Here is a 72089-nt window from a genome sequence, read left to right as displayed (position 1 = left end):
ATAGAAGTAAGATTGAATAAAAAATAAATAGGTGGTTCATGCCTGTAACCCCAGCACTTTGGGAGGTCGAGGTGGGCAGATCATGAGGTCAAGAGATTGAGACCATCCTGGCCAACATGGTGAAACCCCGTCTTTACTAAAAATATAAAAATTATCTGGGTGTGGTGGCACGCACCTGTGGTCCCAGCTACTTGGGAGGCTGAGGCAGAAGAATCGCTAGAACCCAGGAGGCAGAGGTTGCAGTGAGCCGAGATTGCGCCACTGCACTCCAGGCTGGCAACAGAGCAAGACTCCATCTCTAAAATAAATAAATAAATAAATAAGGCTGGGCATGGTGGCTCATGCCTGTAATCCCAACGCTTTGGGAAGCCAAGGTGGGTGGATCACCTGAGGTCAGGAGTTCAAGATCAGCCTGGCCAACCTGGTGGAACCCTGTCTCTACTAAAAAATACAAAAATTAAGCCAGGCATGGTGGTGGGACACCTGTAATCTCAGCTCCTCTGGGGGATGAGGCAGGAGAATTGCTTGAGCCTGGGTGGCAAAGGTTGCAGTGAACCGAGATCCCACCACTACACTCCAGCCTGGGCAAGAGTGAAACCCTGTCTCAAAAAAAAAAAAAAAAAAAAAAAAAGAAGAAGAAGAAGAAGATTGAATTAAAAAATGGGTAAGAAATTAGACAGTATTAACTGTGACTGGGAAGATTAAAAAAATAACCAAATTGAATCATCCCCTACTTATACTTTTAAACGGAAAAGAAAATTAAACTGGTAACAGCTTATATATTATACTAACTTTTGTGTAAGAAAAAGAGAAAAATATAAATACATGTGTTTCCTGCATGAAGAAATACTGGAAGCATACACAAGAAATTAATTAAAGTGATTATCTATTGGGGGTAGGCAGGGATGGAGTAGGAATGATACTTCTCAATTTATATATATATGTATTTTTTTTTTGAGACGGAGTTTCACTCTTGTTACCCAGGCTGGAGTGCAATGGCGCGATCTCAGCTCACCGCAACCTCCGCCTCCTGGGTTCTGGCAATTCTCCTGCCTCAGCCTCCTGAGTAGCTGGGATTACAGGCACGCGCCACCATGCCGAGTTTTGTATTTTTAGTAGAGATGGGGTTTAACCATGTTGACCAAGATGGTCTCGATCTCTTGACCTCATGATCCACCCGCCTTGGCTTCCCAAAGTGCTGGGATTACAGGTGTGAGCCACCGCGCCCGGTTCAATTTATATTTTTTAAAGGTATACATTTAGTTTTTGAGCAGATAAAGCCACATAACTTTTGAATCATGTGGCTCTATCATCGGCTCAAAAACTGTAATTAAAAAAGGATCAGCCCGGCGTGGTGGCGCACCCTGTAATCCCAGGACTTTGGGAGGCTGAGGTGGCAGATTACCTGAGGCCAAAAGTTCAAGACCAGCCTGGCCAACAAGGTGAAACCTCCATCTCTACTAAAAATGCAAAAAATTGGCCAGGAATGGTGGCTCACGCCTGGAATCCCAGCACTTTGGGAGGTCGAGATGGGTGGATCAACTGAGGTCAGGAGTTCAAGACCAGCCTGGCTAACATGGTGACACCCCATCTTTATGTTTTTTTAAATATAAAAAAATGCAAAAAATTAGCTGGATTTGGTGATGCATGCCTGTAATCACAGCTACTCAAGAGGCTGAGGCAGGAGAATTGCTTGAACTTGGGAGTCGGAGGTTGCAGTGATCCAAGATTGCACCATTGCACTCCAGTTTGGGCAACAAGAATGAAACTCAGTCGCAAAATAAATAAATAAATAAATAAATAAAAGAAGAAGAAGAAGAAAGAAAAAGTTAAGAAGAATTTACATAAATGAAACACAAATGCTTTTTTTTTTTTTTAAACAAAATCTCATTCTGTTGACCAGCTGGAGTGCAATGACATGATCTCGGCTCACTGCAACCTATGCCTCCCAGTTTCAAGTGATTCTCCTGCCTCAGCTTCCCAGGTAGCTGGGACTACAGGCATGTGCCATCATACTCAGCTAATTTTTGTATTTTTAGTAGAGACGAGGTTTCACCACGATGGCCCGACTGATCTCAAACTCCTGACCTCAAGTGATCTTCCTGCTTTGGCCTCCCAAAGTGCTGGGATTACAGGTATGAGCCACTGCACCTGGCCCAAACACAAATACTTTTTACAAAACCTTTCTCAAGTTGATCAATGAGTGCATATACACAGTGTGATAGAAGTAAGACCTAATGTTAGATGGATCAGTTGGGTCACTAGAGTTTTCAATAATCTATTGTAAATTGCAACATAGCTAGAAGAGAATAATTTGACTGTTTCTAGCATAAAGGAGAAACAAATATATAAGGTGATTATATCCCAAGTACATTGATTTGATCTATACAAATTATATGAATGTATTATCACATGTACCCCCAAAATATGTACATCTATTATGCATTAATGTAAAATTACTATAAAAACCTTTCTCAGGCCAGGCGCAGTGGCTCACACCTGTAATCCCAGCACTTTGGGAGGCCAAGGTGGGTGGATCACAAGGTCAGGAGTTTGAGACCAGCCTGACCAACATGGTGAAACCCTGTCTCTACTAAAAATAAAAAAATTAGCCAGGCATGGCAGCACATGCTTGTAATCTCAGCTACTCAGGAAGCTGAGGCAGGAGAATTGCTAGAACCAGGGAGGTGAAGGTTGCATCAAGCCAATATCACGCCACTGCACTCCAGCCTGGGTGACAGAGCGAGACTCTGTCTCAAAAAAAAAAAATTATCAGTGGATGAGTTTAATAGTATATTAAATATAGATGGAGAGAGAATTCGTAAACCAAGAAGACAGATGTAAAGAAATTACCCAGAATGAATACGAGGCAAAGAAGATTGTGCAAAATATAAAAGAGAGGTTGAGATATGGAGGACAGAAGGTAAAAATTCGAAATACGTATAATTAGGATTTCAGAAGAGAGAACAGGGAGAATAGAGCGCAATATTTGGAAACTTTGAGATTTAGGTGTTTATTAAATCCTAGGTATGGCTCTTCTAGTGTATAAGTGAATGATTACAATTTAGTAATGAGGCCAGGTGCAGTGGCTCATGCCTGTAATCCCAGCGATTTGGGAGGCCAAGGCAAGTGGATCACTTGAGGTCAAGAGTTCAAGACCAGCCGGGGTAACATGGGGAAACTCCATCTCTACTAAAAATTCAAACATTAGCTGGGTGGTGGTGCATACTTGTAATCCCAGCTACTTCTGAGGCTGAGACCGGAGGATCACTTCAATGCAGGAGGCAAAGATTGCAGTGAGCGGAGATCGTGGCCACTGTACTCCAGCCTAGGCAACAAAGCAAGACTCTGTCTCAAAAATAAATAAATAAATAAATAAATAAAATAAACTTTACTAATGAGGGAGCCTCCCTGTATCTGGGCATATGCAAAACTATCTGAAAAGTCTGCACCATGAATTGATGCAGAAGTAGGAGGCAGACAGAAAGACTGACAAATGGAACTGAAATAATGACTGTCCTGGAGGGCAGCCCCTGATGGCACCGAAGATGGGGAACTGTGAGGTTCCAAGAGCTTGGATTGTGGGAATGATGGCAGCAGCAGAGAGCAAGGAAAAGCAAACTTGAGCTGACAGGCTTACGGGAAATGGTTATGTCTCCCAGAGAATCTGTAAAGTTTAAAAATAAACCAATAATTTGCACTCTGTTTACTTGGTGTATTTTTAGTTTTTTGCTAGAGAAAGGGCACGAGAGTAACTAAGAGAGAGGAGTCCAACTTTGGAAGGAGAACAGGTCCAGCTGAGGGATCAAAATCAAGAATTAAGATTCCAAATAGTGCATCTCTAAATGAAACCACATGCTTTTAAATTAATGTCCAAACATTTAATCTATTTCTATGCAATCTTCACATAACAGATCATCGTAAGTAGGGATATTTCTTTGGGTCTTTTTTTTTGAGACAGGTTCTTGGTCTGTCACCCAGGCTGGAGTGCAGTGATTGATCATGGCTAACGACAGCCTCAACCTCCCAGGCTTAGATGATCTTCCTACTTCAGCCTTCTGAGTAGCTGGGACTACAAGCACACACCACTATATCCAGCTAATTTTTGTATTTTTTGTAGAAACAGAGTTTCGTCATGTTGCCCAGGCTGATCTTAAACTCCTGGGCTCAAGTGATCCCCTTGCCTCCCAAAGCGCTGGGATTATAGGCATAAGCCAAGGTGCGTGGCCTTTCTTTGGGTCTTTTAGGCAGTTTATAAATAGAATATGGCTAGAGGAATGATTATTATCTATTGAATATTTATCTATGACAGGAATAGAGCTAAGTACTTTATAAACAATTATCTTCATCATCATCGTCATCATCATCATCATCATCATCAATCCTAAAGTTGATAGAACTGAGGTTTAGGGAGGTTAAGTCATTATCCAGAATCACCTGCTAGTAGCTAGCAGAACTAGGATCCCAACCCAGGGCTTCTAACCTAAGGCTTTGTGCCCTACAACCTGAACTTGAAAATTTTTTGCGTATACAAAATTATACAAGGCTGGGCTTGGTGGCTCATGCCTGTAATCCCAGCACTTTTGGAGGCAGAGGCAGGTGGATCATCTGAGGTCAGCAGTTAAACCAGCCTGGAAAACATGGTGAAACCCTGTCTCTACTAAAAATACAAAATTAGCCAGGTATAGTGATGCATGCCTATAATCCTAGCTACTTGGGAGGCTGAGGCAGGAGTATTGGTTGAACCTGGTAGGCGGAGGTTGCAGTGAGTCGAAATCGTGCCATTGCAATCCAGCCTGGGCAACAAGAGCAAAACTCCATCTCAAAAATATATATATATATTTCAAGGCAGAAATTTGCGTCATTATTAAGAGATTCTTTGGCTGATAAACTCAACTTCCTATTTCCCGGTTAAGAGACCAAAAGAGCAGGGCGCGGTGGCTCAAGCCTGTAATCCCAGCACTTTGGGAGGCCGAGGCAGGTGGATCACAAGGTCGAGAGATCGAGACCAACCTGGTCAACATGGTGAAACCCCGTCTCTACTAAAAATACAAAAAATTAGCTGGGCATGGTGGCGCGTGCCTATAATCCCAGCTACTCAGGAGGCTGAGGCAGGAGAATTGCCTGAACCCAGGAGGCGGAGGTTGCGGTGAGCTGAGATCGTGCCATTGCACTCCAGCCTGGGTAACAAGAGCGAAACTCCGTCTCAAAAAAAAAAAAAAAAAAAAAAAAAAAGAGACCAAAAGAGACTGACCTCAGACAAAAATTACCTGACCAGTGACACTTATAATCGAACACTACCAAATAATTCATTTTGCTTCTCAATGTAAAAGTGACATCTTAGTGTGCTATTTTCAAGTTTCAGTATGATTCATTTTGTTTCCTGCTAAACATATTCCCAGTCTTGCAAACTTTGATTTTAGGGTCGATGTGAATATGTGTCCTAGGTGCCTGCATGTCAAAACAATTTGTAGGAGAGTTATTTTTATTTATTTATTTATTTTTGAGATGGAGTTTTGTTCTTTTTGTCCAAGCTGGAGTGCAATGGTGCAATCTTGGTTCACTGCAACCTCCACCTCCCGGGTTCAAGAGATTCTCCTGCCTCAGCCTCCCAAGTAGCTGAGATTATAGGCATGCACCACCATGCCTGGCTAATTTTGTATTTTTAGTAAAGATGGGGTTTCTCCATATTGGTCAGGCTGTTCCTGAATTCCTGACCTCAGGTGATCCACCCGCCTTGGCTTCCCAGAGTCCTGGGATTACAGGCGTGAGCCACTGCTCCTGACCAAGACAGTTAATTTTTTTTTTTTTTTTTTTGAGACGGAGTTTCGCCCTTGTTACCCAGGCTGGAGTGCAATGGCACCATCTCGGCTCACCGCAACCTCCACCTCCTGGGCTCAGGCAATTCTCCTGTCTCAGCCTCCTGAGTAGCTGGGATTACAGGCACGTGCCACCATGCCCAGCTAATTTTTTGCACTTTTAGTAGAGACGGGGTTTCACCATGTTGACCAGGATGGTCTCGATCTCTCGACCTCGTGATCCACCCTCCTCGGCCTCCCAAAGTGCTGGGATTACAGGCTTGAGCCACCGCGCCCGGCGATAGTTAATTTTTAAATACATGCCCTAGGTGCCTGTGTGTCAAAACAATTTGCAGGATAGTTATTTTTTTAAATGCCTCTTCGCAGCTTGTTTAAACAGTATTATAACTACTGGGAGAGTTGAGAAATAAATAGCTTTCCCCCTAGGAAACTACTAAATGAATGACTACTTTCTTTTTTGTATTTTTCTTTTTAAGTTTTTTTTTTTTTTTTTTTTTTAGAGACAGGGTCTTGCTATGTTGCCCAGGCTGGTCTTGAACTCCTGGCCTCAAGCCATCCTGCTGCCTCGACCTCCCAAAGTGCTGGGATTACAGGTGTGAGCCACCAGCTTACTTTCTTGCTGTTGTAATTAAATTTCACACTCAACTCCATACTGAAAGTAGCTTCTCTGTTATGTCTTGTGATACTGAATTTTTTTTTTTTTCTGCACAGCTACCAAAGAACCTTACTCTGCACTCTTTTCTAATTCTTGGCCATCTTGGAAACCCCCTGGGTATCCTTTAGCAGACTGGAAAATACCCAAATTCAAGGAATCAGTGGCATTTTCCTTAAAGGACATAAGTAAACTGGCTTACAGAGAATACTCAGTCATCTGAAGGCATCTTGGTTGCCTGTTCCTAACATTTCCTCACACTAGATCTGTTCAAAATGCACATGTCCCAGTTTCAAAAAGCTGTATCACATTGTCAACTTCTGCAGACGCCCAAAATCAGAGGTTGGCAACCTTTGCTGCATATCAAAATCACCTGGGAGGCAATAAAAAATACCAATGCTCAGGTCTCACAAGCAGAGATTCTGATTTCATTGGTCTGGAGTGCCACATGGGCACTGATTTTTTTTTTTTTAAAGACAGGGTTTCACCATGTTGACCAGGCTGGTCTTGAACTCCTATCTTCAGGTCATCCACCCACCTCGGCCTCCCAAAGTGCTGAGATTACAGGCGTGAGCCACCACGCCCGGCCGGGCACTGAAATTAAAAAAAAAAAAAACTACCCAGGTAATTCTGATGTGCAGCCTAATTTGGAAACCTCTGCCTCACAGTCCCAGGGTGCAAGTTTAGCCACGGTCCTGTTGGGAGCAGAACACAAGGGAAAATGTTCATGCCAAGCAGAATCATTGTGACTACCTTGAGTCTCAGGAGGCAGCATTGCTGGGAGTTCTTGGGATCTGGTGACAGTACCTTCCACCAGTCTTCTTCCTTGGTTTCTGTCCCCTAGGGTCACCATACTTGCCAGAGAATTAACCTCATTATTGTTTTTACCAATGGGGAGGATGTCATTGATTTTCTTATTGTTATTATCGAGACAAGGTCTCTCTCCCTCATCCAGGCTGGATGTGCAGTGGCATGATCCTGGCTCACTGTCTCAATCTCCTGGGCTCAAGGGAGACTTCCAATTCACCTGCCTCAGCCTCCTAAAGTGCTGAGATTACTGGTGTGAGCCACCACACCTGGCCAATTTTATTATTATTATTGTTTTAAGATGGAGTGAGGTCTACTGGGGGAGTTTCTGGGAAAGTTTTTACTTTGCTGATAAAGTGAACAATTGTGGTTTTTCCTTCTTTCTTTTCTCTCTTTCTGTTTTGAAAGCAGATGCGTAGCAGCTATCTTGAACTTAAGAACCATTTTGTCAAGTTAAACAAAAAAGTGAAGGCCAGGCATGGTGGCTTATACCTGTAGCCCCAGTGCTTTGGGAGGCCGAGGTGGAAGGATTGCTGGAACCCAGGAGTTGGAGGCTGCATTGAATTATGATCATACCACTGCACTCCAGCCTGGGTGACAGAGCAAGATCCTGTCTCAAATAATAATAATAATTTAAGTAAATTAAGTCAGGTGGCACTCTGTGGAATGATAGAACTTAAACAATCTCCTTTCTGTAGAGATATGGGGAAAATGAGCCAAATACTCTATGGCCAACCTCCTGAACACGTTTCATTTATTCATCTATAATAACAGTGCTTGGATGAATCTTTCCTTTTATGCTATGTGTGGACCTTAAAAATGCCCTTATTGTCAAAGGCCGATGAACGCACAGACACAGGGTGAGAAGTCAATCTGGGATGATGGTTTCCATTTTCCACTTGAGCGTTTAAGCCTGGGCAGCAGATACCTGCTCTGTGAACTCTTTATATGAGCAACTTCCCAGCACAAATTGTTCTCATTTCCCAGGCTCAAATGTCGACCAATCCCCATCTTCTGAGGATGACTTTTTCTGTCTCAGATTGCCTTGTGGAGGGAACATTCTCTTCCAGTGAGCCTGGCTACCCCACTGGAGCTTGTGGCTGTAGGAGACATGCTTAGACCCAGTCGCTTCTACAGGGGCCTGAGATTGGCCAGGGGCACCAGATACTGTGAAGAACAGGCCCCGCTGAGTGTGTGCTTTGATACCAGGAAGAGGGAAGCTTTTCACCCAAAGCAGAAGTAAAACAGGCTTTTGTGGGGGAAGTGGAAATGAGCTGGTAGGTGTTCTCTGTACCACAGATATAAAAATAGGAGCTCTCCTGGAGAGGGCAGCTGGCAGGGACCTGTGGTTGGTCAAAGTGATCAGCAAGGTTACTTCCAAGCCAAGACCATGAGTCACCTTCAGTGGAGTCTGTTGTCCTGAATCCAACACTTTCCTTCTTTGTCCCCATAACCGTGATCTCCCTTCCGAGGCTTTCAGAGGCAACTCAAGACCTGTACCCACTGAAGTATGGAGGGACCGCCTGGCCGCTTAAGCTTAGAATGTTGAGGCCTGAGCTGGCTCTGGGGCTAGAAAGCTCTGGTCCTAGGCTGGATAATTTACTGAGTTATTTGTCTTTGTTTTCTTTGTGCATTACTCAGCCTTCAGGGCAGGTCGCCAGGATTTTGTGCTTTCTTGCTGCAGGGACCAAAGAAGGAGCCTGCACCTTACTTCCCTTTCTGACTTTTCCTCCTTTACACTGAGGGATTTGAGCCTACTGCGCTAGGAAAAGGTAGACTGTTTTTGAGAGGCAGGGTCCTTAGTATCAACAAAGCTAAGATTGTTCCTTAAGAGAAAAAAGGACATGCGCAGTTTTTAAAATAATCGGACTGTGGCCCGCCCTCCATAGAACCTCAGGAGATGACAGGATGTCTGGGAGCAATGACTGGATGATGAGCCTAGAAAGGTCTCTCTGACTCTGGGTGTGGAGGCTCTCAGCTCTGGCAAAGATTTCCAGGGGGACAACAGGGAAGGCCATCTGCAGGTATAAGCTTGACCTGCAGGCAATGGTGGAAATCATGTAGAGAGGGTTGGCCCATAGGTGACGTCTGGGCCTCCATCTGTTTTTGTATATAACCTATGAGCTTAGAACGGAGACATTTTAAAGTGTTTGGGAAAAAAAACTCATATTTGATGACACATGCAATTACATGAAATTCAAGTTTCAGTGTCCATAAATAAAGTCTTTTTGGGATATGGTCAAGTTCATTTCATTTCCCTACTATCTATGGCTGCTTTTAAGCAACAATGGCAGAGTTGAGTAGTTGTAACAGAGAGCTACTCGGATGGAAAAGCCTAAAATATTGACTATCTGTTCTCTTAGAGAAAACGTTTGTGGATCTCTGATGCACACCGGTGACCAGAGACGCAGCGTGAATGTTTTGCTTCACATAAACATTCATTAGCTCTGGGATTGGACATGGGACTTGGAGGTGGGGAAGAGAAGGCACTCCTCTCAATCTCTGAAATTCAATTTCCCACCAGTTAAGTGGAATGAAAGCTCAGTGTCATTCCTACCATAATCTAATGTAAAGTAAATAAAACCATGTGATCTTTCTGGAACGTTCAGGTTTGTGTTGCAAATTTAGTCTTATCACGCTTTATCTCGTAAGCCTCCCTGGTAAAGACTTTCTATTAGACAATCATGGCTTTAGTCTTACCGGTCCCATTTTAGAAGTAATATCCCGAGGTCTCCTCCATCTCAGCGTGTCCAAATCCTACCATTAGAGCACAACTTAAACATTCTCTCTCCTCTCTGCCCCTAGTAGTCTTCTGCTTTTTCAACTTGCAGGTCCACCTAAGACTTTTCAGTATGAACTTACTTTCACATATCATAACTAGTTTTCCTCAGACTGTTGGACCATTTCTCCCAAATTAGAAAGTCTTAATGGGATTTCTCCACCCTCCAAATCTCCCCTGGTTGCTGTTACTCATGTCGCGTTACAGTAATTCATTTACACGCATACCTCAGAGATAGTGCAGGTTCAATTTCATACCACTACAATAGGGCAAATATGGCAGTAAAGTGAGCCATATAAGTTTTTGGTTTCTCAGTGCATATAAAAGTTATGTTTACAAATTATGTTTACAAGGGTGCAGTGGCTCATATCTGTAATTCTAGCACTTTGGGAGGCCAAGGAGGGAAGATCACTTGAGGCCAGGAGTTCAGGACCAGCCTGACGATATGGTGAGACCTCCATCTCTTAAAAAAAGTGTCATTCTGCATTGGCATTTCTGCCAGGTGATGACATTTTCAAAATTAGCTGGACATGGTGGTGCATGCCTCTAGTCCTAGTTACCTGGGAGGCTGAGGCTGGAGGATCACTTGAGCCCTTGAGTTTGAGGCTGCAGTGAGAGACAATTGTACTATTTCCCTCTAGTCTGGGTGACAGAGCAAGACCCTGTCTCTAAAAGAAAAAAAGTTATGAGTTACGTTTATACGATCCTGGAGTCTATTAAGTGTGCTATCACGTTATGTCTAAAATATGGACTTACCTTAATTTAAAAATACCTTATTGCTAAAAATGCTAAGGATCATCTGAGCCTTTAGCAAGTCACAATCTTTGTGCTGGTGGGGAGGTCTTGCTTCAGTGTTGCTGACTGCTGACTGATTAGTTTGGAGGTTGCTGAAGGCTGGAGTGGCTGTGACAATTTCTTAAATAAGATAACAATGAAGTTTGTTCCATTGGTTGATTTTTCTTTTCGTGAAAGATTTCTTGGTAGCAAGCAATGTTGTTTAATTGCGTTTTAGTCACAGTAAAACTTCTTTCAAAAATGGAGTCAATCCTCTCAAACGCTGCCACTACTTCTTCAACTAAGTTTATGTAATATTCTAAATCCTTCGTTGTCATTTCAACAGTGTTCACGGGAAATTCACCACATGTCGATTTCCTCTCAGGAAACCACTTGCTTTACTTGTACATATGAAGCAATTCCTCATTAATTCAAGTTTGATCATGAGATAGCAGTAATTCAGTCACATCTTCAGGCTCCACTTCTAATTCTAGTTCTCTTGTTATTTCCACCACATCTGCAGTGACTTCCCCCCACTGATGTACTGAACCCCTCAAAGTCATCCATGAGTGTTAGAATCCACTTCTTCCAAACTCCTGTTAATACTGATATTTTGACCCCTTCCTGTGAATCACAAATGCTCTTTTTTTTATTGTTCTTGTCAACCAGACTGGAGTGCAATGATGCAATCTGGGCTCACTGCAAACTGCACCTCCCTGGATCAAACGATTCTCCTGCCTCAGCCTCCTGAGTAGCTGGGATTACAGGTGCCCATCCCCATGCCCAACTAATTTTTGTATTTTAAGTAGAGATGGGGTTTTACCATGTTGGCCAGGCTGATCTCTAACTCCTGACCTCGGGTGATCCACCTGTCTCAGCCTCCCAAAGTGCTGGGATTACAGGTGTGAGCCACTGCACCCTGCCCACAAATGCTCTTAAAGGCATTTAGAATTATGACTCCTCACCAGAAGGTTTTCAGCTTACTTTGCCCAGATCCATCAGAGGAATTGCTGTCTAACCTTATGAAATGTATTTCTTAAATAATAAGATTTGAAAGTCAAAATGACTCCTTGATCCATGGGCTACAGAATGGATGTTGTATAGTAGACATAAAAATGACATTAATTTCCTTTTATATCTCAATCAGAACTCTTGGGTGACTAGGTACGTTGTCAACTAGAGGTTATCTTTTGAAAGGGATCTTTTTTTCCTGAGCAATAGGTCTCAAGAGTGAGCTTAAAACATTCAGCAAACCAGTCTGTATGTGATCTAGCACTCTTCACAGGCAGAGTAGGTTTTGTATAATTCTTAAGTCCCTAGAATTTGGAGAATGGTAAACAAGCATCGGTTTCAACTTAAAGTCAACAGCTGTGTTAGCCCCTAATGAGAGAGTTGACCTGTCTTTTGAAGCTTTGAAGCCAGGAATTGACTTCACTCTAGCTGTGAAAGTCCTAGAAGGCTGTTTCATCTGCACTGAAAATCTGTTGTTTAGTTAATTGATGATCTTAGCTGCATCTTCTACATCTTCTGGATAACTTGCTGTAGCTTCTGTATCAGCACTGCTTCACCTTGCACTTTTTTATATTATGGAGACAACCTCTTTCTATGTGTGTGTGTGTGTGTGTGTGTGTGTGTGTCTGTGTGTGTCTGTGTGTGTGTGTCTGTGTGTGTGTGTGCCTGTGTGTGTGTGTGTGTTGACAGGGGTTTGCTCTGTCATCTAGGCTGCAGTGCAGTGGCATGATCATGGCTCACTGCAGCCTCGACCTCCCAGGCTCAAGTGATCTTCCCATTTCAGCCTCCCAAGTAGCTGGGACTACAGGTGAGCACTACCATGCCCAGCCAACTTTTTAAAAATCATTTTTTTCATAGAGATGAGGTCTCAATATGTTGCCCAGGCTGGTCTTGAACTTCTGAGCACAAGTGATCCTCCCACCTTGGCCTATCACAGTGCTAGGATTACAGGCATGAGCCGCTGCGGTTGGCCAGCTTCTTTCCTTAAACCTCACGAACCAATCTCTGCTTGTTTCAAGCTTTTTTTTGGAGGGGGTGCTGGGGGGTCAAGCGCTTCTTCTGAAGCTTCCTCACCTCTTTTAGCCTCGTGGAACTGAAGAACATTAGGCCCTTGTCCTGGATTAGTCTGTGGTTTCAGGGAATGTTGTGGCTGCTTTGACCTTCTATAGAGATCATTTGAACTTTCTCCATATCAGCAATAAGGCTGTTTTGCTTTCTTATCATTTGTGTGTTCACTGGAGTAGCACTTTTAATTTCTTTTAAGAACTTTTCCTTTGCATTCACAACTTGGTTGTCTGGCATATAAGGCTTAGCTACAAGCCTGTCTTGGTTTTTACATGCCTTCCTCACTAAGCTAAATCATTTCTTATGTTTATTTAAAGTGAGAAACGTGTGACTCTTCCTTTCACTTGAACACTTACAGACCCATGTGGGGTTATTAACTGATTTAATTTCAGTATTATTGTCTTTCAGGGAATCCCTATTCCCTATGAAGGCCAAGGAGAATGAGAGACAGAGGAATGGCCCTTTGGTGGGGCAGTCAGTACACACACAGCATTTATCAGTTATGTTTGCCATCTTACATGGGCATGGTTTGTGGCACCGCAAAACAGTTGCAATAGTAATGTCAAAGATTGCAGATTGTTAATGAAAAAGTCTGAAATATTGCAAAATTATCAAATGTGACACAGAGACATGAAGTAAGTACACGCTGTGGGAAAAATAACACCAACACACTGCTGAACTCAGGGTTGCCACAAGCCCTCAGTTTGTAAAAAAACACAGTATCTGCAACGTGCAATCAAGCAAAGCACAACAGAATGAGATACACTTGTACATTTCTTGTGAGTTTCTGGAGTTCAGGGACTGAGTCTCAGGCAGGTGAGCCATATTGGACAAGAATCAGCACGACCCGGGTTCGAACTCTGGTCCTTCACTGGCTGTATGACCACCCCACATCGTTAACATCTTCGAGCCTCAGTTTGCTCATCTGCAAAATTCTAGCAACAATCCCTGTGCCTCCAGAAGTGTGAGAATTAAATGAGATAGTACCCTGAAAGTGCATTTTAGGGGCTACCTCTGTCTCCTTCGCAGTCCAATGCAGGAGGCATACAAAATTGCTGATACTCCTGACTGTGCCTATCACACTGTGGACAAGCTAAGGCCCCGGCTTTGGAAAAAACATTTTGTCCCATGCATTTCCCCCTTCTTTTGACGGTTGTAAGTAGTCCTGAGAATTAATACCATTCCCCCGCCCTCCCACTGTGCCTCTAACAATCACATCATAGTCTCATGATTATAGCTATGATGGGAACACCCAAGAGAATAGCTAGGGGAGAGTTTGAATGGGATCAGAGGTCAGAGTGGGGAGGCGGCTTGGAGAGGCCCCAAGGCCAGGAAGCAGAGCAGAGCTGACCGATGCTTTCACTGATGCTGCAAGCTGATCCACACTCAGAGCCCCCAGCCCTTTCAGAGTGTGCTGGTATCTGCCACCCAGCTGTCAGTGCCATGGCTGAAGATGTGGCTTTGCGTGAGATGTGACAATCGCCTCTCTGCTCTTGCTTGGCCCTGGCTTTTGCGTAATCTCATTGGAAAGAGAGCCAATTACCCCTGAGAGGCCAAGCAAATCTCAGGAAGTACATCCTGCAGAGACAGGCTAATTTATGATTCACAACCCTCCAAGTTTATTTATTTAAAAAAAAAAATGGAGATATTGTTTGTACTTCTTCCTGTGAAATGTGCTCTGTGCAGTTACTTTGATTACTTCCTTCAACCACTTAGCTGCTTCGCCTCTCTGAACCTGCTCCTTCGGAGGGATGTCACCTCTGTCAGACGGGTCAGGATCAGAGGCTGGGAGTCAGAAACCTTGTTTTCTAGCTTTGCTCTAATCCGGCTTTTATGCTTTTTTTCTGTTCCTTTTCCACAATGAAAGACTGAAATAGAGGCGTTGTCCACCTCTAAGTTGCTTTGAGAAAGTCTCTGGGGAGGTACATTGACAGGAGCCAGGCTGGCCTTCTATCAATTCCTCATCTAAGACACTTCCAGGAAGTCATTTTCATGTGAGAACAGACTAGTCTGGGGAAGAGGCTGAGGTCACCCTGGAACCCCAGGCTGTGCCTTCCACTATCATTTTCTTCTCCCTTGCAGTCTCTGTGAAGGGTCTCCCTGCTTCCAGACATGTGTGACAGACTGTGTGCCTGGTGGAGTCACCCCCGACACCTTCATGGCTGGGGCAGGTTCCCCTTTAAAAGATCTTTGTACTGGATCCGTCCTCTGCCTTCTGAGGTCCCATAGGTGGTAACCCTCCTCTCCCCTACACCTGAAATCTCTCCTCCATGTGAACCTTTTTATCAACATGAAAACCTGCTCTCTTGTTCCACGTCCGAAACCAAACACATAAAAACCCAAAATAGGCCGGGCGCAGTGGCTCATGCCTGTAATCCCAGCACTTTGGGAAGCTGAGGTGGGAGAACTGCTTGAGCCCAGGAGTTAGAGACCAGCCTGAGCAACACGGTGAAACCCTGTCTCTGCTGAAATACAAATAAATTAGCTGAGCATGGTGGTGTGTGCCTGTGGTCCCAGCTACTTGGGAGGCTGAGAGGATCACTTGAACCTGAGGAGGGTGAGGCTATAATTGCGCCTCTGCATTCCAGCCCAGGCAACAGAGTACAAAACAAAACAAAAACTCAAATAACCCTCCTCAGAGCCCATGCTCCTCTGTTTGCTTGTTTGTTTTTGAGATGTAGTTTCGATCTTGTCGCCCAGGCTGGAGTGTAGTGGCAGCATCTCTGCTCACTGCAACTTCTGTTTCCCAGATACGAACGATTCTCCTATCTCAGCCTCCTCAGTAGCTGGGATGACAGGCGTGCACCACCACACCTGGCTAATTTTTGTATTTAGTAGAGACGGGGTTTCACCATGTTGCCCAGGCTGGTGTTGAACTCCTGACCTCAGGTGATCTGCCCGTCTCCGCCTCTGAAAATACTGGGATTACAGGTGTGAGCCGCCGAGCCTGTTCAATGCTCCTCTTTGGCTGCATCTCACTTTCTCTATTCTCCTTTTCAGCCAAACATCTTGAGAGTATCAGTTACCATCACTGTCTCTGCCCCCACGCCGCCTAGTGCACCCGCAACCCGTAGCAGTGTGGTTTCCAGCTGAGGCTTCTCACCACCAAAACTTCTCTCCTGAAGCTTGCTTTCTTGCGGTTCTCACCTTATTTGATCACTATTGATTCCTCTCTTGTTCTTGCAGTCTGCTTTTCCCCATGACATCACACAGTCCTGGGTTTTTCTTTTACTTCTCCTGCCACTTTTTTTTTAGTCTCCTTTAACAACCCCTCCTCTATCTAGTCTCTTCTGTTGGAGTTTCTCAGAGCTCTGTGTCATCCTCTGCTTGACTGCCTCTAATTCCTTGGCTTTGTATGCCATTGAAGAGCACACTCCTGATAACAGGATGGCTCTTCACAGTGTTGGAGCAGTTGGCTCTGATGTGTAAGGCCAGGTTGGGTCAGGAGAAACCCAGGGAAGAAGAAAATTGGGTTTTCAGCCCATGGGAATCACTGAAGAAGCAGCTCAACCAACTCTCTTTTCTTATCTAAGAAACCACTTGGCTGGGTGCAGTGGCTCATGCCTTTAATCCCAGCACTTTGGGAGGCCAAGACAGGTGGATCACCTGAGGTCGGGAGTTCAAGACCAGCCTAGCTAACATGGTGAAACCCTGTCTCTACTAAAACTACAAAAGTTAGCCAGCTGTGGTGGTGCATGCTTGCAATATGAACTACTCGGGAGGCAAAGGCAGAGGAATCACTTGAACCCTGAAGGCGGAGGTTGCAGTGAGCGGAGATGGCGCCACTGTACTCCAGCCTGAGTGACAGAGTGAGACTCTGTCTAGAGTCTCAGGAAAAAAAAAAAAAAAGCCACTCATTGGGGGCTGTTAAAGGGCAATAGACTCTGATGGGGCCAGTGAACTGGGGATCCTCAGTGAAACTGAGGCCGAGGAAGAAGGTTAATTTGAAGAAGGCTGATTTGCCCAGGGCCTCCCAAGCAAGGACCTCTCAGTCAGATGGGTTAGCTTTGGCTCTCAAAATACGTCATCTGGCCAGGAGTAGTGGTGCATACCTGTAGTCTCAGCTACTTGAAAGACTGAGGCAGGAGGATTGCTCGAGCCCAGGAATTTCTGGGCTGCATGTGGACCCCTGGACTGCAGCCTGGGCAACACAGTGAGACCCCATCTAAACAATCACCTGAATGATTTCATTTATATGAAGTATCCAGAATAGGCAAATCCACGGAGAGAGAAAGCAAATCAGTGGTTTCCAAAGTCGAGAAGAGAGAGTGAGAAAAGAAATGACTGCTTTTTTTTTTTTTTTAAGACAAAATGTCACTCTTCTCGCCCAGGCTAAAGTGCAATGGCACCATCTTGGCTCATTGCAACCTCTGCCTCCCAGGTTCAAGCGATTCTCCTGCCTCAGCCTTCCGAGTAGGTGGGATTACAGGCACATGCCACCGTGCCTGGCTAATGTTTTGTATTTTCAGTAGAGACAGGGTTTTACCATGTTGGTCAGGCTGGTCTTGAACTCCTGACTTCGTGAGCCACCTGCCTTGGCCTCCCAAAGTGCTGGGATTACAGGTGTGAGCCACTGCACCTGGCCACAGAAATGATTGCTTAATGGGTATGAAGTTTCCTTTCAAGACAAAATAGTAGTGATGATTACACAGCATTGTGAATGTACCAAGCGTCACTGGTATCCAAAAAAAAATCATGACTGGCTGTGGGGTCTCACACCTATAATTCTAGCGCTTCGGGATGCTGAGGCGGGTGATTCGCCTGAGGTCAGGGGTTGAAAACCAGCTTGGCTAATATGGCAAAAACCCCATCTCTACTAAAAATACAAAATTAGCTGGGGGCAGTGGCGCATGCCTGTAATCCCAGCTACTTGGGAGGCTGAGGCAGGAGAATCGCTTGAACGTGGGAAGTGGTGGTTGCAGTGAGCCAAAATTGCACCATTACGCTCCAACCTGGGGAATAAGATAAAAACTCTGTCTCAAAAAAAAAAAGAAAAGAAAAGAAAGAAAGAAAAAAGAAAATCATCTGGGGTTTACCCGAGAATTGGAACCACCGCTGCTGAATTAAGCCATCTGGACCAGAGATGCACTCAAGGTCAGCCGTGACCAGGAGATAAGGAACTTCAACCTGGAAATGACCCTTCCTGCCAAAACAACTGGAAACTACACTTTCCCATAACACAGAACATGCTATTCCATAAGATAGCCATAAGAGGACTTCTAAATTATATTAATTAACAGTGCACCGCAGGCATGTGGTATGACTGTAGAATACACACTTACAGTTGTTTTTGGTTTTTGGTTTTGTTTTTTCTTTTTTTGGAGACAGAGTCTTGCTCTGTCTCTTAGGCTGGAGTGCAGTGGCACCATCTCGGCTTACTGCAACCTCTGCCTCTTGGGTTCAAGTGATTCTCCTGCCTCAGCCTCCTGAGTAGCTGAGATTACAGGCATGTGCCACCATGCCTGGCTGATTTTTGTAATTTTAGTAGAGACGTGGTTTCACCATGTTGGCCAGGCTGGTCTTGAACTCCTGACCTCAGGTGATCCACCTGCCTCAGCCTCCCAAAGTGCTAGGATTACAGGCGTGAGCTGCCATTCCTGGCCAGTTGTTTTATAAACTTTTTTTTTTTCCTTTCAAACTGGTATTTATGTGACTATGATGAGGTCAGATTGAATGTTTTGGTGGAGCGTCCTGGTAGCCTGAACTGAGGCCGAGGAAGAAGGCTAATTTGAAATATCTAAGGCCTTGAACTGTCAGGACTCCGTAACTTTTTGGAGAAGTCTAGAACTACCCTTGACAAGTGAGGTGAACAAACACCACACTGTGTGAGTCCTTAGCAGGTGTCTCATTATATTTCTCACAACAACCCTACGAGGGGACACAGGAGAGCTGGGATCTGAACTAAGTCTTTATGAGTCTGTGAGCCTACATGAGCCCTGCAATCAGAATTGGCCAGAAAAAGCTGCTGGTGCCCTAGGGGTTCTCCTCGTGAGTGGAAGCAGCACTCATGATGGCATTTATCTTACTGGGCCTCCAGTCTGGTGTGGCTGCAGGAGACGTGGGCTATATGCTCATCTTGTCTGGAACGTTGATGTTTTTCTATCTTGATGAGCAAAACTTCTAGAGTTCGCTTACTTGTCAATTTCCCCCTCTTCATTTCCTGTCTTGTAAACAGGCAGGATGAGAGCAGGTGACTGGCACTTATGATAACCCAAGAACTCTGCTGTGCTCAGCATATCCTGTTATTATAGGCCTCCAGTCTGCTTTAGCATTTACTGTCCAATTTTCTCTCCTTTTCCTGGAAGTGTAGTTAGGGGAGGGATTGGATTTATGAGGATAAAAATTTATATTTTCCAGCCTGGGCAGCATGACGAAACCTCGTCTGCACAAAGAATACAAAAATTAGCTGGGCGTGGTGGTGGTGGGCTGCCTGTAGTCCCAACCACTTGAGAGGCTGAGATGGGAGGATTGCTTGAGCCTGGGAGGTTGGGGCTGCAATTAAGCCATGATCATGCTACTACATTCCAGCCTGGGCAACAGAGTGAGCCATCTGTCTCAAACAAAATAAAAATAAATTTAATTTTTTACTGTGAGAGTCAGTGTGGTCTTGGAACTGGCACCAGGTTTAAATTCTAGTTCTAACATGAAACTGAATTTCCCATCCTTACCTGGACCTAAAAATATCAAACTCAGGCCAGGCACGGTAGCTCACACCTGTAATCCCAACAGGATTGGGAGGCTGAGGTGGGTGGATCACCTAAGGTCAAGAGTTTGAGACCAGCCTGGCCAACATGGTGAAACCCAGTCTCTACTAAAAATACAAAAATTAGCCAGGCATGGTGGTGGGCACCTGTAATTTCTGCTACTTGGGAGGCTGAGGCAGGAGAATAGCTTGAACCCCGGAGGTGGAGGTTGCAGTGACCTAAGATCATGCCACTGCACTCCAGCCTGAGTGAAAGAGCAAGACTCTGGATCAAAAAAAGTAAATCAAAAATAAAAAAAGAATGCGGAGTTCAGCTGGAAATGGAGGGAGGTGGGGCCCTGCTTTTCCCTCCTTTAATGAAGCAAGAAGGTTTCAGGACTCTGACTTTCTTCTTCTCTCTTCAGAGCTCACTTCTGGCCCAGGATCTTCAACCTAGCCCCTTACTTGATAGGCTTTGCCCCCTTCTCCTGCACCAAGGCTGAGGGTTGGCATGGCTTGCTGTAAGTGTGTGGGGCCTAAAATTGGGGAAAATAATAAAATATGTGCTTTGTTCTTGGTGCAACCAATATACTGAATTTAGTCCTTTTTCTCCTAGGGTAAGCTTTCCCTGATGTATCCTGATCTCTCCTTTCCATATTCCCCTCCATGCACACACACCCATTCCCAACCCTCAGCTTCCAGAAAGTCTGTTAATCAGGCCAGCTCCCTCCAGGGGTAGCCTCAGTCCCATCACAGCATGCTCTTGCTTGCTCAAGAAATGACCAGTAGAAGCCGGGCGCGGTGGCTCAAGCCTGTAATCCCAGCACTTTGGGAGGCCGAGGCGGGTGGATCACAAGGTCGAGAGATCGAGACCAACCTGGTCAACATGGTGAAACCCCCGTCTCTACTAAAAATACAAAAAATTAGCTGAGCATGGTGGCACATGCCTATAATCCCAGCTACTCAGGAGGCTGAGGCAGGAGAATTGCCTGAACCCAGGAGGCGGAGGTTGCGGTGAGCCGAGATCGCGCCATTGCACTCCAGCCTGGGTAACAAGAGCGAAACTCCGTCTCAAAAAAAAAAAAAAAAAAAAAAAAAAGAAATGACCAGTAGAGCGGGAATCAGTAGAGTGAGTCAACAGATGATTCCTCCCTCCACTTATTAACTAGAGTAAAGAAATCAGCTTGGTGCTTGGATTATAATATTTCTCAGTTTCCTTCTATCTTTCCTTCTGTATCAGCCATTTGAGAGATACCACCCAGAATAATATCTGGCCAAGCGAACTGGCTCATGCCTGTAATCCCAGCACTTTAGGAGGCCAAAGTGGGTGGATCACCTGAGGTCAAGAGATCGAGACCAGCCTAGGCAACATGGCAAAACTTCATCTCTACTATAAATACAAAAACTAGCCAGGTATGGTGGTGCATACCTGTAATCCCTGCTACCGAGGAGACTGAAGTATTATAATCGCTTGAACCAGGGAGACAGAGGTTGCGATGAGCCAAGATCCTCTCACTGCACTCCAGCCTGGGTGACAGAGTAAGACTGTCTCAAATAAAATAAAATAAAATAAAATAATAATAAGAAGAAGATCAGCTAGCATATATTAAACATACACTGTTTTTAGAACTCTTCTAAGATATTTAGGGTATTAACTCTATTAACTCACTTAGCAACAACTCCATGAATTTGGGATAGTTATTTCTCTATCTTACAAAAAAAGAAGCAGAGGCATTGAAAGGTAAGTCACTCATCCAAGGGCATATAACTGGTTAGTGGTAAACCAAGAAGCAAGCCCAGGGAATTCCACTCTACCTCCTGCGTTCTTAACATTGCGTTAGGGCAGAGTAGAGTACAGGAAAAGACTTTCAGTCAAGTGTTAGGGTCTGAATGTTGGCTCCTGACTCAAAGATCGATAGCTACTGGGTGTAGTCAGCATATTGCTAATTGCACATATCTATAATCAGAGCATGTGGGTCATGCTGTGTATTAGTGAGGCCATCTTTGGAAAATATAACTTACTCCAACATAGATGTTTCAAAAATTAGGACCTTTATATAAGATTTTAAAATATGTTCTACCAATAAAAAAGAAAGTAAAATTTACTCACGAAATTTCCTCCTTATCTGGGTTCCACTTATATCTTCCAAGCATCACGTGTCTCAAGCAGGTGGCTCCAAAATCTTGGTTTTTGTATACAGAGAAATAAAAAAGACCATATAAATAATTTGTTTTCAAATTTACATACTTTCTACATTAAAAAATGTATTTCAACCCTTTATCTGTTACTTAAAAACTTAGAGAAGGGGAAAATGAGCTTCAACCTTAAGATGCAGAAAGAGAGGCCAAACTACCAAGCGTGGTGGCTCATGCCTGTAATCCCAGCACTTTGGGAGGCCAAGGCAGGCGGATCACAAGGTCAGGAGTTAGAGACCAGCCTGACCAATATGGTGAAACCTTATCTCTACTAAAAATACAGAAAAATTAGCCAGGTATTGTGGCGTCTGCCTGTAATCCCAGCTATTCGGGAAGCTGAGATAGGAAAACTGCTTGAACCCAAAGGAAAAAAGAAAAAGAGAGGCCAGACCTATTTGGATATGCCCATCTTTGGGTGTGACAGCACCAATGAGGGACATGATTGTGTACTTGTCCCCACACACTCCCAGCATCTGCTGAGCCAGGCCTGTGCTCTGAATATTTGGTAACATGGCAGATACCATCTTCCAGCTACTGTCCTCTGAAAGCCTGCCAAGAGCATTCCTGGTGACGTCTTGTGCAACCTACAAACTCTTCTTACAGCACAGGCTCTGCTATGACATGGACCAGAGCAAAAAACAACCACAAAGTCATTTCTTCCCAATGAGGCAAGTATGATTGAGCACATATCCTAGCTCTGCTTACTGGAGAAACAGACTGATCAACTGGCAGGAAATGCTGAAACATGAAACTTACAATACCATTAGAAAAAAATCAGTTCTGCCAGGCACAGTGGCTCACGCCTGTAATGCCAGCACTTTGGGAGGCCAAGGCGGGTGGATTACGAGATCAGGAGTTCCAGACCAGCCTGGTCAACATAGCAAAACCCTGTCTCTACTAAAAATACAAAAAATTAGCTGAGCATGGCGGTGGGCATCTGTAACCTCAGCTACTCAAGAAGCCGAGGCAGGGGAATCGCTTAAATCAGGGGCTGAGGTTGCAAGGTTGCAGTGAGCTGAGATCAAGACATTGCACTCCAGCCTGGGCAACAGTGCAAGACTCCATCTCAAAAAAAAAAAAAAAAAAAAAAAAGGAAAAAATCAGTTCTAACCGCAAAGGTAGTAAAAGTGAATTTGAAAGCAAAAGGCAGCATGGTTGAAAGAAGGATATAAAAATATCAATCAATGATTATTGAGCACTTTGCACAAGGTACTTTAGTTAATTTTCACAATGAGCCCTACAAATTGGGTATTACTCTCATTCCCATTTTTTGTGGGTGGGGAAACTGAAGCTTTGAGGGTTGAGGTAACTTGTCCACAGTCACACAGCTGGTAAGTGGTGGAACTGGAATTCAAATCCAAACAGTCTGACTCTGATAGTTATACTCCTAATGCTAAGTAATGCTTCGGGGACCCACTGTTCTGGGCCCTACTGTTACTGTTCTGAAGCCTGGTTGAGTTAATGATATCCCCACCCACTGGTCCCCAAACTAGGAGTCATCTTGACTAGGCCTTCAATTCTCTCACATCCATCTAATATGTTTGTTGAGGGTCTGCCACGTGCCAGATGGTATGGGTACAATGGCAAGTAAGAGAGTAAAGATTCCTGCCAAAGTTAAGCCAGTGAGGGTCTTCTCTGTGCAGTGTGTTTTATTTATTTATTTATTTATTTATTGAGACAGAGTCTAGCTTTGTCACTCAGGCTGGAGTGTAGTGGCGTGATCTTAGCTTACTACAATCTCCACAGGTTGAAGTGATTCTCCTGCCTCAGCCTCCTGAGTAGCTGGGATTACAGGCACCCACCACCATGCCTGGCTAATTTTTGTATTTTTAGTAGAGACAGGGTTTCACCACACTGGCCAGGTTGGTTTTGAACTCCTGACCTCAAGTGATCAGCCCACCTCGGCCTCCCAGAGTGCTGGGATTACAGGTATAAGCCACCGTGCCCTGCCAGGGTTGCACAATTTGGAATTAGATAGAGGAAATATCAGTCTCCTTCCGCTGGCGAAACGGAAATGCAAGACCAGGGAGCCTCTTCCTGCCATGTTTCCTGTCATATGGAGAAATCCAGAGGAAAGTCAGCCTGACATTTAGAGAAAATCAGAAGTGAGAGATGCAGAGAGGAGCCTGGCAGCAGTGTCCAAGAGGCTGTTTCTAGCTGTCCCCAGGCCAGTGTATCTTGCCCTTGCTGCATTTCTGGGAACGTTTTAATAATTTCTGCTTTCTGCCTAATGGTTAGAGTTGAGTTTCTGTCACCTGCAACCAAATCATCCTTGAATGATACAGACAAAGCCAACACGCACCCACAGCCTCACCCTCAGACATCACCCATCTTTGCATGGTGGTGTGTATTCTCCCAGTAGCATCGCATAAGGCACCTGTCTGGCTCTGTCATCCTGACCATGGCCCCGAGTCACAGAGAGTGACTTCCAGTTGCCATGTGAATACACTTGTTCCTACTCATCTGGCATAGTTTGTTAATCCAGACATTTACTTCTGGACCGTATTGGGACTATCAGAAAAATTCCTAAAATTCTGCCCTTGGACTATAAAGACACAGACTTGATGGGAATCATTTCATCAAAGTTGTAGAGGAAGAAGTTCCTCACATCTATCTGTTGAGAAGAATCCCAGCATTATTGTCCTTTATCTGATCATATCTTAAAAGTATAACACTTCCTGCACTGCAATTTCATGAGATATTCTTTTTTTTTTTTTTTTTTTTTTTGAGACGGAGTTTCGCTCTTGTTACCCAGGCTGGAGTGCAATGGCGCTATCTCGGCTCACCGCAACCTCCGCCTCCTGGGCTCAGGCAATTCTCCTGCCTCAGCCTCCTGAGTAGCTGGGATTACAGGCACGCGCCACCACGCCCAGCTAGTTTTTTTGTATTTTTAGTAGAGACGGGGTTTCACCATGTTGACCAGGATGGTCTCGATCTCTCGACCTCGTGATCCACCCGCCTCGGCCTCCCAAAGTGCTGGGATTACAGGCTTGAGCCACCGCGCCCGGCCGCAATTTCATGAGATATTCTAACATTTCCTCAAATTCACTCCATCTTTTTTTCTTTAAGTTGACTAGGTCAGTCTTAATTTCTTACAAACGAAAGAGCTTTAACTCTTTTTTTTTTTTTTTGAGGTGGAGTCCCACTCTTGTCGCCCAGGCTGGAGTGCAGTGGCACAGTCTCGGCTCTATACAACCTCTGCATCCTGGGTTCAAGGAATTCTGCCTCAGCCTCCCGAGTAGCTGGAACTACAGGCGCCTGCCAACATGCCCAGCTAATTTTTGTATATTTGGTAGAGACGAGGTTTCACCATGTTGGCCAGGCTGGTCTCGAACTCCTGATCTTGTGATCCACCCGCCTCGGTCTCCCAAAGTTCTGGGATTACAGGTGTGAGCCACTGTGCCTGGCTGACTCTTAAATTCTTTCAGATTTCCTCTATGTGTGGATATATGAGAATATATAACATATGTATTAAAAATAGGATCATATGCTATATACTATGAAAGTGTTTCTTCCTTTTTATTTATTTTTTTTAATAGAGATGGGGTGTCACCATGTTGGCCAGGCGGGTCTCCAACTCCTGACCTCAGGTGATCCACACATCTCGGCCTCCCAATGTGCTGGGATTATAGGCGTGAGCCACTGCACCTGGTCAGGAGTATTTACTTTTACTTCATCTTTAGTCTTATTAATATTTTCCTTAGTAGTTTCTGATTTTTATGCTCTGCTTCTAAGGCTTTTCTTTTACTTTCTTTCCTTTTCTTTTTTTTTTTTTTTTTTTTTGAGATAGGAGTCTCACTCTGTCACCCAGGCTGGAGTGCGGTGGTGGGATCTCGGTTCACGGCAACCTCCGTCTCCCAGGTTCAAGCCATTTTCCTGCTTCAGGCTTCTGAGTAGCTGGGATTACAGGTGCTGGCCACCATGCTAGGCTGATTTTTTCTATTTTTAGGAGAGACAGAGTTTCACCATGTTGGCCAAGCTGGTCTCAAACTTATGACCTCAGATGATCCGCCCACCTCGGCCTCCCATCACATGCCAATATTATATAAATATTCGCCTACATACAGGCACACCTTGTTCATTGCACTTCACTTTCTTGTACTTCACAGATACTGCATTTTTCCCAAATTGGAGGTTTGTGGCAACCCTGCATGAAGCAAATCTCTTGGTGCCATTTTCTTCATAGTATATGCTCACTTTGTGTCTCTGTCACGTTTTGGTAACTCATGTCATATTTTAAACTTTTTCTTCATTATGGTATCTGTCGTGGTGATCTGTGATCAGTGATCTTTGATGCTACTATTGTAATTATTTTGGCGTGCTATGGATCATGCCAAAATAAGGCAGCAAACTTTTTTGTTTGTTTGAGACGGATCTCACTCTGTCACCCAGACTGGAGTGCAGTGGCGCAATATGGGCTCATTACAACCAAGCTTTCCCAGCTCGGGTGATTTTCCTGCCTCAGCCTCCTGGGTAGCCGGGACTATAGGTGCACACCACCACACACAGCTAATTTTTAGTAGAGACGGGGTTTTGCAATGTTGGCCAGGCTGGTCTCAAACTTCTGACCTCAAATAATCCGCCTGCCTCGGCCTCCCAAAGTGCTGGCTTTACAGGCATGAGCCACCACCCTCTCCAAGACAACAAACTTAATTGATAAATGTTGTGTGTGTTCTGACTGCTCCACTAACCGGCTGTTCTTATCTGGCTCCCTCTCCTTGAACCTCTCTATTCCCTGAGACCCAGCAATGTTGAAATCAGGCCAGTGAATAACCCTACAATGGCCTCTAAGTGTTCAAGTGAAAGGAAGCGTCACGTGTTTCTCACTTTAAAGAAAAAACTAGAAATGAGTAAGCTTAGTGAGGAAGGCATGATGAAAGCCAAGATAAGCTTTGAAAGCTAGGCTTCTCATGACAAACAGCCAAGTTATGAATGTAAAGGAAGAGTTCTTGAACGAAATTAAGAGTGCTACTCCAGTGGCCGGGCGCGGTGGCTCAAGCCTGTAATCCCAGCACTTTGGGAGGCCGAGGCGGGTGGATCATGAGGTCGAGAGTTCGAGACCATCCTGGTCAATGTGGTGAAACCCCGTCTCTACTAAAAATACAAAAAATTAACTGGGCATGGTGGCGCGTGCCTGTAGTCCCAGCTACTCAGGAGGCTGAGGCAGGAGAATTGCTTGAACCCAGGAGGCGGAGGTTGCGGTGAGCCGAGATAGCGCCATTGCACTCCAGCCTGGGTAACAAGAGCGATACTCTGTCTCAAAAAAAAAAAAAAAAAAAAAAAAAGAGTGCTACTCCAGTGAACATACAAATCAGAAAGCAAGACAGCCTTATTGCTGATATGGAGAAAGTTTTAGGGCTCTAGATACAAGATCAAACTAGCCACAACATTTTCTGAAGCCAGAGCTTAATCCAGAGCTAGGCCCTAACTCTTTTTACTTCTACGAAGGAGAGAAATGACGAAGCTGCAGAAGAAAAGTTTGAAGTCAGCAAAGGTTGATTCAAGAGGTTTAAGGAAAGAAGCCATCTCTATAATATAAAAGTACAAGATGAAGTAGTAAGTTCTGGTGTAGAAGCTGCAAGTTATTCAGAAGATTTAGTTAAGATGATTGATGAAGGGGGCTACAGTAAACAACAGATTTTCAACATAGATGAAATAGGCTTCTAGTAGAATATGCCATCTAGGACTTTGATAGAGAAAAGTCAATGTCTGCCTTCAAAGCTTCAGAGGACAGATCGACTGTCTTTTTAAGGGCAAATGCAGCTGGTGACTTTAAGCTGAAGCTAATGCTCGTTTACCATTCCCAAAACCCTAGGATCCTTAAGAATGACACTGAATCTCACACCTGTGATCAAGGCACTTTGGGAGGCTGAGGTGGGTAGATTGCCCGAGCTCAGAAGTTCGAGACCAGCCTGGGCAACAGAGTGAAACCCCGTCTCTACTAAAATACAAAAATATTAGCCTGGCGTGGTGGCATGCGTCTGTAGTCCCAGCTACTCAGGAAGCTGAGGCAGGAGAATTGGTTGAACCCAGAAGGTGGAGGTTGCAGTGAGCCAAAATTGTGCCACTGCATTACAGCCTGGGCAACAGAGTAAGACTCTGTCAAAAAAAAAAAAAAAAAAAAAAAAATTACAATGGCCGGGTGTGGTGGCTCTCACCAGTAATCCCAGCACTTTGGGAGGCTGAGGTGGGTAGATCACAAAGTCAGGAGTCCAAGACCAGGCTGGCAAACATGGTGAATCCCTGTCTCCACTGAAAAATACAAAAAAAATTAGCTGGGCATGGTGGCAGGTGTCTGTAGTCCCAGCTACTTGGGAGGCCAAGGCAGGAGAATTGCTTAAACCTGGGAGGTGGAGGTTGCAGTGAGCCAATATCATGCCTCTACACTCCAGCTTGGGCAACACGTGAGACTTCGTCTCAAAGAAAAAAAAAAAAAAAGGATTACACTAAATCTACTCTGTCTGTGCTCTATAAAGTGGACAACAAAGCCTGAATGACAGCACATCTATTTATAGTGTGGTTTACTAAATATTTTAAGCCCACTGTTGAGATCTACTGCTCAGAAGAAAAGAGTTCTTTCAAAATATTACTACTCATTGACAATGCACCTGGTCACCCAAGAGCTATAATGGAGACATACAGAGAGATTAAGTTTGTTTTTACACCTGCTATCACAACATCCATTCTGCAGCCCGTGGATCAAAGAATCATTTCTACTTTCTAGTCTTGTTTAAGAAATACATTTCATAAGGTTAGATATGTCATAGACAGTGATTCCTCTGATGGATCTGGGTAAAGTATAATAAATTGAAACTCTCAATCTAGAATATTGAAAGGATTCAATATTCTAGATGCTTTTAGGAAGAACATTTGTGATTTATGGGAGGAGATCAAAATATCAACATTAACAAGAATTTGAAAGAAGTTGATTTCAACTTTTGTGAATGACTTTGAGGGGTTTAAGACTTTAGTGGAGGAAGTCACTGCAGATATCGTGGAAATAGCAAGAGAAATAGAAGTGGAGCCAGAAGATGTGGTTGAATTGCTGCAATCTCATGATAAAACTTGAACAGATGAGGTGTTGCTTCTTAGTGATGAGCAAAGAAAGTGATTTCTTGAGATGAAAACTACTCCTGAAGAAGATGCTAGAAACATTGTTGAAACGACAATGGATTTAGAATATTTCATAAACTTAGTTGATAAAGTAATGGCAGAGTTTGAGAGGATAGACTCCAATTTTTGAAGGCAGTCTACTATGGATAAAATGCTATCAGACAGCATGGCACGCTACAGAAAAATCTTTCACCAAAGGAAGAGTCAATCAATGCAGCAATCTTCATTATAATTTTATTTTAAGAAATTGACATAGGCACCCCAGCCTTCAGCAACCACCACACTGATTAGTCAGCAGCCATTAACACTGAGGCAAGACCCTTCACCAGCAAAAAGATTCGAACTTGTTAGAGACTCAGATTATCATTATCATTTTTTTAGCAACGAAGTTTTTTTTTGTTTTTTTTTGTTTTTTTTTTTTTTTGGTCTATGCTTCCCTATATAAGTCTAAGTCTTAAGGAGGTTTTCACATATTTATTTCACAGTTAAAGGTCAATTATCCATCTATACCCCAAATCAAGCTTCGTAGACTGTCTTGCCCAAAGGCCTCAGTTGTCAAGAAATCCGGATGTCTGAGAAGAGGAGACAGGGTCTTGTGTTGTCTTTATTGCATCTTTTGAGAGATTCCTGGGCTCTAGAGTTATTATATGCTCCCATCTTGGCTGGGACAACTGGACTTCAGCCACACCATGGCTTTCACTTTTATTTTTATTATTTTAAGCTTCTTGGGGAATTTTTAGAGACAGAGTATCACTCTATCTCCCAGGCTGGAGTACAGTGATGCAAACTCTGCCTCCCAAGTGATTCTCGTGCCTCAGCCTCCTAAGTAGCTGGGAATACAGGTGTGTGCCACAACACCCAGCTAATTTTTGTATTTTTAGTAGAGACGGGGTTTTGCCACATTGGCCAGGCTGGTCTCAAACTCCTGTCCTCGAGTGATCCATCTGCCTTGAACTCCCAAAGTGCTGGGATTATAAGCATGAGCCACTGCATCTGGCCTGATCTTCTTGATTTTTTTTTTTTTTTTTTTTTTTTTTTGGTGAATTTGTTTAAATCCTTGTCATTAAATGTTAAACATTTTTGTTATTCTTTGTTTGGTTATAAAAGCATTATTAAATGACAGTATTCCATTAGTATTTACAAGTTGCATTTTCTAAATAATACACTGATTGCCCCAGGTTCATCTGGAGAGATGAGGGCTGACTGTTGCATTGCGATGCTGAATGTCATGATGCTCTAGCACAGATATGAGGCAGGTGTTGGCTTATTTCATCCCCAAATGAGCAGTGAGCCCGCTCTTCCTGCACTACCATCATATGAAGTCTTGCTCTTTGCAAAACATTTCCACATATGTTACCTTTTTTCCTACTGACATTTCTCTCAAAAAAGTGGTGATCGTCTCCAATTTACAGAAAAGATAAAATCAGAAGTTATACAACCAAAACTTAGAGTGATAAGACTTGATCAGAAGTTTAACTGATTAGCTTGGTACAAAATTGTTTAACTTTTTACATGAAACATTTGTCATCCCGCCCCCTCCCACCCAACCCACTTCCCCATTGGCTTTCTCTTCTAACAAAGTCCTTAGTTTAGTATTTTCTGGGGTCAAACTCTGGGTGTTCTGTCTTGTGGTCTCCACATTCTCTAAGCTTATTTTTTTGCTTAAATTGCTTACAGGACTGAGCATGGGAATACAGTTTAGCTTGAAAAGAGTCAAGCTTACATTACATGAAAGGGCACATGCTCCGAGGTTTGCAATATAACTTGAACTTCTTGCATTTTTAGTAGAGAAAGGGGTCAAACAACCCTGCCACATCTGAAGGGCTGACCTATGGCCTTGATTTGAGATAATGCTTTAGGGCTGCTATAGCCAGGAGAAAAGCTTTGAAGTGTGTTGGGTTAGCAGAGATCTTGGTAGAAATGGAGAACTGTGTATCAGAGATTTTCATATTCATTAGCACACAGCAGTTTATGGTGTTTGTTAACATTCTCTAAATCTTCATGTCAGTAATTAAGTTCTTTTGAAACTTAGGATAAACAGTTATTTCCATTGCTTTATATATTTAATAATTAGGCTTGCCAGAGATTTATCTCTTTAATTGGTTTTTGTTTTCCCAAAGAAAGAGCTCTTGAGCTGATTTATCTGTTCTGTCCATTTTTTTTTTTTTTTTTTTTTTTTTTGAGACGGAGTTTCGCTCTTGTTACCCAGGCTGGAGTGCAATGGCGCGATCTCGGCTCACCGCAACCTCCGCCTCCTGGGTTCAGGCAATTCTCCTGCCTCAGCCTCCTGAGTAGCTGGGATTATAGGCACGCGCCACCATGCCCAGCTAATTTTTTGTATTTTTAGTAGAGACGGGGTTTCACCATGTTGACCAGGTTGGTCTCGATCTCTCGACCTTGTGATCCACCCGCCTCGGCCTCCCAAAGTGCTGGGATTACAGGCTTGAGCCACCGCGCCCGGCCTTTTGTTTTCTAATTAGTAAGCTTTCACTTTCATCTTTATCGTTATAAACTTCTTGGTTTTTAGGGGATGAATTTTGTTTAAATTTCTGTCATTAAATGTTAAACATTTTTTGCTATTCCTAGTAATTAAAGCATTATTAAGTGACAGTATCCCATTAGTATTGCTAAGTTGTATTTTTTAAATAATTTGCAATAGTATTTTAGTTTGGTGGGGAGAGGTATGAAGTCTTTTCTAGTTCCAATTGGTTGATATTAGAAATCAAGATGAAATTTTTATAACACCTGTCAATAGTAGTAATATTTATATCTGGGAATGCAGAAATCATCCTTATTCAGCCACTCTATAATTTTCCCTAGAGTTTTCTGCAGAGTTACATATATTTAAAAAAAAACCCTCTAGTTAGTCTTAGAAACATGCCTCTCTCAAAACTGAGCAGTGCTCTCTATAACCTTGCAGAAGTTTCATACTTTTAAACCACAGCCTTGTTCCATGGGCTAAGTTCTCCTGTTGGTGATGAATCATGAATGTGTCAGTTTTGCATGGTAATGAGGTGTTTTGCCTTGCTATCTGGCTCTTAAAAGGCCCATCAAGGAATACCTTTACCCAGCTCCCTGAAAGATGTATAATAGCCAAGGTGAGCTAGAGAAAGAACTCAGGAATGGGAGCATCATGGCAGCACTGAAACTCACTTACTTAGTATATGCAATAACTGGAAATGTAGCTCTAAAGTGACTGCAAAAATCAAAGATTACCCTTGAAACTGGTAGTACGGGCTGGGCACAGTGGCTCACCCCTGTAATTCCAGTACTTTGGGAGGCTGAGGTGGGTGGATCATCTGAGGTCAGGACTTCAAAACCAGCCTGGCCAATGTGGTGAAACGCTGTCTCCACTAAAAATATAAAAATTAGCCAGGCATGTGGTGGTGGGCGCCTGTAATCCCAAATACCTGGGAGGCTGAGGCAGGAGAATCCCTTGAATCCAGGTGGCAGAGGTTGCAGTGAGCTGAGATCGTGCCGTTGCACTCCAGCCAGAGGGACAAGAGTGAGACTGCCAAAAAACAAAAAAAAAACCAAGATCAATTCGACTGCAGAAGAGAAGGAAAAATAGAGATGATACAGTATATCTTTTTTGCTTTATTATTATTATTCATTGACACATACTTGCACATTTTTATGACGTACACTGTGATATTTGGATACATGATACAATATATAATAATCATATCAGGGTAATTAACATATCCATCATTTCAAATATTTATCCTTTGTGTTGAGAACATTAAAAATCCATTCTTCTAGCTATTTGAAAATTTACAATAAATTGTTAATTATAATTACACTATAGTACTGTAAAACACTGGAACTTATTTCTTTTATGGGATACCGTGTATCTTAAAGAGTACAGAGGTTGATTGAGTGATGCTTTTTTTTGAGATACAGTCTCACTCTGTCGCCCAGGCTGGAGTGCAGTGGTGGCATGATCTCAGCTCACTGCAATGTCCACCTTCTGGGTGCAAGTGATTCTCCAGCCTCAGCCTCCCATACACCACCGTGCGCAGCTAATGTTTATATTTTTCGTAGAGAGAGGATTTCGCCATGTTGGCCAGGCTGGTCTCAAACCCCTGACCTCAAGTGATCCGCCTGCCTCAGCCTCCCTAAGTGCTGGGATTACAGGCCTGAGCCACTGTGCCTGGCCATATTTTTTCTCCCTTAGGATGAGGAAGACAAACTGAAGAATGATTTCTTGTAGAAGTTTCTTCTGCTGTTGTCTGTTTTCTGGCTTCTTTCATTGCTGTAGAATGTACTAGTATCTCCAAGAGCTGAGTTTTCTTGGATGAGAATCAGTTTGCTTCTTCTTGGCTTATTCCTTTCTTTTACCTCCTAGGTCAGTTACCCCTCTTCTATCTGCTTTCTATTTTTTAAAAATTATTATGGTATAAATCCACTACAATTTTCTCTTCAATTTTCATTGTTGGTTTATGCCTTTTGAAGAACTTTCCTTTAACATGATTTTAGTGGTTTTTTTAAAAATGAAGAGCGATACATTTATGCATTCAATCTGCTTTATTAATCGGAATCCCTTGCCCATGGAATATTAATGACACCAATTATTTGGCCAGAAAAATATGATCATACATTCCCCAAAGTAAAAAGTCTTCTAGGCCATATTGTCTGGCAACAGTGGAAAAGGAGAGATAAAAATAAAGATATGAGACACGGCGGGTTTTGCCACTTAGGCTTCACCAGCCTCAGCTGTAGCCTGAAAATAAGATCCTGTGGGTTCTGTGTGCACCAGGGGCTTCTTTTTCTCACATTTGTTTGGTACTGGTGGCTGCCGAATGGGAACTGTGAAATGTGGGGGCCAGCTGGTGGCAACGGGAAAGCAGGCCTGAGCCAGATGGCCCTTCCTTCATGATTTGTGTCACTCAGCTGCCTGAACTGGGGACCTAGTCAACCCAAGGCTGGGGTCCATCTTTTTCTGAATGAGAGATCTTGAGGGCTTACTGAAGAGCCTTAGGAAGTCTTAGGTCCGGACTGAGGGTGGGTAGGGACCCAGGGTATAAAGAGGACAGAGGTAGGGAGGGGAGGGACAGGTGATGGCCGTGGAGAGTTCGCCTCTGTTGTGGCTGGGCGTTGAGCAGTCTGGTTAGAATTACCATCTCTCAAGCATGCTCAAGTTTAGCACAAGCCATTTCGGGGCCAGAACTGTGTGAATATTCCTGAGGGTTTCTGGCTTTCTCTTCAGAAGCTAGAAGGTTGACACTAGGTTTGTGAAGGAGCAGGGAGAAACCATTCTGAGCAGGGCTTCTTTCACTTGCTGTGTGGGTGAGAGCTTCTGCCATGCCTTCAGTCGTGAAGGGTCTTGAGTTTCTATAGCTAAATGATTCATCACTGGCTGGGTGCAGTGGCTCATGCCTGTAATCCCAGCACTTTGGGAGGCCAAGATGGGTGGATCACCTGAGGTCAGGAGTTTGAGACCAGCCTGACTAATGTCATGGACCGCCCGGGACGGGTAGGCATGTCTGCCGGGGGTCTCTCGACCTGCAATCGACCTGCAAGAGGGTCCCAATACCTGGAAGAGGGAGTGCGCCTGGAAAATTAATAAAGACAGAGAGAGAGAAAGCGAGGCGTCTGGAGGGCTGATAGGCTGTGCCTAAACAGCAAATTTTATTTCTCAAAGGCCAGGAATAAATACACTTTCTTGGCTCTGGTTTACCCAAGAGAAATGCAAATGTATGCCTCACAAGGCCTATACAATAGAGAAGTCAGATATGCAATCAGAGGTTGTAAAAAGTAACAGAATTTCCTGTAATCACAAAGCTTGTTTACATCCAAACATTATTCACAAAGCTTGTTTACATCCAAACATTATTCACAAAGCTTGTTTACATCCAAACATTATTCCTCCTGGCTGCAGGTATCTCTGGTTTGACCTTGTTTTAGAACTGAGATGTGAAAAGGTTTTTTTGGTTTTGCTCATCAGAATATCTTTTAATCGGATTCTCCTTTGTCTACTCCTGACTCAACTTAACTCAACTTCCCCATTCAGGAATCTCTGAGTCAGGAATCAAAGCCATCCCTTGTGGTGGCATTTGCTTTGTAAATATCGACAGTTAAACCATTATCTAGGGTACAAGGCAGTCAGGTAAGGTTTAAGGCTTATTCTTAAAGAGTCATAAAAAGGTTAAAAGCAGGAACCGGTTGCCGGCAGGGGGTCACTCGGTCTAGCAGGAACGCATAGTTTTAGGCCCAAACGATATTGTGGTTGATATTAGAAACTGATCATTCATCTTTAAGTTCCTATATTTCCGGATAGCTCGACTGCCTCCAGTAGGAAACTGTGTTTGGGATCAAACTCACCGTATAGTGAGACTCACGCCTTTTGGGGGTCTCACACGGGAATGTTCCCCACAGACTAACATGGTGAAACCCCATCTCTACTAAAACTATAAAAATTAGCTGGGTGGGGTGGTGCATGACTGTAATCTCAGCTACTCAGGAGGTCGAGTCAGGAGAATCATTTGAACCCGGGAGTCAGAGATTGCAGTGAGCTGAGATCACGCCATTGCACTCCAGCCTAAGCAACAGAGTGAGACTCCATTTCAAAAACAAATAAATAAATAAATAAATAAATAAATAAATAAACGATTCATCACTGTTGCATAGAGAACTCCCTTGACCCCCACCCAACTTTGTGTAATTCCATCTGTAAAACTGAAATGGCAACAGAGTGCTCACATGTGGAGGTTCCAAGTCAGGACAGTTTTTAGGCTAGGGGGTCCCTTAGAGATGTGTCATCACACTGTAGCTGAGTTCTCAACTTCTCCAAGCCAAGAACCTGGGAAAGGGCTTGGCTTTGCAGGAGTAGTCCAGTTATGAGACCTAAGGCAGGCTCCTGAGGGTGGCGACCTGGGTCTTCTGTTCCGCAGGGTGCTATACGCTCTGCCCTGTGGCTGGCTTCCATACATCACTGAATTGTGCAAGGTACTATTAAGATAGAGGGGTGGGAAGGGCAAGCGATAGCACATGGAGAAAGCTTAGGGATGCATTTTATTTCTGCAGTTCCCCCAGTCCCTGATGAAAACAAACCAAAGAGGGGCAGTGGATCCTAGGCACCTGCAAAGATTCTCAACATCATTACTCATCAAGGAAATGCAGATCAAAACCACAATGAGAGGCCACTTCATTCCCTTTGTGATGATGGGATAAAAAGACGGACAATACCGAGTGTTGGTGAAGCTGTAGAAAAAGTACAACCCTCATCCACTGCTGATAGAAATACAAAATGGAACACAGTTTGGCAGTTTCTGAAAATATTTAATACAGAATTACCTTACAGTCCAGTGTAGTTGGCACATTAATGGTCCTCCAAAGATGTCCACAGCCTAATTCCCAGAAACTGTGACTATGTTACTGACATGGCAAAGGGAACTTTGCAGATGGGAATAAATTAAGGATCTTGAGACAAGATTATCCTGGGTCACTGGATGGGCCCAGTGTAATCAGAGGAGCCCTTACATGAGAAAGTGGGAGGCAGGAAGGGAGAGTCAGAGGAGATGTGATAACAGAAGCAGAAGTTAGAATGACGCAGCCACGAGCCAAGGAATGTGGGCAGCTGGAAAATGGAAGAAACGCATTACCCCCAGAGCCTGCAGAAGGAATGATGCTCTGCCCACTCCTTGATTTTAGTCTATGAGACCCATTTTGGTTTTTTTTTTTTTTTTTTTTTTGACAGAGTCTTGCTCTGTCACCCAAACAGGAGTGCAGTGGTAAAATCTCGGCTCACTGCAACCTCTGTCTCCCGGGTTCAAGCGATTCTCCTGCCTCAGCCTCCTGAGTAGCTGGGATTACAGATGCCCACCACCAAGCCCGGCTAGTTTTTTCTTTTTTTCTTTGAGATGGAGTTTTGCTCTTGTTGCCCAAGCTAGAGTGCAATGGCATGATCTTGGCTCACAACAACCTCTGCCTCCTGGGTTCAAGTGATTCTCCTGCCTCAGCCTCCCGAGTAGCTGGGATTACAGGCATGTGCCACCACACTTGGCTAATTTTGTATTTTTAGTAGGGACTGGGTTTCTCCATGGTGGTCAGGCTGGTTTCGAACTCCTGACCTCAGGTGATCTGCCTGCTTCAACCTCCCAAAGTAATTTTTGTTTTTTGAAAGTAGAGATGGGGTTTCACTATGTTGGCCAGGTTGGTCTGGAACTCCCGACCTCAAGGGATCTGCTCGCCTCGGCCTTGAAAAGTGATGGGATTATAGGTGTGAGCCACTGTGTCTGGCCTGCTTCTGGCTGACAGAACTGTAAGATAATAAATTTGTGTTGTTTAAGCCATGAGGTTTGTGATAATTCATTACAGCAGCAATAAGAAACTAACATACCCAGAAATTCCACTCCTAGGTATCTACCCAGCAGAAATCAAAACATATGTCAACACAAAAACTTAGATGTGAATGTGTCTAGTAGCCTTATGTGTAATAACCAGAAAGGGAAAACAATCCAAATATCCATCAACTGGTGAATGGATTTTTAAAAATGGTATATCCATGCAATGGAACACTACTTTCCAATAAAAAGTAATGAAGTAGTGACACATGCCACAACATGAGTTAAACTTAAGGACATTAGGCTAAGTGAAATTAGCTAGTTTCTTTTTTCTTTCTTTCTTTCTTTCTTTTTTTTTTTTTGAGACAGAGTCTCACTCTGTCACCCAGACTGCAGTGACATGATCTTGACCCACCACCACCTCCACCTCCCAGGCTCAAGCAATTCTCCTGCCTCAGACTCCCGGGTAGCTGGGATTACAGGTGCCCACCACCACCAATCAGCTAATTTTTGTATTAGGATGGGTTTCATCACGTTGGCGAGGCTGGTCTTGAAATCCTGACCTCAAATGATCCTCCCACTGTGGCCTCCCAAAGTGCTGGGATAACGGGAGTGAGCCACTGCGCTTGGCCCGAAACTAGCCAGTTTCAAAAGGACTAATAATGTATGATTTTACTTATATGAGGCACCTAGAGTAGTTAAATTCATAGAGACAGAAAGTGGACTAGATCATTACAAGGGGCCAGAGGGAGGAAGGAATGGGGAATAGTTGTTCGTAAGTATAGAGTTTCAGCTTTACAAGATGAGAAGAGTTCTGGAGATGCATAGTGGTGATGGTTGCACAACTCTGTGAATGTACTTAATGTCACTCAACTCCACACTTACAACTGGTTAGGATGGTAAATTTTATGGAATGTATGTTTCACTACAATGGTAAAAATGAAATAGCTGGGCATGGTGGTGGGTGCACATAGTTCCAGCTGTTTGGGAGGCTGAGGCAGGAGAATCACTTGAACCCGGGAGGTGGAGCTTGCAGTGGGCTGAGCTCATGTCATTGCACTCCAGCCTCTGCAACAGAGGGAGACTTCGTCTCAAAAATAAATAAATTAATTAAAAAGGTGACACAAGCACAAGGGGTCCCAAGAGTCCCACAGCCTGCCCTGACCCCTGACCTCTCCTCCATTTTCGGGAGATGGGGAATCCTTCCCAAGTTTCCTGTTTATAATTTCTTGGATAGAGTATTCCTTTTTCAGGAAGTGGAATTGTGAGTTGCTTACTGGAAAGTCCCTTCCATTAATCCTTTTTATATCCGTAAGCTCGGGCCAAAAATCTCAGCATCATTCCTGATTCCTCCCCTTCTCTCACTCTCCACATTCAGGCCATCAGTGAGGTCCGTCAGTTCCATCTTCATGAGGCAGCTCAAACCACAAGGACATATGTTACACAGAAAAAATAAACCTGTGTGTACGTGCATGGGGGTAGTTTGCTCACAGCTTTCCTATTAAAGAAGGCTGAAGAACATAGGAAGTGGAGGTTAAAGATTTGACTGCATAGGAACAAAAGTTTAGGTCTCAGGATTTGAAAACAGGGTGATAAAAGCTGAGTTTTAAAATACACTATATTTTCCACTCTTGCTCTGCCACAAAAAAAAAAGCTTTTTTTTTTTTTTTTGAGATAGTGTCTTGCACTGTTGCCCAGGCTGGAGTGCAGTGGTGCGATCTCAGCTCATTTAAACCTCCACCTCCTGGGTTTAAATGATTCCCCTACTTCAGCCTCCTGAGTAGCTAGGATCACAGGTGCCTGCCACGCCACCCAGCTAATTTTTGCATTTTAGTAGAGACAGGGTTTCACCATGTTGGCCGGGCTGTCTTGAACTCCTGACCTCAAGTGATCTGTCCACCTCAGTCTCCCAAAGTGCTGGGATTAAAGGTGTGAGCCACCGTGCTCAGCCACAGCCACAGCCGCAGCCACAAGAAAACAAAACTTCTGAGAATTGGTATGTGCAGTCTGAGCACACATACTTCCCAGTTTCAGGTCAAAAGGTTTGGTGCAGTTAAATCAGACCTCATACAGGTCCGTAAACTGGAGGACAGAGTTCAGCCAAGTGGTATCAACCTCAGGTGACCCGTGGGTTCCCTGGAGGCAGAGTGGTTGAGGTAGTATGGAGTCAAGGCTGGCAAGGGGACAGGAGACTGATGGATCGTGAGGACTTGTTCCTCGAGTCTGTAGCTCAATGGCTGTTCTTCAGGGCAGGGACTCTTTTAGTCAAAGCCCGGAAGGGGGTCTTCCCAGAGAAAGGTGGTGTGAGCTAGGGAGACGTGGAGTGAGGGAGTGCAGACCTCCACCAGACCACGAGCTCCCTGGGAGCTGGGCCAGAGACTGCATTCCCTGGAGGATCCAGTGAAGAATGTTTTCTTTCTGACTCAAAGGCTGGGGTGATTTTGCAGACACAAGCAGGTGCCCTGGTATTGCAAGTGCCAGATGTCAGATTCTAATTAGTATCAACGTGTTCCCCACCAGCCGGGAATTGGCAAGGACCAGACAGCTGCCTCCAGTTCTACACAGATGTTGGTTTTCCTTCTCTAGAGAGGGCTCACTAATGGTTAGGCCCCAAGAGGAAACCCTTGTAGAGACTTCCCTCCTTCCTCCTCCCCTCCACTTTATAAGAGGATGTGGCCATGTTGGGAAGGCTGTGGGGCTTTGAAACATCTTTTCCTGGGTTCAAATTCCCTCTCTACCACTTAGTGCACTTAGTGGCTGGGTAACTTTAGGCAAATTACCTTCCTCCGCCTGTTTTTTTTTTTTTTTTTTTTTTTTTTCATTTCAAAGATGAAAACCAATAATGTGACAAGCCTTGCAGGATTGTTATGAGCATCAGATGAGTTAAATGTCTGGTTAAACAAAGTCAATGCTCAAGTCAGTATGTTTTAGTTAGGATTGGCACCTCTACACAGTATGACAGAACCTTCAATCCACTGTGTCTTGGCCTGGGAAAACCCTGGATCCTGAGTAGTAAATGAATGGGAAGAGTCCCAAGATGGTGCCGTAATGCATGCAGCAGGCAGTGAGCTCCCCTATGTCGCCCACCCCAATTATGACATCATCACGCTGGTGGGGATTGTGTCCCAGAATGTGGCAGGAATGTAAAAGGAGGAGTGTCTTCAGAGGCCCAGCACTGCCCACACTCTGCCCCTGTCTCAGCCTTCAGGGCACCCCAAGTTTGCTGTGCTCTAAGAAATGGGGAAGCATCAATTTCCGGAAAAATCATAGTGAAGTTAACCTGAGGAGGTTGAGAGATGTTGGTAAGAATTGGCTTTTGCCCAAAGAGAGACGCAAGGCTGGAGAAAAGAGAAGTAGTAATATGTTTTCCCAATCAGGGACCTGGATCTCTCATCACACTTCCCACTGTCTAAAGCAGGGTTCATGGCTCATTTTCTTTTTTTTTTTTTTTGAGACGGAGTTTCGCTCTTGTTACCCAGGCTGGAGTGCAATGGCGCGATCTCGGCTCACCGCAACCACCGCCTCCTGGGTTCAGGCAATTCTCCTGCCTCAGCCTCCTGAGTAGCTGGGATTACAGGCAGGCGCCACCATGCCCAGCTAATTTTTTTTTTGTATTTTTAGTAGAGACGGGGTTTCACCACGTTGACCAGGATGGTCTCGATCTCTTGACCTCGTGATCCACCCGCCTCGGCCTCCCAAAGTGCTGGGATTACAGGCTTGAGCCACGGCGCCCGGCTTTTTTTTTTTGAAACAGAGTTTCGCTCTTGTTACCCAGGCTGGAGTGCAATGGCGCGATCTCGGCTCACCGCAACCTCCGCCTCCTGGGCTCAGGCAATTCTCCTGCCTCAGCCTCCTGAGTAGCTGGGATTACAGGCACGTGCCACCATGCCCAGCTAATTTTTTGTATTTTTAGTAGAGACGGGGTTTCACTATGTTGACCGGGATGGTCTCGATCTCTCGACCTCGTGATCCACCCGCCTCGGCCTCCCAAAGTGCTGGGATTACAGGCTTGAGCCACCGCGCCCGGCCTCATGGCTCATTTTCATGGGACACATGGGCTGGGGATGGGAGTGAGGAAAGGGTGACAGAGACACATCTGGGCTCACACTGTTGTGGCTGCTCAGAAGGGAAGGAAAGCAGCTTCTTCTGTTTGGGGCTTGGTAGAGCCAAGCCTTCTGATTTGCCCACCCAGCAGAGAAAACAGGCAGGAAGAGAAACCGAAAGGAGAGGTAGAGGAGGAAGCTCACACTGTGTGGTTGGTGGTGCTGTTGGTTTTATACCACCAGAGCTAATAACCAGCTCTATTTATGAGGCTTCTGCCTTTTGATAACCTCAGAGTTATCACGGAGGTTTGATAACCCACATCTCCCAATTTGGCCATAAATGGGGAAAGGGACTTGCCTACAATCAGTACTGAGGTAGGAGGTAGGACGTGGGCAGGAGGCCTTTCAGCAGTGGTGTCTGCAGATGGAAAATGCCAGCAGGCCTTTCTCCTGCTCAATCCATCTGTGTCTCAGGACATAGAGCAAGTGGTGGCTTCTCAGTGTCCAACCAGCTCCATGCGCCTTTCCTCCCTATGCTGCAGGTGTTCCTTTCCTTCCTCCATCACATGCTGTCACCATTTGCTCTATGTCCTGGGACAACTCTCCCCACTCAGAGCCTGACCACAGGGCAGAGGGAAATCTTCCCAGCTTTCTCCTCCAGAAAACCAGTGTGCAGACCCTCTTCTTACTGATTCTATTGCTACTCACTAAAGAGAAGTAGAAAAGATCATAAAAAAGCAACACATCTAGGAGTGTTAAAAATATAAGCAGTTTTTCCTCTCTGATCTCTGATCCCATTCATTTGCCTATTCATTCATTCATTCATTGCCCATTCATTCATTCATCTGTCCATCCAATGAGTACTTACTGAGCATCTGCTTTGTACCAGGGAATGTCCTGAGCCCTGAGGATGCAGCAGTGAACAAGACATGCAGACATGGTCCCTGCTCTCCAGTGGGTCCTGACTCTTTTGACACAATCATGGAAGCCTGTTGACTTGTGCTCTCTGAAGTCCTGGTCCCATGTGGAAGCTGGGGACAGTGCCTACAAGAACCCACATTTTAGGCGAAGGGAAGAATAGACAGTCTGAGTGGTTGACCTGCATAGCCAGAAGCAGTGCAGCCAGGGCTGGATGTGCTAGTCTTGGTAGAGGAGGGGAAGCCAGAAGTCAGGGCCAAAGGGGCAGTGTCATGTGTTAAGGAATGAGCTCAGGGCTGCAAACGAATGAGTCCAGTCATTAGGAAGGGGTCGGGAGGCAGAGGGGAAGGGAAGTGGCCAGTGATGGGTTAGGATTAGAGAAAGGCAAGGGTTTTGGCAATCTATCTTGCTGGGAGTTGGTTGGCAGGAAATCAAGGGTTGATGATGGTAACAACAATAACCTTTGTCAAGTGTGTATTGAGTACTTACTGCGACTGTGCCAGCCACCAAGGCAAGGACTTTATGTATATAGTCGGTCTCACATTAAATGGTAAAGCGTTGGCTGGATGTCAGCTCTTAAGCATAGAAAGGAGGTGGGTGCGGTGGCTCACACCTATAATCCCAGCACTTTGGGAGCCTGAGGCAGGCAGATCATGAGGTCAGGAGTTCGAGACCAGCCTGGCCAACATGGTGAAAGCTGGTCTCTACCACTAAAAATACAAAAATATTAGCTGGGCATGGTGGCGCACGCTTATAATCCCAGCTACTCTGGAGGCTGAAGCAGGAGAATCATTTGAACCCAGGAGGCAGTGGTTGTGGTGAGTGGAGATCATACCATTGCACTCCAGCCTGGGCAACAGAGCAAGATTCTGCTAAAAAAAAAAAAAAAAAAAAAAAAAGCACTGAAAGGAACCAAACTCTATCCTGGCCAACATGGTAAAACCCCGTCTCTACCAAAAATACAAAAGAAAATTGCCAGGCACAGTGGTGCGTGCCTGTAGTCCCAGCTACTCAGGAGGCTGAGGCAGGAGAATTACTTGAACCTAGGAGGTAGTGGTTGCAGTGAGCCAAGATCGTGCCACTGCACTCCAGCCTGGGGACAGAGTGAGACACTGTCTCAAAAAAAAAAAAAAAAAGAGAGAAAAAGAAAAAATTAAAAAAGGAAACAAACCTACTCTTTCTAGACCCTAGCAGAAACTTAAGACCGTCTTAAGATGAACCAGCCCACTCCTGACCCTAAGCTCTTCTTATCATCTACATCATACAATGGATATAACGATGGAGGCCAGGTGTGGTGGCTCACACCTGTAATCCCAGCACTTTAGGAGGCCAAGGCAGGCAGATCACCTGAGGTCAGGAGTTCGAGACCAGCCTGCCCAACATGGTGAAACCCCGTCTCTACTAAAAGAAAAAACAAAACAAAACAAAAATTAGCCAGGTGTGGTGATGGGCACCTGTAATCTCAGCTACTCGGGAGGCTGAGGCAGGAGGATTGCTTGAGCCCGGGAGGTGGATGTTGCAGTGAGCCAAGATTGCACCACTGTGCTCCAGCCTGGGCAACACAGTGAGACTCTGTCTCAAAATAAATACATAAATATATAAATAAAATAAAGATGGAATGAAGGCAGGTAATAGTCCCCTCACCCAGGTGGACACTTTGCTCTCTCTGAGCAACTCATCCCTTTACTAAACTTTTGTACACTCCAGGAGTGATCATCTTTGAGTATCACCTTTCACAGGGACACAGATTCAAGTGCCTTGGAGGCCTTGAGTACATGAGTGTGTGTGAAGAAAAACCAACCCTAATTTTTAAAGCCAGAGAAAACCCGTGTGGACTGTGGCCATCAGAAGCATACCTGTCCTTGCAAGCATAAAACCCAATTGCCAGATCTTCTGATTTTTTTTCAAGAGAAGTCAGAAAATCACAGATTACAATATGAAATCTCTAAATCTTTTAATTGACAAAAAGATGAACAAATTAATTAATTGACAAAAAGTACAAAAATTACAACAATCGGTACCTCTCTGGGACTTCAGTTATACAAATCAAATTAAATACATTTTACACTCTGTCTTGCAACATCTCAGCAATATCAAAACCTACCTCAGGCCAGGCATAGTGGCTCACACCTGTAATCCCAGCACTTTGGGAGGTCAATGAGGGCAGATCACTTGAGGTCAGGTGTTCAAGACCAGCCTGGCTAACATGGTGAAACTCCATCTCTATTAAAAATACAAAAATCAGCCTGATATGGTGGCAGGTGCCTGTAGTCCCAGCTACTTGGGAGGCTGAGGAAGGAGAATTGCTTGAACCCAGGAGGTGGAGGTTGCAGTGAGTCAGAATTACACCATTGCCTCCAGCCTGGGTGACAGAGTGAGACTCTGTCTCAAAAAATCAAACAAACAAACACAAGTTCAAGGTCTCTGGAACTCATTTCTGATACATGTTAAGTCCTTCCAATGAGATACTAACACCTTTAAGCGTTGCGTGAACGTCATTTTTTACCAAAACTCTAAAGCAGCTTCATAATTTCAGTCATTTATGGACTTAGGAAGGAGTAGAAAGGAGGGCGGGGGTGAGAAAAGAAAGGGAAGGAGAGGGAAAAGCTGAAGATGAAAGAACTGGGTGCGCTGGGCACGGTGGGTGGCTCATGCTTGTAATCCCAGCACTTTGGGAGGTCAAGGCAGGTGGATCACTTGAGGTCTCGAGTTCAAGACCAGCCTGATCAACATGGTGAAAGCCCTTCTCTACCAAAAATACAAAGATTGCTCAGGAGGCTGAGGCAAGAGAATCGCTTGAATCCAGGAGGTGAAGGTTACAGTGAGCCAAGATTGCACCACTGCATTCCAGCTGATCTCATAGCACCTTTTATACAAAGCCAAGAGAACATTATGGCAAGCACAAGAAGAATCTGCTTTCCAGAGCTGCTACTTTCTCACGAAACCTGATTGGACGGTTGGACAGTTCATAGCCTCAAAGTTACAGAAATGACGTCAGGTAAAAAATGGGGAAATGGATGGTGAGTTTCGTTATGCTCTACATAGCTCAGGCAGGACAGGTGGGGCGGAAGCAGGCCAGCCTCAGGCTGCCTGGCAAGCACAGTCCCCTCCTGGGACATATCCTAGCAGAGCTGCCTTGGCAAGCAGTTGGCAGGGCTTTTATAGAGGAAAGGGTTGGGACTTTACTGTTTTCACAACAGTGGCTCAGCAAGGAGGCAGAGGTAACATTAGGGATACAAGAATTAAATCGACCCTTGGACGAGAGCGATAAGAAACCCAGGGGTGAAAGGACAGAATCCTGGGAAGTAAATACAATGGAGTTAGATGCCTTTTAAGCAAAACACCAGCTGTGCAGTGCTGAGACTTTAAATTTGGCGATGACAGCACAGACAGGGGATCCAGAGACCGTTCTGCGCCACACAGCCCTGCCTTGCTCAACCTTAGAGACACACTTCTTGATTTAGTTCAGAGCATGAGACTTGGAGGTTGTTCACCTGGTTTCACATCCTTGCTCCAAGGATTAGCTTATTCATTCACTCAGAAAATATTGATTGAGCATCTGTGTGGCGGCAGGACACACCAGCAAACAAAACAGACAGGATCCCTGCCCGAATGGAATTTGCATTCGAGTGGGTGGAAGAGTCAGTAAACCAAGGAGTATTAACAAGCAAAATGACAAGATTCTTAGAAGGGGACAGCTAAATACTTTATAGGGGGAAAGGCTGGTATGATGGAGCAAGAGTATGGGGGTGGGGTTTAGTTTTTATTGTATTTATTTATCTTTAGAGACAGGATCTTACTCTGTCACCCAGGCTGGAGGGTAGAGGCACAATCAGAGCTCACTACAGGTGCTGCATCTGACTATTTTTATTTATTTATTTTTATTATTTTTTGTAGAGACGGGGTCTAACTATGTTGCCCAGTCTGGTCTTGAACTCCTGGCCTCAAGCCCTCCCCCAACCATGGCCTTCCAAAGTGCTGGGATTAGAGGCATGAGCCACAACGCCCAGCCAGCACTGGAGAGATCTAAATGGAGGGGAGACATGTGCTGACTTACAATTGAAAATCTTTAAACAGGGTGGGCTCAGGAGGCTGAGGCAGGAGAATCACTTGAACCCAGGGGGCAGAGGTTGCAGTGAGCCGAGATCACGCCATTGCACTGCAGCCTGGGCAACAAGAGCAAACCTCTGTCTCAAAAAGACAAAAAACAAACAAAACCCTTTAAACAGGTTGCTGTGTTGCAGAAGGACTTTTGGGGGCCAAGGATGGAAGCCAGGACACTGATGAGGAGGCCCCTGCAGTCATTCGAGAGGGAGCTGATGAGGCTTGCACCGGCCCGGCAGCAGGAGAGGTGGTGGTAAGAAACAGGATTCTGCATGAGTTCAGCTTCCCTCATTTACCAGCTATGTGACCTTGAAGATGTCTCTTAACCTCTCTAAACCTCAGATGACTCCCTTGTAAAGCAGTGATGACTGAACCTATCTCAGGGGATTACTGAGAGGATTAAATGAGATAACACATATAAAGCCCCAGCACAATCTCTGATAAGTCCTTCACTCATTCCCTTCACTTGTGCAAGTGATATTTTTTGAGCACGTACTATGTGCTGAACACTGGAGAGATATCAGCAGAGACATAAACAGGTAATAGAATCTTATAGTGGTAAGTGCTCTGAGACAAGAAAGCATTAGCAGAATAGGGAGGCCTTGTACAGGGGTAGGGAGGGTGGGGAATGGGGGATTTCAGATAGTGAAGTCAGAAAACAGAAGGCCTTCCCGAGACGATAACGTCGGAGCAGAAACGTGAACAATGAGGAGCCAAGTATGCAGGGATCTGAGAGGAATATTCCAGACAGAGAGGACAGCAAGGACAAAGCCCCTCAAATGAGAATGAGTTTGGTCAGAGCTGAGACAGGGCTGGCTCTCAATGTGGAGCTGGAGCAAAGTTAGATTGTGTCTTTATTTAACATTTTGATATTTTGTTCACCATGGATTTTTACTGCATTAATTTTGAATTTTAGAAATGTCCTTTATGATGATTACTGAGGTTTTTGGCACCTCGTGAATTTCGCACCCAAGGGGATGCGTCACTTACCTCCTCCTAGTCCTGGCTTTGTGGGCAGAAAGAAGCTGAATAAAATGGCAGCTGCTATTGATGTTGGAGTTATAGAAAGCTAGGGGTTAGGGAGACTTTCTACAGAACTTGAGATGGGCTGGTGGGCAAGGCCTGTGGTTCTGTGATTCCGTGCTTGGAGCATGAGGTCAGGGTTACTGTAAAAAATAATCTAATTAGAAATATCTATCTCTCAGTATTCAATTTTTTTTTTTTTTTAAGAAAAATCAAGAGCCCAGTTTACACTTAGAGCTTTTTGTCATGACCCAGACCCTCTGAGATTCCAAGTCCACCAGCTTTCCCCTCATCTCATTCTCTGAGGCCACGTGAGTTAAGGGCACACATCAGTCTCCTCCAAATTACTCCAGGTAGGAGAATTCTGGGGCTATGAGGTCTCTTCCCTGGCCCAGCCCTGTGTTAATGTCACTGTTCTTCCCTAGCCCCCAGGTAATATCTCTTTTTTTTTTTTCTTTTTGAGACAGAGTCTCCGTCTGTCACCCAGGCTGGAATGCAGTGCCACAACCTTGACTCACTGCGGCCTCCACCTTCCCAGTTCAAGCAATTCTCCTGCCTCAGCCTCCTGCATAGCTGGGATTACAGGCGCATACCACCACGCCTTGCTAATTTTTTTTTTTTTTTTTTTTTTTTTGTATTTTTAGTAGAGAGGGGGTCTCACCATGTTGGCCAGGCTGGTCTCAAATGCCTGACCTCAGGTGTTCCACCCATCTTGGCCTCCCAAAGTGCTGGAATTACAGGCATGAGCCACCGTGCCTGGCCTGTGACCTCTCTATTTTACACAGTTCTTTTGACAATAAGACAATGTGTGTAAACTGCAAAGCTCTCACAAAGTTCCATTTTTCGGCGATTGCAAAGCTTCAGGCCCCTCTGATGCCACTGAAAGAAAACACTTGTACCCTGTGGGAAGTAGAAAAGTTCCTCTTCAAAGTTTCCTTTCTAGTTTAAGAAAAATTCATAAGTGTTAGAAATAATAGTTTGTTTTAAACACTTTCTTGAAAAGTCTTCTTGATTTTTTTGCTAGAAGCCCTATCCTATGTAGCTTGCTAGACATGCTTATAGGCATGTAGTACATTCTATGTCCTTGTACTTTAACCAAGATATCTGTGCTGGTTGTGCTCACAGCATGTCCCAGCTCGCAGCCTGTGCCCTTTTCTTACTTAGACTTCCTTTTTTGCTCTCCATTGCTTTTACCTGTTTAGAAAAGTTTCAAGTTATTAGCCAATCGGGTTTTAGTTTAGATTGTGAGGTTTGGCTCCAGCCAACGGAGATCAGACACAGCAGTAAGGACAACCCCAAACGTGTAAGAAATAAATATGTCTGCTTTCCTTTGTTCATTGTACTCTCGTGGCAAAATTGCTAATGGGAGTACCCTTTCTGCAGGAAGTAAAAATAATTGCTTCGCTGAGGGATCCTTTGTCCCAGTAGTAATTTTTCTTTGTGGCACCAAAAAGAAAAATTTTATATATAACATACCCCCTGTTTTATTACCCACCCTGCAGGACCAGCCTGGTACGTTCACAAAATTTGGGTCCCCACAAGCAGCTTTGCTTTATCAGGTGTAGAAAGTCTTCTGTTGGAAATCTAGACCACGCCTTGTTTCACCATTTGCAGCTTGCCTCATTTATCTTCTCTTCAGGCAGATTGGAGAGAAGTAGCTTTTTCCCTTCCTCTTTTGCAGGGACTTTCAAGGCTGCTGGTGGCTTTCTGACAAATAGGCTGTCAGTGACTTGCTGGGATATCTTACCCTCCTTCTCTCCATCTCTTCCTTCCTCCCTCCCCTCTCCCTTCCTTTCTCCTTTCCTCCCTCATCCAACAGACACTTTTTTTTTTTTTTTGAGACGGAGTTTCGCTCTTGTTACCCAGGCTGGAGTGCAATGGCGCGATCTCGGCTCACCGCAACCTCCGCCTCCTGGGTTCAGGCAATTCTCCTGCCTCAGCCTCCTGAGTAGCTGGGATTACAGGCACACACCACCATGCCCAGCTAATTTTTTGTATTTTTAGTAGAGACGGGGTTTCACCATGTTGACCAGGATGGTCTCGATCTCTTGACCTCGTGATCCACCCGCCTCGGCCTCCCAAAGTGCTGAGATTACAGGCTTGAGCCACCGCGCCCGGCCAACAGACACTTTTTTGAGGACCTGTGTACATAGCATTAAGGACACCAGATGCACAAGACAGACACAACCCTTCTCACGTCGAGCTCATGACCTGGTCAGGCAGACACATGAAGGAGTCACTATATAGCAGCTATTATGAGGGAGGTATGGGGTGCTGTAAATGTGCATAAATGGGAGGAAAGAAAATCTAGAGACTTCTGCTCCTTTAAAATACAGGAATGAGGTTCAGAGAAGAAAAGCGTAGTGTTGGCCAGTGTGGGGCTCATGCCTGTAATCCCAGCACTTTGGGAGGCCTAGGTGGATGGAGATCACTTGAGATCAGGAGTTCGAGGCCAGCCTGGCCAACATGGTGAAACCTGTTTCTACTAAAAATATAAAAATTAGCCAGGGGTAGTGGTGCATGCCTGTAATCCCAGCTACTCAGGAGGCTGAGGCATGAGAATCACTTGAACCTGAGAGGCAGAGGTTGCAGTTAACTCTGATCATGACACTGTACTCCAGCCTGGATGACAGAGCGAGATTCTGTCTCATTTAAAAAAAAAAAAAAAAAGAGTAGTATACTCAGTCCAGGCTCTGGGGCTTCTCATTTCTACTCCTTTTACTTCCTGATAAAGACCTCACTTTGGGGCCCAGAAGATCTCTAACTGGGCGGGGACTCCAGGTGTGTGACATAAAAGCAGAGGGAATTGTTAAGAAGTGCTCAGCAGATGGCAGTCTGACCAAGTGCACGTGGCTGACGCCAAAGGCTAGGGCAGCTTCTGCCCTTCCCACACAGCCAGCTGGGCCAGCCTGGGCTCACTCTTACCCAAATGCCCCGGGATGTCCACTCTATAGGAGACAGGGTCCTCGACCTGGCTGGGATCACAATGAGACTTCTTACTTTTTCCTTCCATGCTTCCTGCACTAACTCTGCTTTTATGTGTAATGCTTAGTCTCCATAGCGTGTGGCTTCCTAATATCTGCCTGAATTCCACGTGGAGCCCAGAGGTCTGTGATGGGCACGGTAAATAAGGATATTGTCCATATTGAGCACACGGATTCTTCCTTTAAACTCAATCAAACCACTCCATGTGCAACTTGCCCTTGTCTTCGAAGGGCAACCTTCCTACATGTCTAGAAAGACTTGAGATGTTTTGGGGGTTTTCTTTGTTTTTGTTTTTTTTTCTGGTTTTATTCTGTTGCACAGGCTGGAGTGCCATGACACAATCATAGCTCACTGCAGCCTTGAACTCCTGGGCACAAGTGGTCCTCCTGCACCAGTCTCCCAAGGAGCTGGGACTACAGGTGTGTGCCACCACACTGGGCTACTTTTTAATTTAAAATTTTATTTTTTATTGATTTATTGATTATTATTATTATTATTAGAGAGAGGGTCTCACTGTGTTGTCTAGGCTGATCTTGAATTCCTGGGCTCAAGAGGTCCCCCTACCTCAACCTACCAAAGTACTCAGTGGGATTAGGCATAAGCCACTGGGCCTGGCCCCTATCTGAGATTTCTGTACATTTTTACCTCAGTAACTTATATTTCCATGGTCCTTGTACAGAATGGCACCAGGCAGACACTGTGGACACATAAATGAATGAATCTAGCCACCGATCCCTCCACCTCTGCCAGCCTAATTTTCACTAGTCTAATCTCAAACAATACCCCTCCCCCGCCAAAAGCTGTTAATCTGGGTTTCAGTATGAGCTCAGGAATTTAGGTCTAGAAAGAAAAGACGAAGGGCTGTCTTCTGTGGCTCCCAGAAGATGGACATGTCTGTCAAGGTCTGAAAGAGTCCAAAAAAATGTAAGGTTATTTAACATTTCCCAGAATCTTTCTGACTTAGAATAATCTATTTCCTTCCTGAAATTGTTGAGTCCTTGGTGAAAGCTGAGAGCAGGTGGCCAGCTGCTTGGAAACCAAGAAGAAGATCTGGAAATACAGGCAGAACTTTTTGACCTTAGGAAGACTTTCGGTTTCCTTGTGATCTCAGGGTATGTGCGGTGGCTTGGTGACTTTTTGGCGCTGCTCTTAGCTGACTCAGTCTTGCATTTGTAACAACACACAAGTCTGGCAAGTAAGCAGGATCTCTTGCTTTGCTGGGTTTGAGGAACCTCCTGAAGAGACATACAGATCAGAGTTCAGCCATGCTCTCGCTCCCACCAGGGAAAGGTGAAATGTCCACTCTTTCATGACAGCATAAGCAATTAACATCCCTTAGGGAAAACCTAAATTCAAAGTGTGTCTGCCAACTCAGGTCCCCTAAGGGGATGGATGCAGGAATATCGAACTTCTTACCAAACAACTTGCATAAAGAGTTTTGTTCCTAAGAAATCAACATTTAGTATATCATTTTGGTAAAACAATAGCCTGTAAAGCAGTGGTTGTTAATTCTGACTGCACATTAGAATCATCAAGGAGGCTTTGAAAAATGTTGGTATCTGAGCCCCACTTCAGACTTAATCGGTCAGGGACCCCTCACCCCCTACCCCAGCATCAAAGCTTCTCCAGGTGAGTTTACTGTGTGGCAAGGCACACAGAACTTACTTCTGTGTCAGGCACTTCTAAAGCACTTTCTACATATTAATTGTTTAATCTTCAGCACAATCCTGTGGAAAAGCCACTGTGATTAGACACATGTGACAGATTAAAAAAACCTTAATCATATCTAATTTGCTTGGCTTAAAAAAGGACCACTGGAAGAACTGGCAGAGGCTTCGAAACAGTTTCTTGTCCCTTCCCACCAGTTTCTGGAAGGTGAATTGAACAATATGGAGATCCATTTCCTCAAAGATATGAAAGAAGCCAGCTCCTTGGAAAGACAAACACAGATCGAGTCAGTGACATTTTAGATAACTGCAATTTGTTAGCCGGGATCACCCTGTTCACTAGATTTAGTATAATTCGAAGTCCCCTTGGCTGGGTGTGGTGGCTCACGTCTATAATCCCAACGCTTTGGGTGGCCAGGGCAGGCAGATCACCTGAGGTCAGGAGTTAGACCACAACCTGGCCAACATGCCGAAACACCATCTCTACTAAAAATACAAAAATTAGCTGGGCGTGGTGGTGGGCCTCTGTAATCCCAGCTACTTGGGAGGCTGAGGCCGGAGAATTGCTTGAACCCGTGAGGTGGAGGTTGCAGTGAGCCAAGATAGTCCCACTTCACTCCAGCCTGAGTGACAGAGTGAGACTCCGCCTCAAAAAAAAAAAAAAAAAAATACATGAAAAATAAAGTCCCCATTCTGTAATTCGTAGAAATCAATGCTCTCCAAATTTTTACAAATGTCTGGGGGACTTACCTTCTCACAGTTGCCGCTGCTCTAAGGTTGTGTTTCTGTTAGTAAGTTTAGATCATGGGCTATCCCACAACAGTCCACGGACTTAGATACGGAACACAGCTCCTGTTCCCATTCTCCTCAACGCCCACCCCTCAGCCAATATAGCCTTCATCTGAGGAGATGATCCTGAAAACTTGGAGAGATGAAGGAATTTACATCCATAAAACACAAACCCTTGAAACTCAGCTTTAAATATTGGATTCCTCTTAAAAGTCCTTTTAGCTCTTTCATCATTGGGAATTTCACTGTATCACTGGTCTCTACCTTTTCTTTCTTTCTCATTTCTGTTTTCTCTCTTTCTATACTTCACGACCAGGTTTTACAACTTGAGAACCAACTTTATAGATTTAGATGAATTATTAAAGTATTTTTTGGTAGAATAAAGAATGCTCCTTCTCAAAGATAAATTTTAGGGCCACCTGTTGAGATAATATTTACATAAGACCGGGGACATTGTTTTACATTAAAATAAAGATTTGATAAGTTTGGACAAATTTATAACTCACCATGGGTTCCTGGGCCCTGCTAGGCAGCCTAACCTTAAGAGAGGAGAGGCAGTCTCAGTTTTCCTGTTTGGGGCACAGCCATTGGGCTTTGACAAGTCAGCACTGGGACTAGGCCTTGTACATGGGGGTCTCAGTAGGAGGAGAGAGAAATGGGCTTTTTCTTTTTCTTTTTTTTGATATAGAGTCTCACTCTGTCACCCAGGCTGGAGTGCAGTGGTGCAATGACAGCTCACTGCAGCCTTGAACTGCTGGGCTCAAGCAATCCACCTGCCTCAGCCTCTCGAGTAGCTTGGGACTACAGGTGCCCACCACCACATCCAGCTAATTTTTGTATTTTTTAGTAGAGATAGGATTTTGCCATGTTGCCCAGGCTGAGAAATGAGCACTTTTCTATGACTTAAACACTTCTGTATTACCAGTAATAATAAAAGTAAATTTATATATATATTATGTTGTGGACCGTCCGGGACGGGTAGGCACGTCTGCCGGGGGTCTCTCGACCTGCAAGAGGGTCCCAATACCTGGAAGAGGGAGTGCGCCTGGAAAAATAATAAAGACAGAGAGAGAGAAAGCAAGGTCCGGAGGGCTGATAGGCTGTGCCTAAACAGCAAATTTTATTTTTCAAAAGCCAGAATAAATACACTTTCTTGGCTCTGGTTTACGTCATAGCAAGAGGAATGCAAATGTATGCCTCACATGGCCTATACAATAGAGAAGTCAGATATGCAATCAGAGGTTGTAAAAAGTAACAGAATTTCCTGTAATCACAAAGCTTGTTTGCATCCAAACATTATTCACAAAGCTTGTTTACATCCAAACATTATTCCTCCTGGCTGCAGGTATCTCTGGTTTGACCTTGTTTTAGAACTGAGATGTGAAAAGGTTTTCTGGTTTTGCTAATCAGAATATCTTTTAATCAGATTTTCCTTTGTCTACTCCTGACTCAACTTAACTCAACTTCCCCATTCAGGAATCTCTGAGTCAGGAATCAAAGCCATCCCTTATGGTGGCATTTGCTTTACAAATATCGACAGTTAAACCATTATCTAGGGTACAAGGCAGTCAGGTAAGGTTTAAGGCTTATTCTTAAAGAGTCATAAAAAGGTTAAAAGCAGGAACCGGTTGCCGGCAGGGGGTCACTCGGTCTAGCAGGAACGCATAGTTTTAGGCCCAAACGATATTGTGGTTGATATTAGAAACTGATCATTCATCTTTTTTTTTTTTTTTTTTTTTGAGACGGAGTTTCGCTCTTGTTACCCAGGCTGGAGTGCAATGGCGCGATCTCTGCTCACCGCAACCTCCGCCTCCTGGGTTCAAGCAATTCTCCAGCCTCAGCCTCCTGAGTAGCTAGGATTACAGGCACGTGCCACCATGCCCAGCTAATTTTTTGCACTTTTAGTAGAGACGAGGTTTCACCATGTTGACCAGGATGGTCTCGATCTCTCAACCTCGTGATCCACCCGCCTTGGCCTCCCAAAGTGCTGGGATTACAGGCTTGAGCCACCGCGCCCGGCCATTCATCTTTAAGTTCCTATATTTCCGGATAGCTCGACTGCCTCCAGTAGGAAACTGTGTTTGGGATCAAACTCACCGTATAGTGAGACTCACGCCTTTTAGGGGTCTCACACGGGAATGTTCCCCACAATATTATATATGAGAGGCTGGGCGCGATGGCTCACGCCTATAATCCCAACACTTTGGGAAGCCAAGGTGGGTGGATCACCTGAGGTCAAGCATTCCAGACCAGTCTGATCAACATGGTGAAACCCCATCTCTACTTAAAAAATACAAAATTAGCCAGGCTTGGTGGCACATTCCTGTAATCCCAGCTACTTGCGAGGCTGAAGCAGGAGAATTGCATGAACCCAGGAGGCAGAGGTTGCAGTGAGCCAAGATCATGCCATTACACTCCAGCCTGGGCAACAAGAGCAAAACTCTCTCTCAAAAAAAAAATATTATGTATGATAATATAATACATTTATGGATTACATTAGTATTCTGATAATAAATACAACTAGAAGAGCTATATCAATAAGACTGAAAGAAAAGTCTAGAAAAGCTTGACGTATACATTATTTATTATATTATATACACTGTACATATAAATACTCTTCCATACATCATATAAGTGAGAAAAGTTTGGATAATTGAAAAATGACATTGGAAAAATTGGCTAGTCATTTGAAAAAAAAAAAAAATGGAGTCACTTTGTACTTACTAGAAGAATATATAGATGAATAGAGTCCCGTGCCACATAGCGATGTTTTGGTCAATAACGGATGCATATACAATGGTGGTCTCATAGAGTATGATGGAGCTGAAAAACTGTTACCACCTGGTCATGTTGTAGCTGTAGCCATCATAATGTCATAGGACAACACACTCCCTTTCCTGTGTTTAGATATACAAATGCCATCCTATTACAATTGCTATAGGATACAGCACGGCAGGCTAGCCCACACAGCCTGTGTGTGTAGTAGGCTATACCGTCTGGGTTTGTAAACGTACACTCTGTGATGTTTACACAATGATGCGATCTCCTAAGCACACATTTCTCAGAATCTGTTGTTAAGTGACACAAAACTACTTATATTATCTCGAAGTAAGAAAATATTCTCTCATCTTGATATCGAAGACACTAAAATAGATTTGACTGCCACTTCAAAGCAATACCCGTGGGGCCTTAATGAGGCTGCAAAGACTCATTTGGAAATGAGAAGAATCTAAAAGCTAAGGGTATGCCTGCAGGACCACACTTGACCTGCCAGGGCAGAGTTCCCGAGGGAGAGAGTAGAGGTGAAATTCACAAATACCAACTGCAAGGAGGAGAGCGGTCAGGGAGAAGCCATTCACCTTGAGGGTCAAAGAGAAGGCTTGGAAGAAACATTCCTCCAACTCTTGGCCTCAGGAGATCTTCCCACCTCAGCTTTCCCAGGCTCATGGCCACCCCACTGGTGGAGAAAGCATTTGTGAAAACAGCAGGGGCTTTCAGATAATACAAGCCTTGCATTTACATGAAAAAGAAAGAGTATGCGACCTCTAGAAATAAAAGAGAGGAACGATGTAGTAAAAAAATCACCTGAATGAAGGTCCCATGCAACTGCTCATGCCAACCCTTTGGGAGGCCAAGGCCGGCGGATCTCGAGGCCAGGAGTTTGAGACCAGCCTGGCCAACATGGTAGAACCCCGTCTCTACTAAATTTACAAAAAAATTAGCTGGGTATGGTGGCGCATGCCTATAATCCCAGCTACTGGGGAGACTAAGGCAAGAAAATCGCTTGAACCCGGGAGGCAGAGGTTGCAGTGAGCCAAGATATCCTGCCATTGCATTACTGGGCAACAGAGTGAGACTCTCTCTCAAAAAAAAAAAAAAAAAAAAAAAGAAAAGAAAAGAGAAGAAAGAAAGAAAAGAAAAGAAAAAGAAAGAAAAAGCAATCAAAGGCTGACATGCTCTGCTGACTGACGCTGATGACCCAGTGGGCCTGCATTTCCTATGGAGGATAAAAAGCTAAAGATTCAATATCTCACCCTCCTCAGAAGGATACATGTCTTCTTCTGACATGAAAACATGTTGAAACTACTGTACGTGAGAAAATCAGGTTGCAGAGATGGATAGAAAAAAATTGTGTGTGTGTGTGTGTGTGTGTGTGTGTGTGTGTGAGAGAGAGAGAGAGAGAGAGAGAGAGAGAGAGAGAGAGATACAGAGAGAGACAGAGAGAGAGAGGCTGAACTGTGCCTTCTCCCACCCCCGACCAAGTTGTATGGTGAAGACCTAATCCTCAGCATCTCAGGATGTGACTGTATTTGGAAACAGCCTTTAAAGAGGTAATCAAGGTTAAATGAGGTCATTCGAGTGGGCCCTAATCTAACAGGACTGGTGTCGTTATAAGAAAAGGAGATTAGGACACAGACTCACACAGAGGGAAGACCATGTGAGGACACAGGGAGAGGATGGCCACCCAAAAGCCAAGGAGAGGCCTGAGAAGACACCAGCCCTCCAACGCCTTGGTCTTGGACTGCCAGCCTCCAGAACTGTGAGAAAATAAACCTCGTTTCTGGAGTGACTGGTCTGGGGTATTTTGTTAAGGCAGCCCTAACAAACAGGATGTAATAAAATAAAACTTGAAGAAAATATGTAATTGTTTTATTTTTTTTTTAAGAGATGGGGGTCTCACTGTATTCCTCAAATGAGTCTGGAACTCCTGGGCTCAAGTAATCCTCCCATCTCAGCCTCCATAATAGCTGGACTGCAGGTGTGAATCACCTGGCCCAGCTCAAAACTGGAAGAAAATCCATCATAACTCTAGCTGAAGTTACTTCCGAATGGGTGGCTATATCAGGGACTTTAAACTTTTTTGTTTGTTTGTTTTTAAGCCAGGGTCTCTCTCTCTGTTCCCAGGCTGGAGTGCAGTGGCACGATCAAAGCTCACGGCAACCTCCACCTCCCGGCTCAAGGGATTTTCCCATCACAGCCTTCTAAGGGACTACAGGCATGCGCTACCATTCCTGACTAATTTTTATGGTTTTCGTCTTTGCCATGTTGCCCACACTGATTTCAAACTCCTGGGCTCAAGTGATTTGCCTGTCTTGGCCTCCCAAAGTGCTGGGATTACAGGCATGAACCACCATGCCCAGTCTTAACTTTTATCTTTTGTTTTGAGATGGTATCTTGCTCTGTTGCCAAGGCTGGAATGCAGCACCACGATCTTGGCTCACAGCAGCCTCTGCCTCCCAGGTTCAAGTGTTTCTCCTGCCTCAGCCTCCCAAGTAGCTGGGATTACAGGGGTGCACCACTACACCTGGCTAATTTTTTGTTTTTGTTTCTGTTTTTTTGAGACAGTGTCTCGCTCTGTAGCCCAGGCTGGAGTGCAATGGTAGGATCTTGGCTCATTACAGCTGCTGCCCCTGGGTTCAAGTGATTCTCGTGCCTCAGCCTCCCGAGTAGCTGAGATTATAGGTGTACACCACCATGCCCGGCTAATTTTTGTACTTTTAGTAGAGACAGAATTTTGCCATGTTGGCCAGGCTGGTCTCAAACTCCTGACCTCAGGTGATCTGCCTGCCTCAGCCTCCCAAAATGCTGGGATTATTACAGGTGTGAGCCACCAGGCCTGACTTAACTTTTAAATTATACATTTTTGTTTGAACATATTATGCTAAGCATAATTTATTTCTTTTTGGAAATAAGGAATCTTTAAAAATTAGGTGAGATAGACCAGGCGTGGTGGCTCATACCTTTAATCCCAGCCCTTTGGGAGGCTGAGGCAGGTGGATCACAAGGTCAGGAGTTCAAGACCAGCCTGGCCAAGATGGTAAAGGCCTATCTCTACTAAAAATACAAAAATTAATTGCCTGTAATCCCAGCTACTTGGGAGGCAGAGGCAGGAAAATTGCTCGAACCTGGGAGGTGGAGCTTGCAATAAGCCTCATCGCACCACTGCACTCCAGCCCAGCGACAGCAAGACTTCATCTCAAAACAAACAAACAAAAAAAAGGAAAAAAATTAGGTAAGATAAAAGAATATTAAAACACAGAATAACTGACGCCTCTCTCTCTGTGGCCACAGATTTGCCTCTGAGTTGCCAGTAATGCAACTTACACAGCACATCTTGATTGCAGTTCACTGTGTCTGTGAGAGGATGGCCAGACCACTATAAAAAGATACCCACCTAGTGATAATAATGATATCAGACAAGAATGCTCTCTGCTTTGAGCAAAACCAGAGGAGCTATACCTATGACCAGCTCTAGGGAAAACTAATATCTGCTTAGTAGTTTGCTCTAGGGGAAAGAACTGGGAGTGGGAGGTTTTTATTGCAGAGGGTAGAGAAAAGTACCTAGGCATTTTTTTTTTACTAACATGTATTGAGCTCTTATTATATGCAAGTCATTATGTTAAGTGCTTTTCATTTATTATTTCATTTAATTGGAAAACGGTGCTTTGGGAGGTTGAGGCTGGAGGATCACTTGAGTCCAGGAGTTCAGGAGCAGACTGGGCAACATAGTCAGACCCCCATCTCTACCAAAATTTTTAAAAAATTAGCCGGGCATGGTGGCATGCGCCTGTAGTCCCAGCTACTTGCGAGGCTGAGGTAGGAGGATTGCTTGAGCCCAGGGGGCCAAGGCTGCAGTCAGCCATGGTCATGCCATTGCACCCCAGCCTGGGTGGCAGAGCAAGACCCTGTCTCAAAAAATAAACAAACAAAATAAAATAAAAGGGCAGCTGAATCTGAAAGAGGCTAACGAAGTTGGTCAAACCTCTCAGCCGACAGAGAGGCAGCCAGGATTTAAACCCATGTAGTCTGGCTTAAAGCTAATGCTCTCTTAACCACTACATCTTGTGTAAGAAGGCCTGGCATCAAGTTTTACTGCAGCTACTTGCTAGATAAATGACCTTGGGCAAATCCCTCCCTATCTGTAGGCCTAATTTTCCTCTTTACTGGAGAGGGGCTTCACCTAGGTACCCTCTGAGGGGCTTTTGGCAGGCTTGGCCCTATTCCATCATTTTAGCAAATGGTCTGGGGAAAGACTCCAACAGATGGGGCCTTGGTTCCAGCACAAGATTTGCCTTAGCTTTGAAGAGGCAGCTGTGTCCTGGAAGATAGACACCATCACCAGGAAAGATATGACACCTTTTCTGCAGGACCTGCCGGGGGAGGTAAGGTGACTCACTCACAGCTAGGCTGTGTTGCAAGACTTCGGCGACCTCCCTACCTCCCATTCCCTTCGCCACCCTACCCCTGCCTGTGCTTTTGGCCCCACTGCCCTTTTCTCAGCTCTGTCTTGCCCATCCGTGGTGACAAGTGATGCCAAGATCAAGCTGCTGGCAGTTCTTTGTTTGTTTTTGTTTGTTTGTTTGTTTTTGAGGTGGATTCTCGCTCTGTCACCCAGGCTGGAGTACGGTGGTGTGATCTCTGCTCACTGTAACCTCTGCCTCCCGGGTACAAGCGATTCTCCCGCTTCAGCCTCCCAAGTAGCTGGGACTACAGGCATGCACCACCACACCCAGCCAGTTTTTGTATTTTTAGTAGAGTTGGGTTTTCATCATGTTGGCCATGCTGGTCTTGAACTCCTGACCTCAAGTGATCTGCCCACCTCAGCCTCCCAAAGTCCTGGGATTATAGGCTTGAGCCACCATACCCAGCTGCTGTTGGCAGTTTTTAACATTTTTTTTGTAGAGATGTGGTCTCACGATGTTGCCCAGTCTGGCAGTCCAAGATCAAGGAGATGCATTTCCAAATCAGTCAGATCTGCCCCAGGCCTACCTGCAACTCCAGGTATTGTGACCAGGAAATCTGTGAGGGGCAGAATACCAATTTCAAAGGCCATTCTTCAGTGCTGCTTCCACCCAAGACTCAACCCCGTTCCTACCCCACTCCGCACTTCACAGCTTTACACAGCACAGTTAATTCTATGGAGTGATGCTTTCTGTGAAAGTCGCTTTCTTTTTTCTTTTTCTTTTTCTTTTTTTGTTTGTTTTTGCTTTTTCTCGTTATTTTTTTTTTTTTTCTGCAGACAAAGTTTTGCTCTTGTTGCCCAGGCTGGAGTGAGATCTCGGCTCACTGCAACCTCCGCCTCCCGGGTTCAAGCAATTCTCCTGCCTCAGCCTCCAGAGTAGCTGGGATTACAGGCACGCGCCACCACGCTTGGCCAATTTTGTATTTTTAGTAGAGATGGGGTTTCTCCACGTTGGTCGCAAGTGATCCACCCCCACTTGGCCTCCCAAAGTGCTGGGATTATAGGTATGAGCCACCACACCTGGGCTAAGTCACTTTCTAAACAGTGGTCCAGCGAAGGCCTTCCTTGGAGACAGGGTTTGTCGTTGAGTTTCTTCAAGGTTTTCCTACCGCAGGATCAATCCCACCTGCAACATCTCTCCAACGCCTGCCAAAATCTTCCTGGAAAGGGCAACAGAACTAAGGAGACTGTAGTTGGTATTCTCTATATCCAGAGCTCTGCGTACAGCATTTGAAGGCAAGAGAAGTTCTAAAGATGAGTAAAGAAGAGTGAAACGCGTTCATTTCATGCCTATGCTGGGGGACAGCGGCAGAGGGGCCGAGGTTCCTCAGAAGGAAACAGAGCAGAGTTCCCTGAACGTCCCATGCTTAGGGTGGTTAGGACCTGAGAGGCCACCTTGATGGGCCTCCCTCAGTGTTCAGATGGGAAACTGGGACCCGGAGAAGGGAAGAGACCTTTGAGTCAATGACAGAGGGAACACTACAATCCAGGCTCCCGAATGCCATTCAAGGCCATTTCCACTATAGCCCTCATCGCTTTTGAGAGCTGCTTCCTCTTGTTCATCTCCTCTGATTGCACCGCTGTGAAAAAGTCAGTACCTGGTGACTCTGGGTAACATTTTTGTTTCCAGCTTCAGTTTTCCCTGGGATATGCTTAGGTAGGGCCTTTAAGCACTGATGTCACTGTGTTTTTCCTTTGCCCCTATTAACTTGGAAATTTTGTTTAAAAGTTTTTTTTGTTTTTTTTGTTTTCAAAGAGAGAAAGAGATCAGAAGTTAGATGACAACCCATATCACTTGGTTAAATCATTGAATACTGGCTTTCTTAAAGTTAGTGGTTATTACACATTTTTAAAAACACATGACTTCTCTCCTTGCTCACCAAACTTATAAGACTGTCAATGACTCCAGTCCCGTTTGCTGACTTTACAAACTTCAAGGGTCTGGCCAGATGGAACGTTCTAGTCTTATCTCACAGCAGTCCTGCCACCACCACCCCTACACACCAGCCTGTGCCTTTCCAAGCTGAACTTCATTCTTATAAGTGGACACATCAGCCTTATCACACCTCTGCACTTTTCACTCACGTGACAGTCGCCTCTGCCTGCAATGACACCCATCCCTTTTCTCCATATCTTTAACTTTTTTTGTTGTTAGTTTGTTTGTTTTGAGACAGAGTCTCACTCTGTCACCCAGGCTGGAATGCAGTGGTGCGATCTTGGCTCACTACATCTGCCTCCCAGGTTCAGGCGATTCTCCTGGCTCAACCACCTGAGTAGCTGGGATTACAGGTGCTCGCCACCACGCTGGCTTTTTTTTTTTTTTTTTTTTTTTTGAGACGGAGTATTGCTCTGTCACGAGGCTGGAGTGCAGTGGCACGATCTCAGCTCACAGCAACCTCCCACTCCCTGGTTCAAGCTATTCTTCTGCCTCAGCCTCCTGAGTAGCTGGGATTACAGGCACATGCCGCCACCTCATCCAGCTAATTTTTGCATTTTTAGTAGAGACAAAATTTCACCATGTTGGCTAGTATGGTCTCAAACTCCTGACCTCAAGTGGTCCACCTGCATCCACCTCCCAGTGTGCTGGGATCACAGCATGATCCACTATGCCTGACCATCTTTAAGTTGTTTATACTTTTCTGGGTCTGCCTTAGAAGTCCCTCCTCCTTGAGGTCTGTCTGTAAATTGGAAGTGCCCTCTGTCCCCCTCTGACCGCCCATTGCATTTTATCAATCCCTTTCTTAGAGCAGGCACTACTTCTTTTTCTCCTAGTGGTTAAATGGTCATCTCTCAGCTGGACTGTGAACCACAAGGCAGGATTCCTGTCACATGAAGCATCCCCCTGGCACCTAGAACATATTAATGAGTAACAAACAGTGTGTACCTAAGTTCGGAGCATGAGTAATAAACTGAGTGACCTCAGTTGCTGAGACTCTGAGGCACGAAACTTAAAAACGGAACACAGAGATGGAAGAGAACGGAACCCTTCAAGGGAACATTGATGGTGGTTGGAAGTCAGTCTCCTTAGGCTAGAGACAAAAGAGCTATAGATGAGGGTAAAAGGAAGATCAACACAAGTACTGTCGTGGTGGAAAAGAAATGCAGTCTTGGCTGAGGGCAGTGGCTCACACCTGTAATCCCAGCACTTTGGGAGGCTGAGGCAGGTGGATCATGAGGCCAGGAATTTAAGACCAGCCTGGCCAACATAGTGAAACGCTGTCTCTACTAAAAACACAAAAATTAGCTGGGTGTGGTGGTGAACACCTGTAGTCCCAGCTACTTGGGAGGCTGAGGCAGGAGAAGTGCTTGAACCCAGGAGGCAGAGGCTGTGCTGAGCCAAGATTGCACCACTGCACTCCAGCCTGGGCAACAGAGTGAGATTCCTTCTAAATTGAAAAAAAAAAAAAGGGAAGTACATAAACACTCAGCACTCTACTCAAATTTTCATGCACATAAAACCAGATCCTGTGGCAAACTGCTCACTTTTTCCTTTGAAAGAAACACTATTTTTTCTTTTTTGAGATGGACTTTCTATCTTGTTGCCCAGGCTGGAGTGCAATAGCGCAATCTCGGCTCCCTGCAACCTCTGCCTCCCGGGTTCAAGAGATTCTCTTGCTTCAGCCTCCCAAGTAGCTGGGATTACAGGTATGCACCACCACAACTGGCTAATTTTGTATTTTTAGTAGAGACGGGGTTTCTCCATGTTGGTCAGGCTGGTCTTGAACTCCTGACCTCAGGTGAGCCACCTGCCTCAGCCTCCCAAAGTGCTGAAATTACAGGCGTGAGCCATTGCACCTGGCAGAAACACTAATTTTGAGCTAGAAATCATGGATCTTGGAACTGGGATACAGTGGGACTTCTGCTCTCAGGGACTAGGACACTGAGATGGTAGGGAAAAGGAGTTTCAGGTAAAATGTACGGCTATGTTTGGAAATGTGTCCACATGTAGCACTCTAGCCCTATATGAAGACACCTTGGGAAGAGGCTGTGTCCATGTGTCACCTACAGATAGAGCTGTGTGGCCAGAAATTTCCCACACTAGATGTGGCTGCAGCTGAGCATAACACTATAGACAAGCATTATCTTCTCCTCTGCTACTGGGTGTGTCTTAACAGCCAAAGCACTTTCTTCTGTGGTCAAGGTCCTCTGGATTTCCAGCACACCGTATGCTGGTGAAAGTGGTATCTGGATGACCATCAGGTAGACTCGGAAAGCACAGACCTGCTGACACAGCAAGCATTAGGCTCTCCAGCCTCTATAGTGAAAGACAGAGGAGAAGGAGGTCCAGAATGGGTTCATGTATGAGTTTTCCTTTTTTTTTTTTTGAGACAGAGTTTCGCTCTTGTTACCCAGGCTGGAGTGCAATGGCGCGATCTCGGCTCACCGCAACCTCCGCCTCCTGGGTTCAGGCAATTCTCCTGCCTCAGCCTCCTGAGTAGCTGGGATCACAGGCACGCGCCACCATGCCCAGCTAATTTTTAAAATATTTTTAGTAGAGATGGGGTTTCACCATGTTGACCAGGATGGTCTCGATCTCTTGACCTCGTGATCCACCCGCCTCGGCCTCCCAAAGTGCTGGGATTACAGGCTTGAGCCACTGCGCCCGGCATGTATGAGCTTTCTATTGCTGCTGTACCAAATCACCACAAACTTGGTAGCTTAAAAACACAAATGTGCGATCTTACAAGGAGGTCAGAAGTCTAAAATTGGTCTCACTAGGCTAAAATCAAGAAGTCATCAGGGCTGCTTTCCCTCTGTTTTTTGTTTATTTTGTTTTGTTTTTTGGGACAGAGTTTCACTCTGTCGCCCAGGCTGGAGTACAATGGTGCGGTCACTGCTCACTGTAGCCTCCCGCTGTCGCCCAGGCTGGAGTGCAATGGTGTGGTCACTGCTCACTGTAGCCTCCCCCTGCCTCAGCCTTCTGAGAAGCTGGGACTGCCAGCACATGCAACCATGCCTGGCTAATTTTTGTGTTTTGTGTAGAGATGGAGTTTTGCCATGTTGTCCAGGCTGATCTCAAATTCCTGGGCTCAAGCGATCCGCCTGCCTTGGCTTCCCAAAGTGGTGGATTACAGGCATGAGCCACTGCACCTGGCCTTGCATTCCTTCTGGAGACTCTAGAAGTCATTTTCCTGCCTTTTCAGCTTCTAGAGGCTGCCTGCATTCCTTGCGTCTTGCCCCGTTTTTCCATCTTCAAAGTCAGTCGTGCAGTATCTGTACATATTCTCTTCCTCTCTCTTCTACATTCAAGGGATCTTTGTGATTAAATTGGGCTCACTTGGGTAGCGCAGTGTGACCTCTTTATCTTAAGGGCTGCTGTTTAGCAACCTTAATTCCTTCTCACTGTGTAACATAACACATTCTCATGTAACATAACACTCCTGACCAGGAGACTAAGACAGGGACATCTTCGGGGTGCCATCATTTCTGACTGTTACAGTTAACGAAGGTTTTATGCCACGGAAACTTGAAGAAAAAACCCTTATCCTTATTCTCCTTCAGTCTTTCTCATCAAGTAGAAAGATCTTTGGATGCAAAAAAGAAGACTATACATTGGTTAGACTCAAAGCTCAAGATGAGTGAAGAGGGAAGTTCATTAACTCTCCACACGAGCGAGTGCCGGGCTCCAGTATTGGAACAGAATTTGCTGCAAGATACTGAAAGAATTTAGGAATGAGATTTCCAGGTTGCTCTCAGAGAGCTTTGAGGATGTATGGAGAATAGATAAAGTGTTAGAAGAATAGAAATGGGCAAAAAACGTACAGTTTTTTGAAGGAAGAACCTAGATACCTAGATCCTCTAAACTATAAGTGAATGAGACTGACATTGCTTGTAGTCTCCCAGGCTGCAGTGCAGTGGTGCGACCTCAGCTCACTGCAACCTCTGCCTCCCGGATTCAAGCAATTCTCCTGCCTCAGTCTCCTGAGTAGCTGGGATTACAGGTGCCTGCCACCACGCTCAGCTAATTTTTGTATTTTTAGTAGAGACAGGTTTTGCCATGTGGACCAGGCTGGCCTTGAACTTCTGACCTCAGGAGATCCACCCACCTCAGCCTCCCAAAGTGCTTGCATTACAGGTGTGAGCTTCTGTGCTCAGCCCAAAAATAATTTCGAATGAAACATGAAAGGAACGGTTCCCGAGCACCTAGAAGAATCCTCTGCAATTATGTAACGATATAGGTGCCCTTAGACCAAATCATGTCAGACAAATGTTATTTCCTCCTTTGACATGGTTTCTCCATGGTAGGTTTAGAAGAGAGGTGGCTCTGTGCATCACCAGATTATAAGAACCTCATGGAGCTTTTCTAAGGCAGAGACCATATATGGTTCACCTGTACATTATCAGTGGTGTGCTGGGGTTGCCTCATGGGGCTGACTCACGAGAGCTGTTTATACATCTCTTTCCAACTCTATGTTCAATGACATTACCTTTGTAGTTTGAAATCTGCCATGGCAGGAAGTAGTTATGTCATGGAAATCAGCAAACACTACAAACTAGGGCTTTTTTTTCCTTCTGTCTGGTCAGCTGTTAAAACACCACCACAACACGGCATCTACGGCAAGTAGCCGGTACAATGCCAAGACACAGCAGGTGCTCAATGAATGTTGGCTGAAGAAATAAATAACTTGACCAAGAAACTAAACAAAGTCTCCCATAATAAAACTAAGGTCAAGATAGAGACATCTTAGCTGCATGCTAGTGCAATGAAAATGTTAAAAACTAACAAACAGGGAGCTGGGAGGGAGGTTAAAAAAAAAAAAAAAAAGAAAAGAAAAAAGAAAAACCAACCAACAAACAAAAAAACAAAGAAAAAAAAAAAGAATCAATGTCAGGTTAGAGGGAATTTTTTTTTTTTCTTTTTTGAGACGAATTTCACTCTTATTGCCCAGGCTTTTTGCAATGACGTGATCTCAGCTCCCTGCAACCTCCCACTCCCTGGTTCAAGTGATTCTCCTGACTCAGCCTCCCAAGTAGCTGGGATTACAGGTATGTGCCACCACACTGAAATAATTTTGTATTTTTAGTAGAGACGGGGTTTCTTCATGTTGGTCGGGCTGGTCTCAAACTCCTGACCTCAGGTGATCTGCCCACCTCGGCTTCCCAGAGTGCTGGGATTACAGACGTGAGCCACCGCACCCGGCCACGTTGGAGGAAATTTTCTAAGACTGGCAAAAAGAACTGTGCCCTTAGTCCTGTGAGTCTTGAGTAATCTTTGCCAATGTAAAGTCTTGTTCTTGGATTAAATGAGAACTAAAATAACAAAACAGGCCGGGCGCAGTGGCTCAAGCCTGTAATCCCAGCACTTTGGGAGGCCGAGGCGGGTGGATCACAAGGTCGAGAGATCGAGACCATCCTGGTCAACATGGTGAAACCCCATCTCTACTAAAAATACAAAAAACTAGCTGGGCGTGGTGGTGCGTGCCTGTAATCCCAGCTACTTAGGAGGCTGAGGCAGGAGAATTGCCTGAGCCCAGGAGGCGGAGGTTGCGGTGGGCCGAGATCGCGCCATTGCACTCCAGCCTGGGTAACAAGAGCGAAACTCGTCTCAAAAAAAAATAATAATAATTAAAAAAAAAAAAAAAACAAAAAAACAAATTATAAAATACAAGGTAGGGTAGAGGTGGGAGAACACAGCAGCATGAAGAGTGAAAAGTGAATCTCACTACTTCCAACTTGTCAGATGATGACTGACGCATTGTGCCCAGACCCAGGTGTCACACAGTTGAGCATTCAGAGAAGAGTCACTCGGGTGATGGAAACACAAAACTTGCCAGATGAGGTGTTGCAGAAGGAATTCTGAGTGTTTTCATTGGAGAAGACTCAAATAAGTGTGAGGTTGATCCCAAATATTTGAATGATTATGACATACACAGGGCCATCACCCTGCCCAGCAACTCCAGGGACACTGCTTACACGGTAGACTTCGCGAAGAGCAGCAGACACCCACAGCTGAGCAACGTGCAGTCTATACAACCAGAAGCACTTGTCCTGCATAAGGCAAGGCGTCACTATTTCAAATAGTAGGAGCCCCTGGGAATTATATTTCAGCTCAATTTGGGCAAGATCCTCAGAACTGCTGAAGAGGATCTCTCTTGCCTTGGAGGGATTCAAGGCAGAGGCTCAATGGCCTATGACAGGCGTCCCCAAACTTTTTACACAGGGGGCCAGTTCACTGTCCCTCAGATCGTTGGAGGGCCGCCACATACTGTGCTCCTCTCACTGACCACCAATGAAAGAGGTGCCCCTTCCTGAAGTGCGGCGGGGGGCCGGATAAATGGCCTCAGGGGGCTGCATGCGGCCCGAGGGCCGTAGTTTGGGGACGCCTGGCCTATGTCTTAGAGGTGGCATAGGGGATTCTGGCAACAGAAAATCAGAAGGAGGGTTTTTAATTTTGTTTTGTTTTGAGTCTGGGTTTTTTTTTCATTGTTGTTGTTGTTGTTTGTTTGTTTGTTTTTTGAGACAGTCTCACTCTGTCATCCAGCCTGGAGTGCAGTGGTTCGATCTTGGCTCACTGCTGCCTCCGCCTCCCAGGTTCAAGCCATTCTCCTGCCTCAGCTTCCTGAGTAGCTAGGACTACAGGCAGGTGCCTCCATACCCAGATAATTGAAGGAGGGTTTTCTTGGATGCCTTTTTACATTTTTCTAACTCTGATATTCACTAGTTTAGTGAATATCAGAGTTAGAAAAATATCTCCAGAGATAAGAAAAATATCTCCCAGAGATAAGAACTGTCATTTATGGAGCTTCTGCTTGTACTGGGTTCTGTGTTGAGTGCTTTATGTACCTGATTTAATGTAATATTCAGAACAACCCTACAATGTGGATATTATTAGCCTTAATTTACAGATAAGAAATTGAGACTCAGAGATTAATTCTTTGTCTGTAGTCATTCAATTATTAAGAAACTTAGCCCAGATTTAAAGCTGAGAATATATGATTCCTTGATTCTTCCTGGAACACTGGGGATTAGAAGGAAAGCTCACTACTCCCAACAGTGTGGGAGTCTTGGCACCAATATCACAGTCAGAGAGACGTGTGGGAGGACGCTCGCTAGAAAGAACATAGAACCATGGCTGTGGGTGCCATTGACTGGCTGGTGGCGGTCACGTCTTATAGGCAAGGCTTCATACACTGTCTGAGCTGATGACTCTGAGGCTGAAGACCTCCTCTCCCAGCCTTAGGATGCATAGCCCGTGGGACCAGTATCTTGCTTTACTTCTTCCTTTGGGCTGTCATCACAAATTCACAATGCCCTGAAGAAAAGGAAGATGCATGCTCAGGGAAACATAGCCCCTGACTGAATCCTCCTCTCCAGATTAAAGGTTGTGAGTCAGATGTCTCTTTGCCCTGCCTCTCCACCTACTCCACTGAAACTCAGATCTTGACGGTGACTCTGTGGCTCACAATCAGGATTGCTTGCTTGCATGCAGCCAGTGACAGACTGGAGCCAGTCCCTGGGAGCTACCAAGTAGCTGACAAACTGGGAAGCGTGATCTTTGACTCATTCGTCCATTACCCAACTAATCAGCACTGCATAACTTGGGTGTTCACAGTGTGTCACCTCGCACCGGAACCACACCTCTCCATGGCTGGACTAGCTTGCCTGGCTGGCTCCCGAAGCATTTAGAGGATGTTTGTTGACGGGGAAGAACCAGTGCCTTGACTATTACCTAATGAGCTATATCCACCAATCACGTAATTCTCCAGTGTGAGAATTTGGTTGTGGGCTAATGTTGTGTCTTGGGCAATTACTTTGGATTTCCCTGGAGCCACCCCTGTTGACAGTAGCTTGTACTCATAGCTAGGATTAAAGTCTACTTACTATCAGAGGGCAAACACCTGTCCTCACAGTGAACACAGCTACAATTACAGTCAGGGGTTCATATCTCATTCTCTCTCAGCCTCTCAAAGGCACAATTTATTTTTGACCTTGCTATTTTTCTGTCTAAATTATTTCCCTGCTATCCAGGCACTCCAGACCCCAACAATATTCTGTTCTATCCTACCACCACCATTATTGTCATGTCCGTGAAAATTGGCACCACAGACAAAAAAAGCACAGAAGACTTGTCTGACAGAAAACAGCAAGCACAATGAGGTTTCCACTCAACATCACACTCTCCCCCACCTTAAATGAAGAGCTGTTGTAATGTGTGGCACAAACAATGGTAAAAAAATTGGTAAAAGCAAGTGTGTATCTTCATTTTTCTAAAGGTTCTAACATTGTCTTGGAATTCACCAACCTCAGAACTGTGTGAAGACATCACAGTGAAATGCTGAGAGTGACTGAAAAAGGGCTGTAGTACACACCAGTTTAAAACCCACAGTGAGGCTGGGCACAGTGGCTCACATCTGTAATCGCAGCACTTTGGGAAGCAGAGGCAGGTGGATCACCTGAGGTCAGGAGTTCGAGGCTAGCCTAGCCAACATGGTGAAACCCCGTCTCCACTAAAAATACAAAAATAGCTGGGTACGATGGCAGGTGCTTGTAATCCCAGCTACTTGGAAGGCTAAGGCAGGAGAATCACTTGAACCCAGGAGGCAGAGGTTGCAATTAACTGACATCATGACACTGTACTCCAGCCTGGGTGACAAGAGTGAAACTCTGTCTCAAAAAACAGAAAATCCACAGTTGGTTCTGATCTCCAATTCCTGCTCCTCTTCAGATGATGCCAGTGATGACCCTAAACCAGTGGGGCTGGTTGGGTCTAATTCTTTGTAGGCAGCCCATGTCTCCTGGTCTCACACAGGATGCCCCGCAATGGGACATCTACCTCTTTCTATAGGATCCTACTACTCAACATCATCTTTGTGCACGAGCTGAAGCTGCAGTGTTTGGATGCTGAGTCTGAGAATAGCTGAGTGAGGCTGAATGCTCTGAATCTCTAACCCAAGGGCTGTGAGTGTGTAATCTGCTGGGATCATTCTCCTCTGGTTACTATATTCATATATGCTGTGGCCATGAAAAGGAGGTTTAAAGTTTCTCTGTCTGGAGGAGTTTCTTCCTGCTCGAGGTCAGAACTGAAAATGACTTCTCCATTTGCACAATGTTCTGGCATTTCCTGGGCCACAGTGTTAAATGCCTGTGTGGCAAGAGTAACTTGAGATACTGCTTTTTAATCACTTCTTGCCCAATACCTCGTATTACTCAGTCACAATCCTCTCATACTCATTCACCAGAAAGCAGAACAGTTGGTGAACAGCTTGAGTTCTTCAACTGCAATCTATAAGGAATATGGTGAGGTGCTATTTGTGCTGTTCTACTGGAGAAATAAGGGGAAGATTGATGGGGGAGATGTCACCTACCTACATGATTTTCAATCGAGATAGTCATTGATGACAAGAGGAGACATCTCATATCATGGGCCGCAGAGAATTCCAAAGAATGCTACTTCCTCATTAGAGCCATCCTTAATGATATCCCCTGAAAGAAAAAGATGAAAATTCAGTTTGCTACATGCACATCTGTAGAATGAATTCCCAGAAGTAGAACTGTTAGGTCAAAAGGCGTGTGTATTTGTAATTTCCATACAGTGTTTGTACCAATTTCTGCTTCCACCAGCAAATGTACAAAAGTGCTTATTTTCCTACAGTTTTGTAAATAAAATGGGCTTTCAAACTTTGCCAATTTCATACATGAAAAAATAAAATTAAATTTGTACCTAACTGTGAAAAAATTCATCCTTTTGTCACTGGAGACTTTGAAAAAGAGGATTGGCCAATGTTTCCTCAGGGTTTACTCACACCACCCTGGGTCCTGAAGGAACATGGGGATAGGACGGGCACAGTGGCTCATGACTGTGATACCAGCACTTTGGGAGGTTGAGGCTGGCAGATCACTTGAGGTCAGGAGTTCGAGACCAACCTGGCCAGCATGGCAAAAACCCGTCTCTACTAAAAATACATAAATCGGTTGAGCATGGTAGCAAGCACCTGTAATACCAGTTACTGGGGAGGCTGAGGCATGAGAATTACTTGAACCCGGAAGGTTGAGGTTGCAGTGAGCCAACTTTGTTCCACTGTACTCCAGCATGGGCGACAGAGCAAGACTCCATCTCAAAAAAAAAAAAAAAAAGAAAGAAAGAAAGAAGGAAATGAGGCTGGGCACGGTGGCTCACACCTGTAATCCCAGCA

The sequence above is a fragment of the Saimiri boliviensis genome, chromosome 2, assembly GCF_048565385.1.
Source record: "Saimiri boliviensis isolate mSaiBol1 chromosome 2, mSaiBol1.pri, whole genome shotgun sequence".
NCBI lineage: Eukaryota > Metazoa > Chordata > Mammalia > Primates > Cebidae > Saimiri > Saimiri boliviensis.
Note: the sequence above shows the minus strand (reverse complement) of the source record.